At 40.5% G+C, this 72,089-nt stretch overlaps 5 protein-coding genes across 5 annotated transcripts in view; 2 read left to right on the forward strand and 3 right to left on the reverse strand.

Annotated features, from left to right (window-relative positions):
- Positions 1–2,705: 2,705 nt before the first annotated feature.
- Positions 2,706–3,730, reverse strand: LOC115011852 (uncharacterized). The gene is made up of 3 exons (XM_029437095.1): positions 3,679–3,730; positions 3,213–3,381; positions 2,706–3,123 (listed from the first exon to the last, which is right to left on the reverse strand). The coding sequence occupies exons 1-3, from the start codon at positions 3,728–3,730 to the stop codon at positions 2,706–2,708; spliced, it is 639 nt and encodes a 212-aa protein (XP_029292955.1).
- Positions 3,731–13,735: 10,005 nt separating this feature from the next.
- Positions 13,736–23,996, forward strand: LOC115012544 (SWI/SNF-related matrix-associated actin-dependent regulator of chromatin subfamily E member 1-like). Its single transcript, XM_029438211.1, has 11 exons — positions 13,736–13,818; positions 14,375–14,432; positions 14,993–15,036; positions 15,695–15,793; positions 18,428–18,520; positions 19,181–19,312; positions 20,247–20,418; positions 20,580–20,752; positions 20,932–21,033; positions 21,283–21,649; positions 21,831–23,996. The coding sequence occupies exons 2-11, from the start codon at positions 14,426–14,428 to the stop codon at positions 22,196–22,198; spliced, it is 1,557 nt and encodes a 518-aa protein (XP_029294071.1). The 5' UTR covers positions 13,736–13,818; positions 14,375–14,425; the 3' UTR covers positions 22,199–23,996.
- Positions 23,997–25,486: 1,490 nt separating this feature from the next.
- Positions 25,487–32,325, forward strand: LOC115012390 (von Willebrand factor C domain-containing protein 2-like). The gene is made up of 3 exons (XM_029437993.1): positions 25,487–25,879; positions 27,809–27,938; positions 31,363–32,325. Exons 1-3 carry the CDS (start codon positions 25,487–25,489, stop codon positions 31,593–31,595), a joined length of 756 nt encoding a protein of 251 aa, XP_029293853.1. The 3' UTR covers positions 31,596–32,325.
- A 1,879-nt stretch (positions 32,326–34,204) lies between these two features.
- On the reverse strand, positions 34,205–38,338 carry rpl23 (ribosomal protein L23). Its single transcript, XM_029438570.1, has 5 exons — positions 38,264–38,338; positions 36,978–37,061; positions 36,325–36,453; positions 35,194–35,307; positions 34,205–34,338 (listed from the first exon to the last, which is right to left on the reverse strand). Exons 1-5 carry the CDS (start codon positions 38,274–38,276, stop codon positions 34,256–34,258), a joined length of 423 nt encoding a protein of 140 aa, XP_029294430.1. The 5' UTR covers positions 38,277–38,338; the 3' UTR covers positions 34,205–34,255.
- A 23,301-nt stretch (positions 38,339–61,639) lies between these two features.
- Positions 61,640–72,089, reverse strand: part of LOC115012659 (carbonic anhydrase-related protein 10-like) — a 77,606-nt gene continuing 67,156 nt past the window's right edge. Inside the window, exon 9 of the mRNA XM_029438379.1 lies at positions 61,640–65,819. Within this exon, the coding sequence (XP_029294239.1) occupies positions 65,797–65,819 (23 nt within the window). The 3' untranslated portion in view covers positions 61,640–65,796. The remainder of the gene's footprint in view (positions 65,820–72,089) is intronic.

Genomic DNA, 72,089 nt, shown 5'->3' on the forward strand with positions numbered 1-72,089 from the left:
ATATTACTGTAATCAAGCATAACTTCCTTAAGCAGTTACCAACTGTACTTTCACTAAGGCGTGTTTTTTTTCCCCATCAGCAGCTTCTTCTTACAAGCTTGTAAACAAGGTATACAAACTATGCGCATTGCACCACAGAGGCAGTCATGATAACCGTTTCGTTATCTCTGTGTCTATGCAAACTCACAGGGAGTGAACTTGGCAGTTCCCCTGAGTCTCAGCTCAGCTGAGTCATGACTATTAGGCATAGTAAACTCTCATCCACACCTCCAAACGCATTGATTGGACACCAGGTTTGCAATGACTGACTAAAAATGTATTGATTATGGAAAAGTACAATACAAATATGTGAGCGTTATTAGGTAAAGCATGTTGTGTTTTTTCATTATTGTAACTTAGATGACCATATTTTAAGATGAATTCATAAAAACATGCAAGTAATTACAAACAGTTGATTCTTTTCCTTGGTACTCTATGCCAGTTTCAAAAGCTCCAGATATGTGTTTCATTAAGCAAGATTTGATGGCAAACTATTTTGGTTACTTAACAAACATGGCTGAATGCCAGCTCAATCTGCATCAACTAGCTCAATGTCATGTTTTGGTTCAACAGCATTATATTCATAAGCATAAACAAAGACACATAAACAAGCTGGTTTGGTAGATTTATTGTGATTTTCAGATGTTTAAATGATTAGAGCTTTGTGTGAAACAAGGATATGAACGCGTATTTGCTGGGAAGCCAGCTCAGTGCACATAGAAAAAAGGGTAACACCACTGATCACATAGTTGTGTGAATTTTCTACAACACACTTTGCATTTCACACAGTTTCAACAATACAGAATCAATGGAAAACTATCAAGCCAGACATCTCTACTCTGTGTCCACAGTTCAAACACCAGTGAAAATAGATCATCTTACACTGCATAACTAAGAGCATAAATACAGAGAGAAGTTGCAGTAGCTCTGGTTATTAGCACGAAATCAACCACAATCACACAACAAAAAAAAGCTGAATTATTCCTGGAAACTAAAATGCCTTAACAAGTTTTTCTCACTGGTCACTCTCTTGCACCTTCATGTAAGGTGTGTAGCAGTCAGACATTGTGGCAGTGATGGTAACAGTTTCACTTCTAGGTTACTTAACAAACATGGCTGAATGCCAGCTAAATCTGCACCAACTAGCTCGATGTCATGTTTTGTAACGTTGTTTTTTTTGAGTGGATTCTACTGTATGATATCAAATACAGCATTGAATGATACAAAGTATTTTGTTTCAAGGAATTTAAGTCGAGGCAGTGTATTTATGTACAGTTTGATAAGGCAAACAAATAATGGAGCACATTCAGAACTTCCAGGCTGCTGTAATATGGAACTATATAACACAGAGTAGGCTACTAGTGACATTAACTAAACATTTTTCTGACTCTTAACTAACTACTAATGCTAACCATTAACACTTTTATCAGCCACTGAATCATTTCCACTAATGCTAATCCTTAACGCTAATCCCTAGAGCTAATCGGTAATGTTTCCAGCACATACACATACACTGTATTCAAATTTACAGTATTTTTGACCAAAACACGTTTGTTAGGGTTTATAAGAGTTTACCCCGCACAACACTACCCCTCATGACAAAAACCAGCAGTAGCCTTCTACATTTCACTCACATCACTTAGCTTACTGGGAACGAAGCTAACATTGCGTTATTACACCTGTGCCTTTTGTCTACCAGAAAAAAATGTCGCCAAACTAGTGTAGGGCTCCAGGGATTCTGGGAAATAATGCTTGTCAGAAATCAAAACACTATCAGTCAAGTTCATCATTTAACCCACCAAACCAAAAAGTCAAAAAGCTAATTAAATATTTGTATTAAATATCAGTCAATACTAATATCAGCTGTAATAAATCATAAACAAACACCTCAAATGTAAATGTAAGGTGTGGAATTCTGCTTTTTTCTTGTTGTTTAAGAGCATCTGAATTCTTTTTAAAATGGCGATCAAGTTGACTTAATGAATGAGATAATCGTCAAGGGGCTTGTCATACTACATACGTGTTTTTGTCTATATTTGTTAACAAGAAACATATCATAATGTTGTGTGCATAATCCAGCGTCTCTTAAATCATTTCCGTTTCCATTCTCGTTTTATCTCCCTCCCCCAACGGCAAACAGCAAGTATGCCCGGAAACACACAAACATAAAGATGATGGCTGTGTAGATATATTAATGTACATAACCATGTACTGGACCAGAACATCATATCAGACATGTACAGCAGATCAACAACATATCATGACCGGTAATGATCACTAATTCATTCATGTGAAGTTCCACATAGTATCTACAACACAGAAGCAAAGGACGAATGCAGTAAAGGTGCTGAGGAGAAACAGCAGGGAGAAGAAGACATTATACAAATTAGGAGAGAATCAGAATCACAATCTGGTTTATTGTCAAGCAGGTTGTCACGTACACGGGATTTTGGTGTATTGATGCATAACATAAACATAAAAAAAATAGAAGATATAAATATGTATAAATACTATATAATCGAAGTTCAAGCGTATATACTGACTCCACAGTTTGTGAACAGTGATGTGTTTTTTAAAACACTTCAATGAAAAATAATTAGCTTCGGTTAATTGCACAAAGTCACATACATAAATCAATGAATTCATGTCGGAAACACAAGTTCGCCTTAGCAGTCGCTCACCTGCACCTTCATGACAGGTGTGTAGCAGTTGGACATCGCGGCAGTGATGGTAACATTGTAGCCTTTGTGCGTGAGTACAGGGCCCTTTGCTTTGCCTCTGACAAACGTTGTCTCCCTATTCTTTGCCATCTCACGAAAAAGATTGCGATCGCACTCTATGCTGATGTCAAACACTCCCACTGCGTACATGTTGGACCTCAAGTTAAGGTCAAACGGCACCTTGAACATGACGACTATTTGTTCTGTGGCTGCTTGGTCACAACAATTGAGAAGATCGTAGGTGAAGATGCCGACAGATCCTCGTGCTGCGTACGGAGTCTTGGTGAACATCCCCCCCCCACATGAGGACGGCTGTATTGTGGGAGGCAGAGGATCGTGGCAGTGTCCACTACTAGTGTACATCCTGGACATTAAGGGAAGAAACACGTTTAGGAAATATGGACAGGAAATACTAATTGTTACTGCATTTAAATACAAAGCATTGGCAGTTACCTGGGATTACAAAGAGTGTAGTTACTGCTGCCATTTGTAATCTCAATGTTACACTGGCGATGTGTTGGCACTGCTGTAATTATGGCACCACTGATTGATGTGACTGCCCCAACAAGCCCAGACACCAAGTCTACAATTTCCATGAAGTCCAACGTCGCAGTGTCGCCACCTGCTCAGACACACAGAGACAGAGCAACCACTTGATATGTTATCTATTGACCATGGAGGGTGCCAGGGATACTGTAATGCATTAGTTAATTAATCATTAAATAAAATATTCGACTGTAAGTTGCAATGTGAGGTATTTAAAATCTTCGGGCAATATGAAGTATTGCATTGAACCTAAAACAGAAAACATAACAGCAGCTTGATCAGGTTCCTAAGAAGCCTTGTGTGACATAAGAAGCTCATGTGAAGTCAAATAAAAAGCCAGTACAGTAGATCTACTCAGCTCCAGTATTCTTACCTGAGATGAAGTTGAAGTTCAAACTCTGCCAGTCAGACTGGAACGTTTTCATCTTTAACTGCAGACATGCAGCCGCACAAAACTGGATTTACAGCTATTCAGTATTCCTATCAAGCATGTTGACTAACAGTTTACTGTCACCCAGCTCTGATCTGAGATGATTCATTCATTTCCTTGAGTATGCATGCACAGACACAGACACACACACACACACACACACACACACTCCATACCTGTCAACCCTACCGTTTTTCCCGGGATTGTCCCGTATTTTTACTTCTATGCCGCTGTCCTCCCATATAAATATTTTTGACCTTTCTAAAATAAAAATAGGCCTAATTTTTAAAAAGTGTACGTGGTAAAGTGGCCTCTGGTAGAGCAGGTGGCAGTATTATGTTTAACTTTAGCTGAAAAACATTATCCGCAGGTAAACACACAGAAGAAGAAAACAGGAAGAATGGATGAGAGTCACAGTGAACGGGAGATACATGGAGACGCAGTTGTACCTGCCAAACAAGTTAAAACTGTATGTGAGTACCTGCCAAATGGGAGGAGATCTTCCCTTATTTATTAAAAGCAGAGTCGGGCAAACTCATGCTTTTTGTAAAGTGTGCCATTCATGTGTTAGCATCGCATACGACGGAATGAGCGATGTTCGTCAGTAAGAAATATCGTCCAAGCACAAGCACGCACGGAGGCAGACCAAGCGACCGAAGCTGAGGGAAAGATGTCGATGCTTTGCGTCAAAAATAATGTAGCCTTCAGCTTCTGCGATGATTATAGTAGTGTAGCGGACATGTTTCCTGACTCTGCCATCGCAAGGAAGTCCTCGTGGGGAAAACAAAAGCCACACAACTCATCCATCATCAGCTCCGCTTCCGAACCCACACACACGCACACACACACACACACACACACGCGAGCGTGCACACACACTAACAGTCAGAGACAGAGCGGAGGAAAGGTAAGAAGAGAATTTAAAAAATCTGCGCCAAGCACGGACCTCATCCAGCCCAGGCAGCACCCCCCAGAGCTGTAAACCTAGGGGAAACACTGAAGTAAATTACAAACCTTGAGTACAGTTAAATGCAATAGGCCTAATTGTTTCAAAATCTCACAGCACACTGGGATTTGTCTCATGGCACACGGCACACCGTTTGGGAACCACTGTTGTAAACACATGCTGAGGCCCTTCTTACAGCTCTTCACTATATTCACTATACTTCACTATATGCTACTTTATTGCAACACATCCTCATATCAAAACGACAGAATAGGTCGAATGCCAGAGACTCCTAAAACAACATTTATAACTTTTCTATTTAACATTGTTAAGGTATAAGGCACCTCGTTTATTGTAGTTGCTTTGTGCTTTTACTGTGTCTGTCTGTCTGTCTGTCTGTCTGCCTGTCTGTACCTGCCTGTAATTGATTGGATCAATAAATCACTGAAGTCTTCCTGCTGCCTGCGACTGTCTGCATTTGCATTCTTCCCTCCTTGCCTCTCCTTCACCGCTGCGACCAACTAGTTAGGTTTTCTTTGAGGGACCCATTTATTAAAGACGACTGGCCCAATCCCAATGTCCTCACAGTCCCCACAAAACCTGTAATGTTTAGGAGTGTTTAGGACAGTCCCACTGTCAAATTGTCAAGTGCTTGAGAGCTCTTTAGCAGACATTTTGAGCCCTTTATGCACACTTCCCGTAAGTCCCATTTCTGCAGAGGGAATTCCCCACAATTCATAGTGTGGTGACGTTAAAGAAGGGTTTACCATGGAAAGCCCGAAGGCGTTTAAAAAAAGTAAGGTAAAGTAAAAAGGTAAACAAAGAAGACAGCACATGGGTGTTCAGCCGGGAATATGAAATTTACACTGAAACATTAATATTATGGATTTAAGATGATAAAAAGCACATGAAGTCTGAGGAATGCAAGCAGAGGCGTACACCTCGTTTATTCACCATCCATTTCTTACATTTGCTTAATGATGTTTTTTTTGACAAAAACGAGTAAATAGATTATTTGACAATAACTTCTCCTCTCATAAGGCATTTTTATTTTCTCCACATTTGATATTTTGCAAATAGACTTATTTATGTTTATAAGACACAGTAAATGACTCATTTCAAATATGCACAGAAGGAGAAGAACCCCAGAACCACGTTTATTAAATATCCTTTAATTGTTTGCACAGCATTTTGGCGATGTAAATTAATATTTGGGATATTATGTTTTTTTTTTCATTTTTGGAGCTTCAGATGCATAATTTAACTCATGTAGTTGGTTATTACTGAATCTCGCCCGGACTACTAATAATGTTTTCAGCCTAGCTTGTGCCTACCACCAAACATTTTACAATGCTGATACCAGCATGGTAACATTCAGTCTAATATCTTCATGTTAACCCTCATAGTATTTTACATAAAGTGTCTTTGAGTACTTAGAAAAGGACTGTATAAATTAAATATATTATAGTTTTGTGTGCTAACTTTTGCTAATTAGCACACAAACACAAAGTAGGCCTACAGCTGAGGCTGATGAGAATGTGATTTATGACTTAACTATTAGTGAAATAGAATTGTTTATCTGATGGTAGTGCTAGAGTAAAAGATTAGTGATCAGCAAGGTTATCACAATTCATCCTGTGGGCAACATCTGCATCCTTACAACCATATTGCTAGCATGGCTAAGAATTATTGATACTGCGCCAAACATAAACTTACTAGCTTATGAGCTTCACACATAACATAAAATAGTATGATTATAGATTAAGACAGAAAAAAAGGGACACAGTGGAAAATACAGTCATATATATTTATTATAAATGCGCAGAAATACAAGAAGAATCTGTCTCTCCAATGACCTTTGATGCAATATATTGTATGAGCACAACATTGCCCTCAGAATCTATCAAAAGTAATAATAATAATAATAATAATAATAATAATAATAATAATAATAATAATAATAATAATAATAATAATAACAACAGGCTTTATTTGTAGAGCACCTTTCATACAAGAATTGCAGCCCAAAGTGCTTCACAGCAAAAACATAAAAATGAGTACAAGATTAGACGGAATAAGAGCATTTACAGTACAATAATCAAGGTGTAGATGTAAATGAGTCTGAAGTACCATTATAAAAATAGTATAAAGTAGCAGAATTAAAATAGTATAAAATAACATTGGAAATCATGGCCAGGGCATCAAAAGTCTTTAAAACACAGTCCTGCAACCATTAACGTTCAAAATAATGCTGTTGGGTATTGTATTAGATGAATATGAGAACATTTCGCCTCGCTCTTAGTGCCAATGAAAACATCAGAATGGATATGCAAAAATAAATGTGATCAAGTTTGGATAAAAGCTACTTAAAGCGACCGTGGGGAAAAAAATCAGAATTATGGTAAACATGTCAAATGTTACAAAAACAGTAACCACAAGATATTCCTTTAATAAAAAAACATGCAGTTTTAATTATTTGTTGAGCTAGTGGAAACTTTATAAACGCTACGACAAATTCTTAATTACGTGAACCTTACTGTGAATATGACGTGAAATGCATCAATTTTCTTTCTTTATGTAAAGAACTAAACTTAAAGCAGCAATACAGTGAGACTATCGGCGTGCATAGGATCCTGTAAGAAATATTATGTTGTAATAAGATGCTCCTGGGATGAAGACCTCTGACCATCAGATGAAAGCTCTGGCTGTCAGCTCTCACGCTTGCCTTCTTATACAGGTGATGGAAGTCAAAACTTGTTTCTCCAGGAATCTCCGTCCAAAATAGTTGGATACCAATTTACAGTAACTGCACAGCAGACACACACACCCACACCCACACCCACACACACACACACACACACACACACACACACAGACAGTGTTGCCAGCGGAAGGTGACTCCACCTATCAAAGGCACGCATTGTATCATAAAAGGCTTAAGGCAGTAAACTTAAACTTAGTAAACATTGTTCTCATTCCAAAAAAAATCCATTTCATTTAACAAGCATGGTTTGGAATGTTATCAGAATGATTTGATGGGCATTTTCCCTCTCTGCTAAAAGCAAGTGGACAAGTAAACAGCCTGATATGCAACATTGGTTGAAACCCTGCACGAAAACTTTGCGACCCGGTTCCATGATCTACAGCTCTAAATATTTACTTAAACCTCCGGTCCACCTGTCTGCTTTTCTTCATTCTTCAATACAAAACGGAAAAAAATTATTTAATTTAATGATTTAATAAAGTAGTTTTTGTTTTTTGGTTCAAACAAAGAATCAAATGAATGCACATGGAACAAACTCACCTTTCCTCTTGAGTCCTGTCTCTGCCTGGTCTGCAGAGATGTGGCTGCCTTGTCAGAAATCCTTTCAGTTCCCACCTAATAAATAAATTGTAGGAACTGTTTTTTTTCTTGTTCTGCCCTTCTCACAAACCACTCCCACTGCTCTTCACAGATTGTGGTGTGATACGTATAAGGTGCTGGGTACTTCTGCATGCACATTACTTGTAAATGTAAGGTTCGCTGGAACCGACAGACCTGAAGCCAAGAGCACGACACAGAGACAGGCAGAATACAATATAGTTCAGTTTACTCAGTAATCCAGGCAGGGTCAGGCAGAAGAATCGGAGTCCAGAAATAGGCAGCAGGGTCAAAATGGGCAGGTCAGGAAAACTAAACAGGTAAACTAGACAAATAATTTAAAAAAAAATTATATTAAAGTTAATGTTATAAAATAATGTTGTACAATTAAAATACGAGAGATAAAAAAATGCAGGAAATATAACAACACATTGTCCTGCAATGTTTATTTAACAGCTGTTTTAAACTTTTCTTCTTTGACCATATTTTATTTTACATTTAAAAAATGCTGCATGTGCAATGTGGTGCGAGTTGAATAAATCAAATAAAATGTATTTATATAGCCCAATATCACAAATGATACATTTGTCTCAGTGGGCTTTACAGACTGTACAGGTTACGACACCCTCTGTCCTTAGACCCTCGCATCGCACAAGGAAAAACTTCCTAAAAGAAACCCCATAATTAAAGGGGGAAAATGGAAGAAACCTCAGGGAGCGCTGTGGAGGGATCCCTCTCCCAGGACGGACAGACGTGCAATAGATGTCGTGTGTACAGGATAAACAACATAGTACAAATACAACATTTGACAGAAATGATGTTGTGTTGAACAAGAGAAAGTTTGGATGAATCCAGGAAAATGTCAAAAAGGCCTGCTCTTAAATGTGGAGAGTGTGTCTGCCTCCTGAACACAAACTGGAAGCTGGTTCCACTGGAGAGGAGCTTGATAGCTGAAGGCTCTGGCTCCCATTGTACTCTTAGAGACTCTAGGAACTACAAGTAACCCTGCAGTCTGGGAGCGCAATGCTCTAGTTGGTTTATAAGGTACTATGAGATCTTTAAGATATGCTGGGGCCTGACCATTAATGGCTTTGTAAGTCAGGAGAAGGATTTTGAATTCTATTCTGTATTTTACCAGGAGCCAGTGCAGAGCAGCTAATACAGGAGTAATATGATCCCGTTTCCTAGTTCTTGTCAATACAGGTGCCGCTGCATTTTGGATCAACTGAAGAGTCTTAAACAACTTTTTGGGACAACCTGATAACAATGAGTTGCAGTAATCCAGCCTTGAATTATTTAGGAAATTCAGAGAAAATAACTATTGAACCGTTTTGATTACCCAATTAATATCTATCTATGCCTAACTGTGTATTGTGAGAGGTTAACTACTTATAAATGTATTGTTCTTATTTTTGTATTCACAACTTTTCAATGCTCTTGTGAATATATACATTTTGAATATCTAGCTTTTCATACAGAAGTGGAAATTTTACACCTAGCACAGGGGTCGGGAACCTTTTTGGCTGGGAGAGCCATAAAAGCCAAATATTTTTTTATGTATTTCCTTGAGAGCCATATATTTAATAAATTTGAATGCAACTTTATGCGTGCATTTTTTAAGAATAACACTTCTCCGAGTACTAATAGCAGTATCAGTGTTTCATTGAACAGGTGCTCTTTTATTAAATAAATAACACTTACGTTATTCATCTCATTTACAGTATATCTCAAAAGTGAGTACACCCTTTAGATTTTTACAAATATTCTGTTATATCCTTTCAGGGGATAACATTATCCTACTGAAACTTTGATATAACTTAAAGTAGTCAGTGTGCTGCTTGAATAACAGTATAGATTTATTGTCCTTTGAAAATTACTCAGTACACAGCTGTTAATGTCTAAACAGCTGGCAACAAAAGTGAGTACACCCCATAGTGAACATGTCCTAATTGTGCCCAAAGTGTCAATATTTTGTGTGACCACCATTGTTATCTAGCACTGCTTTAACCCTCCTGGGCATGGAATTCACCAGAGCTGCACAGGTTGCTTCTGGAATCTTCTTCCACTCCTCCACGACGACATCACGGAGCGCACGGATGTTGGACACCTTGCACTCCTCCACCTTCCTCTTGAGGATGCCCCACATGTGCTCAATTGGGTTTAGGTCTGGAGACATACTTGGCCAGTCCATCACCTTAACCTTCAGCTTCTTCAGCAAGGCCGTTGTCATCTTGGAGGTGTGTTTAGGGTCATTATCATGTTGGAAAACTGCCCTACGGCCCAGTTTCCGAAGAGAGGGGATCATGCTCTGCTGCAGGATGTCACAGTATATATTGGAATTCATGTGTCCCTCAATGAAATGCAGCTCCCCAGTGCCGGCAGCACTCATGCAGCCCCAGGCCATGATGCTGCCACCACCATGCTTGACTGTAGGCAAAACACATTTGTCTTGGTACTCCTCACCAGGGTGCCGCCACACACGCCGGACACCATCTGACCCAAACAGGTTTATTTTGGTCTCATCAGACCACAGGACATGGTTCCAGTAACTCATGTTCTTGGATTCATTGTCTTCAGCAAACTGTTTGCGGGCTTTCTTATGCATCGGTTTCAGAAGGGGCTTCTGTCTGGGGCGACGGCCATACAAACCGATTTGATGCAGTGTGCGGCGTATGGTCTGGGCACTGACAGGCTGACATCCCACTTCTGCAACCTCTGCAGCAATGCTGGAAGCACTCGCACGTCTATGTTTGGAAACCAACCTCTGGATATGACGCTGAGCACGTGGACTCAACTTCTTTGGTCGACCCTGGCGAGGCCTGTTCCGAGTGGAACGTGTCCTGGAAAACCGCTGTATGATCTTAGCCACTGTGCTGCAACTCATTTTCATGGTGTTGGCAATCTTCTTATAGCCAAGGCCATCTTTGTGAAGCGCAATAATCCTTTTTTTCAGCCGCTCAGAGAGTTCCTTGCCATGAGGTGCCATGTTGTCCAGCATTCAGAGAGAATTGTGCCCAAAACACCAAATTTAACAGCCCTGCTTATCATTTACACCTGAATCCTTGTAACACTAACGAGTCACATGACACCAGGGCGGGAAAACAACATCATTGGGCACAATTAGGACATGTTCACTATAGGGTGTACTCACTTTTGTTGCCAGCTGTTTAGACATTAACAGCTGTGTACTGAGTAATTTTCAAAGGACAATAAATCTATACTGTTATTCAAGCAGCACACTGACTTACTTTAAGTTATATCAAAGTTTCAGTAGGATAATGTTATCCCCTGAAAGGATATAACAGAATATTTGCAAAAATCTAAAGGGTGTACTCACTTTTGAGATATACTGTATGTGCACGTTTCAGTGTTTACTGCACGGGTGTCAAACTCAAGGCAATTATATCCGGCCCGCGAGAAAATATCATATGTCCGTCATAACTGGCCCGCCGGTTTTGGTAATTAAATCAATGCATGGCACAACCACGGGAAAATACATTTGAGGAAGTAACTAAATATGTGAATGGAATGAAAGTTTTTGGAAAGCAAAGGGAAACACACCACAGATCTCTGGGACGATGTGAGCTGGACTGTTTGTGCGACATAACGAAGCATCTCACTGTTAAACCTGCAGCTTCAGGGCCGTGTGATCACGGACATGTGTGATGCAGTGAGAGCTTTATAAGCCAAGCTGCCTGTGGGAGACTCTGATGCAGAAGGAAACTTTGGTCACTACGTGTTTCCAAACACTGACAAACATCTCCACCGCTGTGTTCACGACAGCATTCTGCTGATCAACTGAGAGCATTTGCCGACATTGCAGCTCAGAAATTAAAATTGAACTGCTCAGCAATCCGTTTGCAGTTGACTTAAATATGTTCCATATCTTTTTGCACTTTATCCAATATGTGTATCCTGTTCAATACATGTGGACCGTGTTTGGCCCTCGACGTAAGTCCCAGTTTTTAATGTTGGCCCTCTGTGATTGAGTTTGACCCCCCCGGTCTACTGCTTGCTTTGTGCAGTTTCTCCTCTGCTCGGTTTCGCGAAGGGCGGGGCTCCGCCCCCTACGCACACACGTGTGAACACACCTTCACCTACAGTCAGAGACAGAGCGGAGGAAAGAGAGGGGAGAACTAAAAACAAATCTGCTGCTAAATGTTTTACTTTAAAATGACACAATATAATTATGTATTACCTGTTAATCATGTTAAATGCGAGCCATATTGCGTTATCGAAAGAGCCATAGGTTCCCGACCCCTGACCTAGCATATATTTTTCTCCTTGATCTTGTAAATCTCCTGATGTGCAGCCTACCTCCTCATGCTGTGTTCCAGTCTTCCAAAAGGTAAATGTATGCAAATTAGGATTTTGCATATCATCCAAATTGACATTGATCTTTACATACCCAAAATCTTTTAACAAAAGCTTTTGTGCCTTTTTAGTGATAGATTTGGAGCAAGGCCATTTAATGTTTTAAAAGAGATCCGTAAAATGTTAAAATCTATTTGGAACATATCTGGCCGCCGGTCTAACTTGGCTAGTGCAGTAGTAAAAAAATTCATATTTCTTAGTGCCTGTTAAAATTTGAGTTCATAGATTTAGTTGGACCAATGGCGATGATCTCAGCTTTATCATTGTTGAATTAAAAAAAATGTTTGCGACATCCAGCATTTCACATCATTTCGGCACGCAAGGAGGTTATCTAAGCTGCTGGAGTTACTAGACTGGGAATGAACATGTAGCTGTGTAACACGAACAATGTGACAAGGATGGAACCTTGAGGAACATGACAATTAAAATGAGCGACAGAGGACCTGGCCTTTTCTATAAGAACAGGGAAAGTTCTATTGGAGAGGTACGAACGTAGAAGTGTAAGAGCTGTTCCCTTTAGCCCAACCCAGGTTTCTAAATGGTGCAGGAGAACAGAGTGATGGATTATGTCAGAAGCACTACGACTGAGCACTCACCTCCTGTTAAAAGTAATGTGCTAGTGACCTTCCCAAGGGCTGTCTCTGTGCTATGGCACGCTCTAAAACCTGCCTGAAACTGTTTAAAATGTTATTGTTATTAATGAAAAGGTGAAAATGACCTAATCTAGCACCTTAGATAAAAACAATAATTTAGAAATTGTTCTGGTAATAGGGGATACAGATTAGGTTCTTTCAGTAGCGGTTGAATAAATCCATATTAAAACTATTTGGAAAGATGCCAGAAGTCAGAGATCTGTTAATAATCAATACAATAAAGAGCCAATAGTGAATAATACCTATTTAAAAAACTTAGTTAGGATACTGTCTAATACACAGGTAGAGGATTTCATTTTGAGTAATTAATTAATCGAGTGCTGAGATGTTAGGGGTTTGAAAGTGTGTGAGGAACACAGAATTATTGTTGAAGGTGGGTTTCTGTCGGGGATCAGGTGAAATTTGAGAGCAAATGCTCTCTATCTTCCCGATAAAATGATCAACAAATTGTTATTTGTTATCAACTGGTATTGCTAACAAAGCTAACGTTTTGACTTGTGGTATTGGAACAGGGTCAACTCAGGTATGAAGGTCATTCCCAGCTCCACTGGTACACGGGGCTTTTGTACATGGGTGCCCACTCAACCAGGTGAGCTAATGGGGCACTCATTCATCTGTATTTGGAGCTGAAATAACTACGCTTTTATTCTGAAAACATCCTTTCCGCCGGCCTGAACAAAATTGGCACTTCCGGTTTGTTTGTGGAAGGCGGAACAAGCAGCCCTACGGAGGGAACAAAGGACGATTGAGTGAGTATGTTTACGTTGTTTTTAACATAATTACTTGAAATTGTTGAATTTCTATCATTTTATAACGTTGGTGTAAAAACGATTTAAAATGTTTATGTCTTACCCTTTGGTTAACTTAGCTAGTACGGGAAGCTAATTACCCCCATGTACGTTAGCGGTAACGCTAGCAGGAGCCTGTATTGTTCATTAGCCCGGGTTCAACGGCAGGGTTTATTCAAATCTCTTGCAGGCGTTGCACACTTTTGAAGTGTCAGACGGTCTGCATGAACGCGAGTTTTGTGTGTTGTCTGTTTTTTGGTGGACTCAATTGCTTCCAAATCTATTGGGGCAAATAGTCTCTTTGTGTTAGCAGGTTTGGCTAAAAGGCCAAGCCGAGTAAGCTAGCTTTTAAGTCCCGTCAGCCATTGTTATCATTCATCGTTATCGTCGTTAATTTCAGGTCATTTACGGGTGTCTTTTTGATTCTTTATCTGCCAAACGACTAATTGCAATAGCGGAATGGTTGTAGTATCTAATAAGTGTGGCTGTTTTTTTCCCTTCATGTTTTCTTATCCAGGTTAACCAATATGGATAGAGCCTCCTCTCCATAGCCCAGTATTCAGCCACGATGTCAAGTAAGTAAACACACACGTACCAACGAAATTTCAATGTATTGGTGTTGTTCCTATTATTAGACCAGGGAGCATATAAGTGACAGATTTGCAAATAACCAACAGTAAATATTAAACACATTGCCTTTTGTCTATCATAGCCCTTACTATAGGTGGGCCTGTAGTATAAAATAAACACAATTCTGCCAAAAACAAATAATCACAATTCAAGAGGGAAGTCAGTGGTATCATCAAAATGCGATGTACCCCTATGATGTGACTACATCTGATTAGCAAAGTGCAGATCCTCTGCATGGTGCCCAACAGCTCAGTCAGCTGAAGTGACATCCCACTGGACAGCAGCAGAGGAAGTGTGCCAGTGTCTGGTTCACATAGTGCATCTTACTAGGGTTTAGCTTTGAAGCTGAGAGCATCGGAGCAACAACCTCTGGTCTCTACCAGGGTGAAGAAACAATGCATGCACTGTACAAATTATACAAATGTATACATGTATAAACCATAGCCTTAAAAACATACATGCAGTAAAAGTTGACTATCATTTCTTTATTTTCTTTCTCACACAGAACGACCATCCTACGCCCCTCCCCCTCCCCCCGCCCCGGCAGCAGTAAGTGTCCAGTCTCAGTATTTACTGTTCAGGGCCAAAAGGCCATGTTAGCCCCGTACACTCTTTTGGTATCTTTTTATCTTTCTGTCTTGCTATCTTACTCTCTCTCCCTTCACACTTTTTTTTATATTGCTTTCATTTACTTTATTTCTCTGTCTGAACACACAGAGGTTGCCACAAAGTTGTTCAGCTCTCCATCATCGCCCTCACTCCTGTTTTTTTCCTGTCATACCACCATTTAATTAAGATCAATTTAGCACATGTGTACAGTTAGTCAACATGGTTGTTTTGATGCTTTCATTTCCTTACATTCAGTAGCAGGGCACAACACTGTTTAATTAAAGTTGAAATGCGATGTTTGCTATATATGGCTAAGTAAATGCAACTTGTGCTTAATAGGGGTCGATCTGAGCTTGTTGCAAGGTCCTGATTTTTAGATGCAACAATCGCACGTTGTTTACTCACTCTGAATGCCAGCCTGGTGACCAGTTGCCTTTTTTTGCTTTGCATGTTGACTTCATGGAAAACAAACAAGCAAAACAATACATATATATATTTTCACGTTTTCCCCGTTTCACTTATTTATGTTTATCCCTCTTCCTCCTCTTGTTTGTAAGCCATTTCTCATTCGTGTTTTGTCTCATTTGTCTTCCATCAGCAATTGCCTTCCACCCCAGGGTTTGTGGGCTACAACCCTTACAGCCATCTGGCCTACAACAACCTCCGGCTGGGAGGGAGCTCCGGAGGCTCCAGCAGGGTAATGAATCGATGAATCGAAATTCAGAAAAGGGGTTGGGTGCAGGATAAGAGGGAGGGTAGTAAGAAAAGGTCTTGGGCTAAATATGGAGGCACATATATGGACAAAAAGTGGGAATGGAGGGGTAAATCTTCTAGATAGCACAATTATTACTTAATTTAGGTTTTTGATGAAAACAAAGTTCTGTTGAATTTTATAAGCTGCTCCTTTACAGCTGGCACAGTTTCTTTTTAAAACAGTCAATCATTTCCACAGTCCAATACAGCGGTGGAATATGCCACAGTGTGGCTCAGTGCATGATGCAAACAGCTAATCAATGACTGCAGTGTGAGAGTTAGGGTTATATGCTTCTGTGTTTAATAGTAGTGTCCGTTTTAAACCATATCAAAAAAATTATTCTAACTCATTTAGACCTTTCAATACAGACAGTATATTATATATTATTGTCTGCTACACCAAACATGTTTAATGAATAAGTAAAAACTACTGTGGAAACTTCTAAATTACTAGGGAAACATAATTAATCATTGTGATTGATGATTAGCTTTCAATTTATTTGCTTAGCTTGAGTAGAACACAGGACAGTAATTTCAGACTTCGATTTTTATTTTTCGGTTATGAATGTCTTTGTGTTTTTGCTTGTACCTTACATGAGGTAAAATGCCACTCGTGTGTTCATTTTTCATTGCAAAATGATCTAATGTTCTCTACAAATCAAACCCAAGATCCCTCACCAACCATGACGGTGAAACATTAAACGCATAATTAAAACAAATGCATCGGAGATACAAATGTCAGGCTACAATTTATTTGTCATAAACTTTTTAGTTATTTTCTTTTTAAATGGCCAAATCGAGCTGTGTTGCTGATGAGAGAGAAGAGTGTAATGTAATGCAACCAATTGGTAGAATTGTGCCTTGTCTGAAGAACTGACACATGTCACCGCTGGGGAATAATAATGGTGAGTCCAGACACGCTGCTTGCTGTCAACTTGCAAAGATGCTTGACTCCATGCCAGTAAACAATGGGTGCTTGTGTGTGTGTGTTGCCCTTTAATGCCTCTTTAGTATCCTAGCACCCACACCTCAGGGTAACCCTTAGAGATGCAATATTTGGCTGATTCTGATTTTTTTTTAAAGTCTAACTTAATTGACAGCAAAGCTCCAGACTAACCTTTTTAACCACCAATCCTGAAAAAATAATTTAAGCCACCCAAAAGTCTAAATGTTACCTTTTTACTTGTATTGCCTTTTTCATACTGCAATATATTTAGCAGAAAAAATAAATATTGCAATGTTGTTTTTTTTTCAATATCTTGCAGCCCTAATTCTGAAAGTGCAATACAAATACTTAGTCACATAAATCAATTAGTAATCGCGATTATCATTTTGTTTTTCATTGTGCAGCCCCTTTGATAGTGATATATTTTACCTTTGCCCAATACTCATTATTACGTAATAGAACTTCAACGCATCGTCCTGTATCTGAATTTCCGTTAGTTGTGCTGGTGCGTGCCATCTGTATTGGGTAGTCAGAAATTGAAACTGGGAATGACATCACACCCAAGTTGAGGGCATTCCAGTACAAGCTTTGTTAGCCATTGTAAACAATACCAGTTGATAACAACGCATTGCGTGGTATTTTACACACACCAAAACTGTGTTCCGACTTCCCAGTACAAATGGAATCATTAGCTAAGTTAGTTGTTACATATGTTTGCAAAAGGTTGTTCCTCCAGGGCTGATTTTGGACTTGCAGGTGCTAAAGTTTGCGAGCTTTATGTCTTCTTCACTTAAGCTGAAGAAATGCCACACGTGCATGGTGTGTGTGTGTGTGGCTGTGATGTTACTGTCCTCATGCAGCACCAGATGTAAATTTGACCAGCAAGAAAGATCAGAAATGGGTGCATCACTAGTAACCTCTACTGTTGTAGTGTCTCTGTGTAGCCCATCATGTATCTTTCACATTTCTGTAAATGATATTACACTGTAAAAGTAATGCGGTACTAAAGAGAACATCTCGGCAGAACAATTTCACCCTTTTAATACTTATGCACCACTTTCCCATTGTATAAATGTAAGTATAGAGTTGGATGTCTTTGTGGCAAGGCGGTACATTTGACTTTCTGGTTTATTGTCATAAAGTGAGTAATTTTCCTGCATCTCCTTTGGGTTCACAGGCCAGAACATTCTGAATATTTGCACACTTGTTTGTGGTCCTTTTTTAATGCCAAAATGTAATTTAGGTTGCATTTTAAATCATTAATAAAAGGTATAAATGAATATAACTTATTGTATGGGGCACTGCCATTCATCTATCGGTTTGCTTATTTTTTTGGTTTGGTGGATATAATTTGTCTAGTCTTCACGTTTTTTCAGATGCAGTTGAAATGCAATACCAACCCTTTTGTTCTTGTGTGATTCCTTTTGTTTAAAGTATTCACAAAGTGCATTAAGCCATGCAAAGGTTATATCCCGCTGTAGGAAAGCATTCAGGACCATTTAATAGTAATGTATTGTTTAAATGAACACCTCTTCATTTGCCTTCACACAAGACCGACTATAATCAAATTATGTTTTGTGACAGGTTTTTTTTGTTTGCTTAATTTTCTCTCTCTGTGCCTCCCCTCCACAGAACTCCACAGGGGTCACCGTCCCAAAGCCTCCCAAACCTCCAGACAAGCCACTGATGCCTTACATGCGGTACAGCCGGAAGGTAAGCAGGAAGGTAAGACACCCATCCACGGTGTCTGCTTTTACTGCTTGTCCTCCCATCCCCTGAAAGGTTGCAGGGGTTTTAGGGTGGGAAAAACAGCCAAGCCATGACACCTTCACCACCACCTCAACCACCTAGTGGAGTCTCTCCGCTCTGTTATCCTGTTGGCTCACAGTAGCCTCCTGTGTTTGTCAACGATAAAGAGAAAATACATCTCCTTGTGTTTCCTCCTGCAAGCATGATCTGCTCCTGCCTTCATTTCCCCCTTTTGTGCTTGTCGCTTCGCTGCTTCTATAGTTTCAGAGCTGAAATTTAACATTGAATATGGCATAAAGACAAAATCTACTCTTTAACTAAAAATAATGTTGACATAAAATTTGTGATTTTGTCTTTAGATAGATTTCATTCCATTCCATCCAGTCTTTATGCAACAAAATGTGCTTTATCTCTTTATACTAGTTAATACCTGTCCAATAGATTAATAATTTGGGAGATCATTTCTTCTTTCCTTTGCACTTTTCCTCCTTTATTTTGTTCACTATCTTATAGTAACCTAACTTAGCTGTGACTGCAGTTGCCCTGTTGTGACCATATGTTGTTTTTGTGTGTGCGTGCGTGTGGGGCGATTCTCCTGATGGTGCATGTGTGTTGGGGTTTGTGTGCAAATGCAAGGTATGGGACCAAGTGAAGGCATCCAACCCGGACCTGAAGCTGTGGGAGATTGGAAAGATTATCGGAGGGATGTGGAGAGACCTGACGGATGAGGAGAAACAGGATTACCTGAACGAGTATGAAGCTGAGAAGGTGAGCTCCCAGCAGTGTTCTAATTACGGCTCCGGTTCAGGTCTGCACTGTACTGCGTGTACTTTACAGTATTTTTGTTTGTGTACTATACATAAAGCCTGTATACCAGTTGTTGTTGTTTTTAAAGGGGGAGTGGCACACTAAAGTTCTGTCAGTTTTTTGGGACTATTAAAATAATAAATTAACAAAATAAAACATTCAATCCATTACTTGTATCATTTTCAAATCATTAATATAAATATAAATGATCAGTTTTTACAAGGAGATGAAGTTGGACTATGAGTGATTAAGCACATTTAATGACATGGACAATCAGCATGAAAGTGTCAATCATTCACATGTTCACACTTCCATTTTTATCAATTTATTGTTTGAATCCAAGTACAGAATGTCTGTCGACACAATTAAATATCATACATATTAGTGTTTAAATGACTAATCCCCAGCATAAATGTTTTCAGGTTCCTTCTTTTAACAGGAAGTTTTTTGCCGATATTAACCTGAACTTCATCACGGGTGGTTCTTTCTCTTAAGTTAGCACCTGATTTCATTAGTTTTTAAATTTTTTGAAAATGTAACGGTGTTAATTACACAAACATATTTCAAGAACCAGATGTTTTCATCTAAAAAGGCTTTTGTCCAATCTCAACAATCCAGTCAAGGTTACTCGTGTATGAAGACTACAGCGCTAATAGGTGGATGGAAGGGTGGGTGACCTCAGCCACAACCTTCTGGGGAAAAAAATTCTCACGATCTAAAATCTTTTGAGTCAAATGTCCCTTTAATTGCCCAAAGACACTAAACGGTAAAAAAACAGCACAACAGGTCTGTAACTTATCAACAAATGACTTGTAGCAGAACGGACCATAGGACCAGGCAGGTCGTTGTAAGATGTTGCTCAGCTTGTTGTTTGCTTGTTCTCTCCACATCTCAGATAGAGTATAATGACTCTTTGAAGGCATACCACAACTCACCAGCCTACCTGGCCTACGTCAACGCTAAGAACCGGGCCGAAGCCGCAATGGAGGAGGAGAGCAGACAGAGGCAGACTCGGATGGACAAAGGAGAGCCGTACATGAGCATCCAGCCCGCTGAAGACCCTGATGGTAAGTTTTAGATATTATGTTTGGAGAAAAACATTTGTTGTTATGATTTGAAGGTAGTTTTAGGATGGACATCTGTAAAGTATGTGTGAATGTGAGCAGTTAACCTGCTCCCCTTCTCCCTCATGATGCTCAGTTAAGTGTCCTCTCCTTCCCCCGTCCAGACTACGATGATGGTTTTTCAGTGAAGCACACGGCGGCCGCTCGCTTCCAGAGGAATCACCGGCTCATCAGTGACATCCTCAGTGAGATTGTTGTGCCTGATGTCCGCTCGGTGGTCACCACAGCCCGTATGCAGGTTCTTAAGAGGCAGGTCCAGTCTCTTATGGTGCACCAGGTAGGTTGGACGGACATGTTCTCTGCCCAGAGAATATGTGGGCTTCCCTTTTTTCCTTCCTTCCTTCTGAATAAGCATTATGTTGTCGGAGAGTGTTGTCATATGCGCACAGTGAGCAAATGTCAGGTAATAATGCCCCTCAGAGACACACACTCACCTGTGTTTCTTGTGTGTTCCAGAGGAAGCTGGAGGCAGAACTTCTGCAGATTGAGGATCGCCACCAAGACAAGAAAAGACGCTTCCTGGAGACCACCGACTCATTCAACACTGAGCTCAAGCGGGTACAGCAGTACTTATTTACCTAGACACAGCTGAGTGAGGAGCATGAATGACGTTGCCAAACATACACATATTGTATGCATTGAATTCTTACATTCTGATTTGTTAGACATGGAGCATTCATACTCAATCATGTTTTCACTGCACTTTATTTTCACTCATTTGTATCTTTGCATTCAATCTGATTGATTTGTAAATGGAGAATTACATTTTGTTGAAGCCATTATTTTATCTGTGTTCGCTTTCTCCAGCTGTGCAGTCAGAAGGTTGAGGTGGACATGGAGAAGCTAGCAGCAGAGATGGCTGCTGCTGAAGAGGCGGCCAGGCGCCGGGCGGAGGAGAGGGAGCGTGAGGCGGCCGAGCAGGCAGAGAAAGCTGCTCAACAGGCGCAGCAGCAGCAGCAACAGCAGCAGCAGCAGCAACAGCAGCAGCAACAGCAGCAACAGCAGCAACAGCAGCAGCAGCAGCAGCAGCAGCAACAACAGCAGCAGCAGCAGCAGCAGTCAGAGGAGACTGCTGGAAACAAAGCAGCAGAGCAGAGTAGTGCTAATGCTAGCAGCACAGCTAACCCCACCTCAGGGACCAAGGAGGAGGACAAGCCCACACCAATGGAGACAGGTACCTATAGTGTTTTAAATGTTTTTGAACTAAGAATTTAGAAAATGTATTTGTTTTAAGAAATTACTGAACCTAAATTTTTTTTAAAAAAAACCCTCAAATTGACTGACAAGCAACACCCACAAATATATAAACATGCTTTAACTAATTGATCTAAAGCGTCCTCTCTCTCTCCCCCCAGATGATGTTGCACCAGCAGAGCCCTCCTCAGACCCTCAGCCTGCTCCACCTCCTCCATCTGACCCCCCCTCTTCTGCCTCTGATAAAGCAACCCCTCCCCCGGAGCCCCCCAGGGAGAGCAACACTCCGGTCAGCAGTGCCCCCAGTGATGACAGCAACAACAGCATGCCCCCTCCTCCTTCAGACAGCGCCCCTGGAGCAGCAGCCCCTGATCCTCCGGCGGCTCAGGAAGCTAACCCCAGTGCAGCTAACCCTAATGTGGCCGCAGCAGCACCTCCGCCTGCTTCAGAAGAACCAGCCCCTCCACCACCACCACCACCACCGCCACTACTACCCTCCAGCCAGAGCAGCCAACAGTATGATGCGTAACAGTCTGTTTGTTAGATACACATTGGGAACTATAGAAGGCCTCCCGGTGCTGCAGCAGGTGGGGAGGAAGTGAGACTTGTATAGTGCCTCCATCATAACAGATCTTGTGAATGAGTAGTGCTGAATGGTTGAGGGTCTGATAGTATGGTTAATTAAACAGTAAGCATGTATTTCATACAAAAGTGATGAAGGGTTTTCATCATCCAGCCTCGTGCAGCTGGGCCAAGCGAGACCCTATTGGGGAAATTAGGACGTTACTTAAATCTGTGTTAAACCTTTTTTAATTTACTCAGCATGCCTGGTTTGTTGTTGTGACTGAATGAATTGAAAAGTCACCAAAGAGTACAAAATTTGACCCGACTGATTTTGTGTTCCAGACATTGTGCAAGCCATTCCTTTATTCTTTCTAATTATGTCACTTGATGAATTAAAAAAAAAAAAAGGTTTAAAATAACCACATACAGACTTCAGAAGCGACACTAGGGGACTGTAACATGGCCATCAGTGACACCACTGGATGCTTGAACGTCATATACAGGGATCTAACTCTACACCACTGTCTGCTCCTGTTTATTGTCCAACATCAAGCTGTGAATCCTCAGATACACGTCCAGCTGTCAGAGGCATTTAAGAGGCTGGAACAAAAATGTTTCTCATTTTAATAACTTGATTTATCAAAAATAGTTGCAGTTTAGTTTTTCTGTTGATCAACATGTTAAATCTCAGTTGCAACGTATTTTAGAATACTTCCTCATCTATGACGCCAGGAGAAAGGATGCCAGGCATGCTGATGGATGTTTTTTTAATCTATAGTTCAAATGTAAGCCTCCAGTAACTCCCACTGTGTACACGCTGTACTGTTGGATGTGGCTGAATGAGTTCCACATACTTCTCGATCGCTCAGTTTTGATGTATAAACCTTTAAATCAGCCCTTATAGTTTACTTCAATAAGAGCGCAGCTGTAATCTTAAGGGGTACAGTACGCACATGTTCAGAGTCTGGATTGTCTGAAGCTGAATATGTACATAAAGGGCAACGTCGCATGAAAGGACCTCAACCCACCCCCTCCCGATTTAAGACCTCAGAATTTTGTAGTTTCTCAGTTTCTGTGATTTCTACTACTGTTACTACTTCTTTGTGTTTTTAGAGATTTAGTGGAACCTTTTTAGAATCATATACTCAACTTCAGCCTTCGTATTAAACCTGTACTTAAATCAGATGCCATTTGTAACATCTTTAAGTTTGACTGGGGATGACTAACCTTGTTATGGATTTTAATTATTGGTCTGCTCCCATTCTGCATGCTTAACTAAATACTAACTATAATCCTGCAAGAATCTGAACAATTGGGTCTTATTCAAAGAGTTGAGGTAGAGGAGAACTGTTTTTAAAATGAACTTGTAGGACAAAAGACATGTGCGCAAGAAAGTAAAAAATGAAATGATGTCTTTTAAAGTCTGGGTGATAAAATCTCTTGCATTGAGTATAAACAGTTGAAGTGGGTGTTTGTTGCCCTGTATTCATCACGTTTGACGCATACTCACTTAGCATTTAGGCTGTAAGATCGTCTCTACAAGGTGAGGCTGTTTTTTTTATAGACTGTTCCTCCTTTAGATTGCATATTCCACAAGCCGAGAAATGCACACGCTACCCTCATCCAAATGTAACCTCAGTCGCGTGCATTTAAAGGACTGTTTTCTTACTTGAATTGGACTGTTTTTAGAATATGCCTGTTTTTTTAATCTTTCTTTTGTACTGTCTGAACTTATCTATCCAAATAAAGGTGATTTCTCAGTCTTCTGGTGACTGTTGGTGTTTTTTGCTACATCAGCAGGTAGTACTAGATTTGCTGATTCTTGTGGCCTTTTTTTTATAATTATATTTGGCTATTATTTCATAAATCAGATTTTACTTTATATTAAAAGTGAGTTTTGTAAAACATTTAGTCTTTGGGTAAAACATTTGAACACAATTTTCTACTCATTTAGTCTGCAGCAAACATGTTCAAGGTAAATTCTAGAAATGCACCATGAATGATATATAGGAAGCTACAGATGTGAGTAAACAAGCAGGAACAAAACCACAGTGGAAGTTTAAGACACAAATCAAATATACAGTGCACTGTGCCTTTTTTATAAATGGTGACCTAAAGTTTTCAATATTAATAAACTGGATATTATGACATAAATATGTAATAACTTGAAAAGCATTTATTTTGTCATGATGGCAGCAATACACTAAATATTTATATTAAAAATACTGTCTAATTGCATATATAGGATATACAGGTAATATATACTCTTTATAGAGTATATATTACATATGATGAATTTGATACTTTAATTTGAAAAAGTAAAGTCAATTTAATTTCCTTCATTCGCCACCAAAACGTGACATCCTGTCAGCTGCAGCTTCAGTTGCGGAACAATAGTCTCAGCTCGGCCACCAGGGGGCCGCAGAACATGAAGCACAGGAAGCATCGCACACATTTCCTCATACCGCTTTTATTCACGTCAGTCACAGTAGCTTATAGAGGAGCGCTTGTGTTGATATGATACAAAACACAACTCACAACACGTGGGTAAACAATGTTCCCCGTGAGGACACTGAAACGTCTCGCGCCACTTACGCGACATAAGAGATAGATCAAGGACAGGAGTTCGAGGCTCACAGTAGGACTGACATGAGGCACCGTTCTCCATATTACAAGTCAGTGTATCAAAGTGGGGGGGTCGCGGCAAGGCATTGAGCCCTGCTAGCATAACATGGACAAGTTTGTGACAGGTCTCCCAGTTGCTCCCATAGACCGCACTGATGTATGAAGCCTATACATCAGTGAGAATGAGTTACATGTAGTAAGTTAATGTAAATCTCCTAAAAACCTGGAACCCTACATAACTTCAAACCTGTTCTCATAGAAATATGAAGCTGTTTTTATCATGCAGACTTCTACACCCAACGGTCTCCAGTATGTTGTCGTCACATTTGCTTTCTCTCTACATGACAATGTAATCTGTCGACGTGCTGTCACCCCATGTAAATAGCACTTGAGGCCCTAAAGCGTTTTATAAACTTTCCTTTTAGATTATTTTCTCATTTTCTTTTTTCCTGTTGATGAAGTTATTGAAGTCACACCCGGTTTGGCTCTGGCTGACAGCCGCTGTGGGTATGAATTAAACTCCGGGCTGACGCACATGTATCGGCGTCACCGGCGCTCCTGACGGTGGGAGGAGAAGCTCACCGGAGCGCAGCACACACAGATGCTTAGTGTCGGTAACCTGTTCACCATGAGCCCTCTGCAGCGCGCGCTCAGCTGCCTCTCCATCGCTCTCGTCCTGCTGCTGCCGCCGCACCGTCCGGGGCGAGTCGCGGATCACGCGGTAGCGGCGGAGTACTCCTCCAAAACCGACATGGACTACGAGTTTGGGGACTACCGGGGCAAGTGGTGCATCGACGACCACGGCTTTGTTTACGGAATCGGAGAAGTTTATTACCCGAGCCCAACGTCGTGTCCGTGCACGTGCACCGTGGACGGTCCCGTGTGCGTCCGACCCAAGTGTCCCCGCATCCATCCGCGGTGCACGCGGATGAGATATAAGGCGTGCTGTCCGGTGTGCGAGGCTATGGCCAGGGTCTGTGTCTACGGGGGCCAAACGTACCGGCTCCTAGAGGAGTTCAGGGTGAGAAAGATACAAACTTCTACAACCCCCCCCCAACACACACACACACACACACACACACACACACACACACACACACACACACACACACCCTCTGTCCCGTTCACAAGTTCACACACATGTATTTAGTGCTGCAGCTGCTCAGTGATGTGTGTCATCTCAGATATATGCACATCACATATAATATATAATAATATAATTTTACATGTACATGTGTACTTACTATATATGTTCATTGTTCCTTTTGTCTGCATGACATAATCGGTGGTGGAAGACTTACTTTTAATCTAAATAGTAAAATTATACAGCAATGAAAAATACTCTGTTCCAACTCCTGCACCCACAATTTTACTTAAGTAGAAATTTCACACGTATTGGCCGTACATTTTATTTAAAGTATCAAAAGTAAATGCAGTCATTATGCAAAATGGCTTCATTGAAAGTGTTTAATATGTAGAGGTAGAGATACATTTGAACAACTGTATATACTGTTGGGTAGTTTCATCTATAGCAGTTCATGTTTTATATACTGATTGTATGTTTGATGTATAAAATCTTGATCTGAAAAATAACTTGTAACTACAGCTGTGAGATAAATGTGGTGGAGTTAAAGTGTAAATCGGCAATAATATGGAAATACAAATGTAAAAGTATTTTCCTTAGTCACACACGCAGCTTCATCATATTCTGCCTCTAAACTGAGCACAACGTTACTATAGTTACAATTGTGTGAAGAAAGTAGAACATCTAGCTGCTAAATATCCATGAGTGTGAATGGACATGAGTTGGTGGAGACCAAAATGTATCTAAAAGCAGAGTGAATATGTTGCCTGCAGATGATGGAGACATGCTGAGGGAATGTATTGTCAATCATAAAAAAAGAAATGTCAAAATTGTGCATTCAGTGCAATTTTAACATTTAGATGTGTCATAACAGCACTTTTGACAATAATTACATTTTAGAAGTTTTTAATAATATATAATTGCGATTATTTTATGACTGATATTGCAATTGCGATATTATTCACGACATTGGAAGGAATGATAAGTTTAGTTTCTTTATTTTTATTTCCCTTGAAAGATATAATAAAATGATCATGGTGGGATGTTTTACCAGGATTGGTGAAAAACAAAGTGTTTCCTTAAGTCTGTATAATACGATACAATCTCGACACATCATCAGGTAGAGACAAACGTGTTTTGCCACGTTTAGCTAGCTCACGTTTCCTCGGGTTCAGCGACACAAAATGAAAATATGACCCTGAATACATTATATTTGGATTCATAAGCAGAATATTTATTTTGGTCATTACTGGCAGTGGCAAATCAGATGCTTAGAGCCCAGTACATTTTTATGCCTTCTGCGCCGGCAACAGCATTAAAGGAATGAATTCAGATTTAGGACAACAGCCACTGGGACTCAAGGAGGAACCGCCCCATTCTCGTTAACGTGGTTTCTCAGGAACGCCTGGAGGGAATTTCTTCAAATGTGGCTCAAACATCCACTTGGACTCAAGGATGAACTGATATTTTAATTTGGTAGACAAAGGTCAAGGTCACTGACGTTTTTGGCTGTAACTCGAGAAATTATAACAATTTCACATGTTGCACTGCAATTTATCACATAACTGTGAGGCGGTAAATCGAGTCTCCGCTTTTTTTTTTGTCATATTTTGTTCTTATTTATTTGGGAAGGTGGTCCTTAGAAAACATATTCAGAATCAGAAGCAGGCCTTAAGTTCGAAACATTTGAGAGCTCCTGTATTAAACGAAGTGCAGCCAACCAGATAGCACCAGAGACGGATCAGCTGCGTGCCTCATTTGTTTGCTGTAATTACACCAAACTGTCACATGTAATGACACTTCTGATTGTGCAAACGGTCACATGTAAACATTTGAAGTCAATGACATTCAAATTGTGTGTTCCAGTTGTCGAGGTGTGAGCGATGTCGCTGCCACGCCAACAGAGAGGTGTACTGCAGCATTTCCGACTGCCCTGCCCCTCACTGCGTCAACCCCACCTACGAACCCAACCACTGCTGCCCCATCTGTAAGACTGGTAAGACTCAATCAGAGCCCAATGTGGTCCGTGAAAACTCATTTCAGGATGTCACATACATTTGTTTAAACCTGCACACAGGTTATTAAAACTATGCAAGAAGTATATTGTGATGAAGTTACTAGAATGCTCCCAGGAGGGTGCACCCTTTCCATTTAGGACACTAGACAAACCATTCTCTAGTGTTTGAACATAACATGTCTCATGACCTGACAGGGAGACAAGATACTGAGCACATTCATGCAAACAGGTGGATTAACCACTTTGCAGTTTAACATGAACACTGTAGTTTATTTGCTGCCCTAAATACTCACAAACACACAAATGTTTTAATCATCAGATTAAAAAAAGTCCCCAACAGCTTTTCCTCCTGTTATAGTTACGTGTTTAGAAAAAAACGGAGCTTTATTATTATTATTATTTTTTTTTTTGAATGAAACTATATTTATAAGAAAGAAATAGAACATCCCCAGCCCCATCCTTGAGCAGGGACACGTCTGGGGAGGCTGCGGCTCAGCCACCAATCAGAGGGTCGGTGTTTCGATACCCTACGGTCAACATGTCTTTTTATCCACTTTTAAGCCACATTTGTACGATAGACTTTTTGGATCTTGGTGGTTTATATTATTATATATATGGCTCTATATTTGAACTGGAGGATTTTAGTCCTCAGACGTCTAGATTTCATGTTTCCAGATAAACTAGCTGATCAGACGTAGCCTTTAGCTCGTAGCCAGTCTGTCCCGTGTACACTGGAGAAACACTGACTTTTAACGTGAAACTGCCTAATTCAGTGTTTATACCAGCTTACCATTTGTTTTGGAGAGTAGGAGACCTCTGCTGATCATTCTGCTCACAATAAAAAACCTCCTGAACATTCAACAGTGAATCTTATCATTTTAATACAATTTTAAAAGATAATCTACCTAAAAAACATTAAATGAAATCATTATAACCTGTCTATATGTTAGCCAGCTTCAAAACCTTTTTCTCAAATTCACTACTTCAGTTACTGCTCTCTACCTTAGTAAGTGGGCATAAGCAAAATACTTCAAGAATTATTGGGTCCAACTTCCATACATAGCGTGTGACGAGGTTGAAATCTAATTCCACACTCATACCCTCTTACCCGGCAACAATTTCATCGAGGTGCACAAGTCATCCACTCAAGGATTCAAGGATCTTTGCAGCACAGGGTTGCACATTGAAGTGCAGTTGTAGCTTAGTCCTATAGGCTACAGAGGAAAAACATGACAGAAAGAGTAGTAGTAGTGCAGGAGCATAAACACATGCTGTCATATACCATCTCACTGACTCTCTCCTTAATACACACACACGCACGCGCACACGCACACTCACACACGCACACACACACACACACACACACACACACACACACTCTTAAGCTCATACCCATTAGAAGGCTTTAATTGCAGCAGTGTTCACCCTGCAGCTTACGGAGCCATCCCTGTTATGTCATACATGCTTTTTGCCGCCACTGGCATTAGTCCCTCTCTGATATTGTGCAGCGGGGATAATAATAACTTGTATTATGTGTTGCTGTCACAACGTGGCTCTGAAGCCAGGACAAAACAGAGGGAGACGCAGATGGAAGAAAAATAATGAGTCATTTATTTAAATAATGGTCACAAGAAACCCTAAATAAAGGAAGAAAAGGAAGAGATGTGGCTATCAGTAATCAGTGTCGAGGGTGTACTACGACCAAAATTACCAAAGTTCCATTTATAATCTGAAAAAGCACAGATCTGAGATGAAGGAGGTGCCTCCCTCGCACCAAGCTCCCCCCAGAAACATATAGAAAGCAATTTAAGAGGGAGAGAGGCAAGAAAACAAGCAGCAAGAGGAGCAAAGTAAACCATCATCACACCAGGGGAGCCCGGGACAACGCGTCTGCCACCACATTGTCGGTTCTCAGTGAACTGACCTCTGGTTGGGACAATGCAGTGAGTTAAGAAACGTCAGTAGGTTATGGTCAGTGAACACTCCAACAGCGATACTACTGCCAACAAACATACACGTCTAAATGTTTTAAAGACAGGATCAACGCTAGCGATTCTTTTTCAATAACCGATTGTTTATTTTGACAGGAGTTACATTTTTTTGGAGAACAAGCAAACAGGTTTGTCTGACTCCAGGTCATCTGCTTGCATCAGGACGGAGCCTGCACCTACAGTACATGGCTCGCATCCACATGAAGTTCAAAGGGCCTGTGGATAAACAAGCCAGGGGAACCGTCACAGTTGCTGTTCGAAGAATACAATGGAAAACCAAAGCAGCTTTATTTTATTGATTCTCTATGAGCACTAAGAGAAGGCCACATGAACATGCTGTCTGCTTCTCTGTTGCCTTGTTGCTTTATAGCAGTTGTAGTTTCTATTTTTACTGCTCCTCTGCTGGACAGATGGTTTTGTTTGTTGCGTCATTGTTTTTTTTGTTTTTTTCTGCTGCCAAATGTCAGCTGTGCTTTATCGAACGTGGTCGAATCTGGCATCAGATGAACTGTACTTCCTCTCCTCCTGCTGACTGGGGTTGGTAATTGTTTCACAGGTAGCTGCCAAATAAAGGAACCCCCATCTGTGACTGAGGGGGGCAACTGCTGTTTACCTTTTCGCTTGCATGGTATTCAGTATGTCGATCCCAAACAACACAGATTAATTTGTTCTTCCAAAGATCTGTATCTTTTCCTGTGTTGCTCGTATCATATTGCCCACATTAATATCACACACACACACACACACACACACATCTATTTCATAATGAACTTGAACCACATTTGAAAAAATACATTGTGCCGCAATCAACAAAGCAGCTGCCTTGTTTAAAGCTGCAGATCCAAGCCGTAAACCCAACGCTATAATATACACTCTCTGCGTTTGGTCTCTACCAACTCCAGGGAAAAGCTCTTTAGCTGCTAAAGGGTCCACCGTGTTCACCGGCTAGTTGAGCCAATTTTGCTGAGGTGAAACGACACTGTGGGGAGACTGTTTCTACAATTGAGGTTTTTGTACAGATTAAATTAACTTTATATAACGTGTAAATTAGTGAGCCTTAGAAGTGCTGGAAAGTGGATTTTGTTACCTTTGGACGGAGTCAGGCTAGCCTTTGTCCTGAGCTAAGCTAACTGTAGCTACTATATGTATTAACTTAACAGATATGAGTGGCATAAATCTTCTCTGACTCTCGGCAAGAAAGCGAGAACTCTTCCTTGAGTAAATGAGTAAGACTCTGCAGGAAAGCTCTTTAAATGAATCAGGAGAGCAGACGTTTGGCATTCCTTCATAAGACCAAACATGGGTATAGACGACTGGTATAGTACTGCTTTCATCACTGAGGCTGAGCAAAATTCTTTAAATAAATCTTGTGAGAGCCACTTGCCCCTGTCCTATCTTTCCTGTCACTCTAGGTCCCAACTGCTTTGCTGGCGACAGGGTGATCCCAGCGGGGGAGCGTGTGAACATCGACAAGCAGACAGTATGCTACTGTACCTACCGGGACGGGACGTGGCACACCCACCCCCAGGCCACCTGTGAGCAGAACCCCCAGCCCAGCCCGACACCCGGCGTCCGAACTGAGCCCCCCAGAGATGAGGAGTCCAGGGGGAGGCGGTTTATTCCCAGACTGGATGTGATACCATGAAGTGGATTGTTGAATACATTCTAGCTTTATGTATTAGTATCAGGACCGCTAAACAGGGCCCAATACAGCCCGACTCAATCTGCACATTTATGTTTAATGCAACCAACAAGATTATTTCAGAACAGTTCTGCCTGGAAGAAATGTAGGATACTCTGCAGGGTGGTTGGTGTTGAGGAGGAAGAAGGAACTTGGGGGTGAAATTGACAAAATCTTTAGAAAAATAGTCAGAAATTATTTGCAAACATGACTTTTGGACACCTGGTATTTTTATCCCCCTGCATTTTCATATTTGACGAATTCAATTGAAAAGAAAGAATTTGCATGAAAGTGTAGACATTTTCAACAATTGTTTGCTAAACCCAACCCCCCCTTGGTAAATGTTGCTACGCCTGACAAACGTTCCGCTCTGACACGACACACACATACCGTTTATAAAGATAACAGTAGCAGAGTCATTTTGGATAGAACGACTACTTGGTTTCAGACCTTGAACTTGAAACAGTTACCACTCTACATAATACGCTAGTTAGTGAGACGTGCTAATGATTGCAGACAAACAGTCTAATCCAATTCTTACACTTTTACTATTGTGTTTTCATTTAAGGCAGTTGACATGGGTGGTTTTTTTTGTGCAATTAATTTGCACGTGAATATATATTCTTTGAACTGCATCAACGTTGTGCGGAACATGTTGAGTATATTTATGAGGATTATAAAACAAGAAGCTCAGTAGTCCAAACCAAGTCTTTACCAAACTTTAGCACTGCTTTCAACTTTGACAAAGGCCGGGCACACCAGACCCTCTCCCACTGCTCTTAGCTTTAACAATGAAAGCTCTAGACAAACAGTATAATGTTCACGGGCCACTTTTCTTGTGGTTACGGCCTTAAGGCCCAGACACACCGAACCGATATCAAAGAACTAGACGGGCTCCGCCGCCGATTGAACATGCTGAATCGGCCGAAAAGCTGCCAACAAGGCCCCACTAGTGCCACAGTTGCGGGACACACCGCAAAGACTCGGACGACAGACGCTCACCGACGGCCAGACATTGGCTGATGGCCTTTAATGAATAAATAAAAGAAACAACCATCCAAACTATCATGCACACTGCATTTGGTTGCTAAGCAATGACTGGACAATCCACACTGTTGAGTTTAGCGAACTGTTTATCGAAAATTGAATTTGAATAATTGAGTTGAATTTTTAACATTGTTAATTTTAAATTACTTTAAAATTAACAATGTTAAAAATTCAACTTCTAAAATGAGTTGCTTCAGAATAGAATCTATTTGAGGTTTGGACGGTTGGTTCAGACAAAACTATGTGAAGATGTCACCCTGGGCTCTGAGAAGAGTCGTTAGTTGCATGTGAAGCATGAAGAGGAGCCACGCACCGACAGGGAGACGGGGTCTATTCCAACGCTTAATGTGGGTGAGGACACCATTGTCTGGAATAAATATTCACTGACTGCTGGTAAACTAAATATTTCTCAGTTTGTCCCTTCCTGCATACGGGCAAATCTACAATTTTGACACTCTTGCCCCATAAAACATCCCATCATTCGGCTGGGGAACATGGATGGAGCAATAGTTGTGCGAGATGAATGTATTGGTGATATACAGTAAGCTAAGTGACAGAGGAAACAAGTGTTGGGTGCGGATGGTAGCCTGCTGGTTTCCATCTGGAAGCAGAGAGGCCAGGGAGGTCCAAGTAGGCCACACACACAGTGCTGAGAATGACTCAGCAGAAAATGGATGATTCACACACTACCTGAAGTAACAGATGGTATATGTAATGTTAATACATGCCAGTATGCTATATGTCAATCATAATCCTGTTGGTCTCAGTTTGTTGATTTGGACTCACATGTCATAACATGAGCTTTGAACATCAACCCATCTGTTCTTACAAAACTTTGTCCCATGTTGTGTTCAACAGTTCCCGTCTTCAGTGGATACATGTTGTGTATTGCTAATTAAAGAGTAACGACCTAAATCAGGTTAAAATGCTGTACAGGAGTATTTTACTTGTACTCCAGTTATAACCCTTCCCCCTTACTGCTGCCCACAACAACCTCCTCTTATGTTTGTCGTTTATCATCAAGTACTGTGCAGTTGTGAAATTAAGCTTGCAGACCATCGTCTCCCAAGACTCGTTAGGTTTCAATACACCCTCTAATGGTAAATCTGAGGAAGTGCATTAATATGAAACTAAATAAAATCATTTGGAGCTGTATTTATATATCAAATAGGAACATTGGACTGTACTGATTCTATGGCTGACAATCCCAAAACATAAATATAATTTCTCTTCACAAAACTCAAGCCATATTTCCAGCTATGAAATTGAGGTGTAAATTAACCAACCTTTATCAATATTGCAACATCAAAACCAATTGCGTAAATTGCACTTTTACATTGCAATAACCAACAAGACAATCTGCCTGAAGGTCATTTGTCCACATCTCCATTACTTAGTGGAAGTAAGCTCCCACTACAGCACCACATCCATACAGAACATTTTAACAGAAGCTCACCCATCAACAATACTCCGTCAAAAGTGTTTCCTCTGCATAAAAAGGTAAATGAAAACACCAGAACACGAGGCTGGATTACCAACAGTTTTTATTGAAAACGAAAAGACGGGCAGGGTCCCGCTCAGGCTATGCTGCCAGCGTTGGAGGCAATCCTGGGCCAAAGGTCAGCGCACTCCTTGGCTACTGGACCTGTGATGGCTGAACCTGCAGATACAGAAAAGCAAAGCAAGTTATTTTGGTTCCAGCACCTCATGCTTTATTAAATACATATGGGAAATGGACGACAACCGACTGAATCCTGCGTCCGGGTTTGATTATGTTTATAAGAATATAATCACAGTTTAGGGCGGGCAGGCAAAATAGTTTTTTGCATTTGTTGATAGTAGTTAAGAAGATAAGACTAAAAGGGCCTGCTCTACCAGGTGAGCCACACATCTTTAGAAGGCCTTCCACCAACAGTGGTCTTTGGTGAATCAGTTTGTTGTACTGAGCAGGTTTGAATTGTCTCATCACTGATTGAGATTAGTCAGCCATAGTTAGACGCTGCCATCTCACCCACAGTGAAGAAGTCAATATTCCCTTCTACGACAACTCACACAGTCACTGAGCAGACAAAGCAAGTGCTTTTTTGAAGGGGAAATATCTACATCTAAAAACACTAATGCCCTGATGGTGAAATAAACACTGATGCAACTTTGTAAAACAAAACTTTAAATCTTACGACACACAATGAAACAAAAATACTGCTGGATTTAACATTTCAGCAAAAACATAGGTAATGAGTGGGTGAGAATCTCTGAGGAACTTTACCACCACAACCTATTTCACTGTCTAACGTGACAGAACCCGAGGGGCTGAAGCAACCAACGCTCTAGTCACAGTACATGAAACATAAAAATGAGCAGCTCTCAATTCTGAGCTCCAAGTCATTACACAGTAATACATAAACTAATGCATCAAGTCGATTTCATGTGTAAATGGCCCTGCTGTCAAGACAACGGTACAGTGAGCATGAAGAATATAATAAATATGCCTGGTGCAACATCAAAACAAACCCACCTTTCATTTCTCCTTTGTTGTTTACTATGACACCTGCATTGTCTTCAAAGTAGAGAAACACGCCATCTTTTCGCCGATACGACTTCCGCTGCCGTATCACCACCGCAGGATGCACTGTGGACGAGGGAATGTCGTTAGTTCAAGTTAATACAAAGCCACTCAAACCTTAAATGGCATTTTGACTTTGATGGAAAATCGAGAAACGGTTACTGCAACATTGAGTCGCAATTAAACAAATATTTAACTTTAATTTAATCCAGATTATACTGAGGTAACCTCCATATTCAGTGTGGATAAATGCATGGACGCCTGCTCTACCAGGTGAGCCACACATCTTTAGAAGACCTTCCACCAACAGTGGTCTTTGGTGAATCCGCTCATGTACACAATAAATGACAATGTAACAAAGTATGAGCATCAACACTTATATCACGTAGATTTAAAGACGTTTGTTGTACTGAGCAGGTTTGAATTGTCTCATCACTGATTGAGATTAGTCAGCCATAGTTAGACGCTGCCATCTCACCCACAGTGAAGAAGTCAATATTCCCTTCTACGACAACTCACACAGTCACTGAGCAGACAAAGCAAGTGCTTTTTTGAAGGGGAAAAATGTATTGTATTAAATGAGTAATTGTTGCAATACAAGTCATTTAGTGTTGTGGCCATTAAGCTGTAAAAGAGCTTTTTGCTCCCTCACTCCGCTCATAAGTAGTTAAAACTAACACACCTAAATGTCAATATAACATTTACTCAACTGAGTCTTGCTCTACACGGCCAGGACACGTGCATGATTTAACAGTGGTAGTAATCTGTTACACTGTAGATGATGCTTGATGAAAGACTGGAAAACACTACTGTACTTCATTAAGCATACATTCCCTTCACTTAAAATGCAGGGACATGTATAATCTACTTAACTATAACATGTCACACAGCCGGTAGACTCTTAGTTTCCACATACGGGTGTAAAGATATTACCACCCTTGTGCATTTAAAAACCCAATTTTCAATGCAGTGGCATTTACCATCATCCACAACCACCTAACAAGTGTCGGTGGTTCATTCAAGCGTTAATATGCTGCCTAAATCTTTTAACCCTAATACAAGTGTCTAGTTGTTTCTACTCACCCTTTTTTCTGAGCTCTGGCTTGCCTTTCTTGACTGTGGCCATGACCATGTCACCCACTCCTGCAGCAGGCAGACGGTTCAGACGCCCCTTGATGCCCTTCACTGAGATGATATACAGGTTCTTAGCACCTGAAGGTCAGAGGAGAAACACAAACATGAAAAAAGGGGACAGCACGGGTGAAGGGAGATGAGCCAGAAACTGGAGCAGGAGTTTTTAAAGAACATTCATGAGTTTTAGAAATGACACTGGTTACATTGCTGTCAGTTTGTCTCATCACTGATTGAGATTAGTCAGCCAGTGTCGCTGCCATCTCACCCACAGTGATGAGTTCACTATTCCCTTCTTCGACAACTCACATAGCCACTGAGCAGACAGAGCAAGTGCTTTTTAGAAGGGGAGAGCACTAAAAGCCTGGCCAAAATATAAATCTTACAGTGTGCCATTATTAATCAAACTCTTCAAGTCAAGCAGCTGCTAATTTACCAGCTCAGAGCTTGTTCAACCACTATAATATTAAGCAGACATATTATCTGTGCAGGAAGGTTAACATAGCAATAAGCATTGCATGTTTTTTTTCCCTTTAACTTGGGAGTTTATATGCACCTGCACAACAACTAATTTGAGCCACAACAACAGGTCAGTTGAGTCATACCTGTGTTGTCAGCACAGTTGATGACCGCTCCCACTGGGAGACCCAGTGAGATGCGGAACTTGGCTCCAGATGAACCACCACGTCCTGTAAGAAGAAGGGAACACAATTAAAATTAATTCCTGTGTCACTTCAAGATCATTCACGGAATTTGTGATTAACGTCATGAGGGCAATAGAGATAATATTGTTGTATAAATGTAAATTTAATAACTGGTTTAACTCCATACATTATCACATTGCTTCCTGTGAACAGACGAGACATCCTTATTCAGTTAGGTTAAGCTGATCACTTATTTTAACATGCCTCTTGTCAAGCATGCTATACTACACCACTTGATGCCACTTTAGCAGCTAACACCACATATGCAAAGTGCAGTTATTCTAACATGTACATTTATAAGATTTTAACATACCATAGCTGTGTCAAAACCCATATCGCTCCAAAACATCCACTTCCCATGAGCTTGGGAATATTGGGCTTTTCTCAGCTCATTGAAAAACGTGTAGATACTTAAGATTGGCTGCGAGGATATCGGTAACTAGTTCAAGTGCAACCCAATAGACTGACAGCCTATAATACCCTAATGAAAGGTCATAGAAACTTCTAAACATTAAGACTTTCAGCAGCAGATAGTGGAAAAGTGAGTTGGTAGAAATGTGCTGGCCTTCCTTAAAGAAATAGGACTTTTACAGAAGGCCACAAATAACTTGAAAGCTAGCAAAGTACAACTTGAGGTAAAGGTTTTACTAATAGTCCTTAGCATGAGCAGTTTCACAATTACAAACTCTGGCTGGCGCCGAATATGCACACATTATTTATCTTCAACAGTGGCAAAACTACCAACAACGACTCAAACTAACCTGTAACATTATGTACCGACGCTGCCTTGCTAACCCAGATAGCCTTAGCTGAAGCCGACCAATTTCACCTCACTGAGACGATTTACAGCACGGGACTTCACGTTTGAGTTCATTTAAAAAGATGCGACTTTAGGGCTAAAACGATTAAACCAGTCTGAAGTTAACAACGGTCATCGTATTCACATTTTCTGCCTCATGCTTCACTCGTATCATGCCTTCACGGCGCTGACAGCAAAACATGGCTTCCACCAACTAGCCAGCGAAAAATGCTATCGTTTAGAAACTGTTAATTGTGTACAGAAATGTAAAACTAATCCCGTAGATGTGTTGTCTTCCCCACTCTATCACACATAAACAATATTATAAGAGCTGGCGGGGAGTAAAAAACAGTAGATGAATGTGGATTTTACAAGGTGGGTTTCATACCTCTCTTAGACATGGCCGCAGAAGGGAAAGAGGAAGAAGCAGAAAGGAATTGTGGGATATAAAGTTGAGCAGAACTTCATCCGGGTCGCGAAATATCGCGAGCCCTACTATGGCGAAGGCATTACCTGACGATGACGTTCCTCACATAGTATTGCACTACATTTATAAATCAAATAAACGATTTTCTTAGGTCACGTGGAAAATGTTTTAATGTTTTTTACACATATTTATTTTGGAGGGAACCTGAGACTTCAAATATTAATTGCCAAAAACTGCTTCTCTGTAATAGTTGATAAATGCTGATGGTTATAAAATGAAAACATATTTAGGCTTTTCATTCAAATTACAACAGATTCAATATCCTTAAAACCTTTCTTAAGTAAAAGCATTTATTGTCAGCAAAAAAGTATCAAGTGTCTCTCTCTCTCTCTCTCTCTCTCTCTCTCTCTCTCTCTCTATATATATATATATATATATATCTCTCTATATATATATATATATATATATATATATATATATATATATATGATATTCTGGTAGAGAAATGTCATGGATAATATCTCTTGTTGCAGATGTCAGCAGAAATGGAATACCTGATGGAATAGCAGCAAATACAGATATGGATGTTGTGCAATACATATTTATTGAGCGCGCTCTATGTGAGAAACAACGTGGTCAGGCAGCCAATCAGAAGTAGAGCAGGGAGGATCATGCCTTCACTATAGTAGGATAAACAATTTCACATCCGGGTCATTAGGGGTTGTCGGAACACATATTTTAAATGTATTGTATTTTACAACGTCCTTAGGCAGTTTTTTTTAATGAAAAAAGATTACGACATTTATCACTTACAGTCTTATTTTGAATCCTCCTGTATTTTTATTACTCGTTATGTGGACACAATGACCTATTCGATCAATAAGCAAGAAATGTGCTCTTTAATGTTTCCATGTAAAGACATCATCACACTGACCTTCGTTGTTGTTAATGACATGGTTTCTAAATACAGCAAAGAGGAAATTCGCAAAATATTTGAAAAGCAGGAAAGGTTCAGGGGGTTTGACCCACCAGCACTTGGTCGTATTATAATGAAACAAATTGGTTGTCTTTCTAATATCCACAGTTAAAACTACTATATAACTATACCATAATGGTATACATCATCCTGTATTTATATAGTTCTGTATTATAGTTTTTAGGCAAATGTGTTTTGATATTTCTGATAGTTTTCAGCATGTCACAAAGCTGTCTGAGAAACTCATGAAAATTGGACCCTTTAGAGACAGCGGTGCTACAAACATAGATAATGTTATAGAATAATGCTTCCTGTAGAAACTACCCAACAGTAATAAAGGAGTTAAAATTGACTGAATCATCTAAAATGCAACATACACATTAATGCAGAAGTAATATTAATGCAGAACAATCCTATATAACTTTTACCCTGCATACCTTAATTACATTTAGCTGATAATACTTATCATACTTAAGTAAGGTTTTGAATGCAGGACTTTTACTTGTATTGGTGTATTTTCACAGTGGGGTTTTAGTACTTTTTCTTAAGTAAAGGATCTGAATCTAAATAAATGCAAAGGTAAATAGAGGATTGTTGTTTTTCTACCGAATGATTCTGTCTTGCGCCAACAAGTTTACATTGAGCATGAAGTAACCACTAGATGGCAGCAAATTAATGACAATATTAGTGCACACACTCTATTCCAGCTGTGAAATTCTCTTTAAACCATATGGACAATATATAGACAGACTCAGAGATTTACACATATACACATATAAAAAAATAAATAATAAAAATGAGTATTATTTTTAGATTTCTTTTGATTCCCAATATATGTGGCATGTTCAGGAAATTATTTCAGAAAGAATTCCAATATGGAATGACATCATTATTGTTGTTCTCTACTGTATGATGTTTTTCCTAATATATTAGAGGTATGGTATTGTACGTCAGGTATAAATATTTTAAACAGCTGAAAACTACATTACAGTTAATATGTGTATTCATGAAACCTGAAATAAATGTCAACATTCTGTGTAAGAAGTGATGCATCTATCTCTGGTTGTGGAAAAAGCAGAAAACTAGTTTTCCTCTAAATCTTTACTTGCTGTCAGATGACCGTGATCCTCAGTGCAGTGGGTGTCAGTCCAAGTTATTTTGGAGTTGCACATCCTACTATATTAGCAGGTGTATAAATTAGATCAGTAAACATCATCAATCAATCATGCTAAAATATCTAGTACGAGGACCGCTCCCGAGGACCTCAACATACAATATATTGCATCTGTCTTCAATATTGCCACATCCTGTTTCAAAATGATGCAGAAAAACTAGTCCATGCATTTCTTACTTAAAGGCTGGATTACTGCAACTCATTGTTATCAGGTTGTCCCAAAAAGTCGCTTAAGACTCTTCAGTTGATCCAAAATGCAGCGGCACGTGTATAGGTAGTGTGAGAAGACGTGACAAAACTGTGTGACATATGCGTGCGACGCCATGTTAGTTGGAAAACAAATCAACAATGGCGTCTAAAGCGAACAACAACAACAACTCCGACTTCTTCAAAGTATTCCGACTCTCTGGAGTCCTCTGCAAAGGCAAGATTCAGAGGAAAAGTCCAAATTTGCAGCCGTGACCCGTACACGCTAAAGCCGTCGGATTATATTAAGGATTTAGATTCATTACCGCCGATTGAATATTCGGATATTGTGAACTACCTTGTCCTACAAACGTCGTTGGCAACCAACGCACAAATGAAGGCATACAAGAGCTTAGATGCTTATAATGTCTTTGTTTCTGGCTGGGTTGGTAGTCTTCTTACCAAACCACTGAAATATGACAGGGTGCTCGTCCATGCCCGTGTAGATCACTCTCAAAGGGCTTGAGATACATCGCTCAAGCCGTGGTTTGTGAGTGAGAAGAGCGGCGATGTTATCCTCGCACACTGTGATTGTGTGGCGGGATTAAGCGAAGCATGTTCTCACATTGGTGCTTTGCTTTTCGCAAGTGAAGTAGTCAAATAAGCAAACAAAACATGCACAGAAGAAAAGAGCAAATGGCTGCTATCATAAAGCTTTGCCGCTTCTCCGGGTGACGAGAAGTAAGGTCTTACAGTGTTCGGGTATATCATAAGCACAAATGTTTAACGTAAACATTGAAAACATAGCTTTAGCATGAGCTCTTACCAGATATAAAGTGGACGCCACACACACACGGGTGAATTGTGCTTTTTCTTCTGTTAAATCCTCACGAGTTATGTTGCTAAACCAGCTTACGGCGTTCGGTAGACAGAAATTCATCCCTCTTTTGTGTATCGTTGTTTGTGATGATTGTAGGAAATCTAAAGAATCGTTTCTCTGGGTCACGAGTAGCGTTATGACCACAATTATACACTGCGCACACGATTGGCATTTTCTTTCAATCTTAGACGTTTAAATACAAAGAAAATTACGAAGCGTTGCAGCAACTCCCACGTGAACGGCCGCAGTCTTGGTTGTATATACCAACCAACATGGCTGACTTCCGGGTTGGGAAGCGTGACGTTACATGCACACAATCTATAGACAAGAACAAGGAAATGGGATCATAATTACTCCTGTATTAGCTGCTCTGCACTGGTTCCTGGTAAAATACAGAATAGAATTCAAAATCCTTCTCCTGACTTACAAAGCAATTAATGGTCAGGCTCCAGCATATTTTAAAGATCTCATAGTACCTTATAAACCAACTAGAGCATTGCGCTCCCAGACTGCAGGGTTACTTGTAGTTCCTGGAGTCTCTAAGAGTACAATGGGAGGCAGAGCCTTCAGCCATCAGTAGCAGGTTGCCACTGATAAAGTTTACGTCAGGATCAGGAATCGTGGCTGCGCCTGCTGCCCTGGTCCTGCTGGACACCGGGAAGCCTTTTTGACATTTTCCTGGATTCATCCAAACTTTCTCTTTTTCAACACAACATCATTTCTGTCAAATGTTGTATTTGTACTATGTTGTTTATCCTGTACACACGACATCTATTGCACGTCTGTCCGTCCTGGGAGAGGGATCCCTCCTCACTTGCTCTCCCTGAGGTTTCTAACATTTTTCCCCCTTTAATTTTGGGGTTTCTTTTAGCGATGCGGGGGTCTAAGGACAGAGGGTGTCGTAACCTGTACAGTCTGTAAAGCACACTGAGACAAATGTATAATTTGTGATATTGGGCTATATAAATACATTTGATTTGATTTGATTTGATCCATGACTGTGCTTCTTTTCTCTCTTTGCTCCATCTTTTGCCATTTGCTTTTGCTCTCTGCTGTCTTTATTTATCCCATGCTGCTTTGAGCACTTGTTTCTTCATATCAAAGCTTAGGAAAATTGCCATTATAGGTCTTTCAGAGATTGTTTTTTAAATGATATATGCAGTATACTCGCAAAATATTGAGCTCATCTGGCACTTTCAGAGTTTTGGCAATTAGCTTTTGGAGGAAGGCTGTCATGTTTGGCTGCCTTCACTTTATTTATTCGGCTTCAAAGATTTTTCTGCCTGAATTTACTTTCCAAATAGTCCATCTGATCCCCAAACTCCTCCATCCGAGTCTTTAAGTTTCGGTGCTTTGTTGTTTTCTCCATGTCCATGCACAAGTTCCCTGTTTGTTGCATAATTGTCTTTATGTGTAGTCGAAAATCTTTACGGTTATTTCTTTGATTTCTTTAGTAAACCTTCAAGTCCACAATCAATTGCTGCAACTCTGCCATGTTGGAACCAACTGCACTTTGTTCTTTCCTTTTTGGTGATAGTATGTCCAACTGACTTTCAGTGTTCGGGAAGACACTTTGGAAGCTTAGCAGCTGCCAATGACTTCACACTGGAAGAAGTTGAACAACAGCAAAGCTACACAAGGGAAATGTTTAGTTAAGATACTAAGAAAAAGTAGTTCAAACTACTTGACCTGTGATACAAAATTATAACAAAATATAATACAAAAATGTCACATGCCAGCAAAACACTTAATTAAGTTTATTTAAATTATTAAATGTATGTTCCCTGGTCATACATAAACCAACGGGGGAAAAAAACCTGTAAAAAAGATATTTAACTAAAATAAACGATCAGCTCCTGGGTTTTGGTGACATTGAGCTGTAGGCCGATGATGGCCGTTCTGTGATAACATTTTAAAGGGTCAATGCCAACATTTAGAGTTCTTATGTGTGCATGGGAAAGACAGTATGGTTAAAGAACGATTGTGCTCATTTCAAATAAACTGTAATTTAAGTATGTATGAAGTAGATTAGGCACACTGTTGAAGTTAGGGAAATATCATTGCCATGATTCTTTAAAAAGAAAAGGACAAAAAGCGAACCTTAATCGCAGGTGTTTCGGTCTACAGCATGACTTACAGCAAGTTACACCCTCACTACCCACTTCCTGCATTGCCACTCGTTGGCACTGGACGTGTGGAATCGCCCAACATAAATGCAACTCCTTAGTATACTGCGCTATATATTCACTGCACTTTCTCCTTTTATACTATTGTTTTTTTTACTAGTAACATGTAATTGTATAACAATTGTACAACCACATGTTCTTTTAATGAAGCCTATCCTCCTACATTTAATCTGAATCTATATTTTATGCAAAGGAGCAAATGTGAACGTCAAAAGAAACAGGACACAGAGAATCTTCTCAACAGCAGAACTGTATAATGTGATCATTAATGTCAGAAAGTGACTGTGCCTGACTCAGGGCTATTCCCTCGGGAACACAGAATCTCCACAGAGATACATTTAAAACTAGTTGAGCACTACGAGGGCTACAGTGACATTTTACATGTTAGTCTTCAGCAGACACCTGTCATACAGCTCACCGGTTGAAATGGGCCTTTTTGACTAACTGTAATGTCAATGGAGGAAGTCAAATCTGTATTTTGACAGATGCTTAGTTAGACAAATAACAGACAATTTAAGAAACTAAAATGTCAAGGCATCCTTTCAAGTTGTGTCTTTCCTTGTAAATATCTGGCTTGACACCGTGAAGTCTTTACGAACTCAAAACAATTCATTTCACAATTGAGGTTGTTCAGAAAACAGGTGAGTTTAAAAAGAAAAAGGTAAATTAAAAATAGCGTAGAGTCATGCACAGTTACTAAAATAATCATACTACAATAAGTTCAATAAAAATGTTAATGATAACCACATTTTATATCTAATACAACAATTTTCAATAGATTGGAAACTGCCATAAAAACCTCAGAGAAGAAGAAGAAAGTGACCGACGATGGCCGGGAATCATGCTGAGCGGGAAGCCAGCTCTGGTCCTGGATGACAACAAACAGAGGTTTAAATGGAATCATGGTTAAAACGTAGCAGCGCTACAGCTGGAAACGGGGACAACAGAGTGTCGTGAATATCAGGAGGGTATGTTTTGAAGGGATTCACGTCAGCAAACTGAAACCCTCCCCAGGCATTGTGTTTTTCTGCAGTAAGAAACTAAACAGCAGTTTACGGAAATCAGCATTCATCATGATTGTAATCCACCAGAGTTTTTCAAGAGAAAACTTGCTGAATTCAGATCATCGCAAGAAACGATGCAAAACATCAGGCAAAGCACTCAGGGCGTCGTATATGGAAAATGGCGCCTTGGTCTACTGACGCCGTTTCCTGGCAGAATATTGTTGAAGAAGTTGTTGCACTTTCACTACAGCTCGATGAATCGACAGATGTCAGTGGGAAGGCACATGGATAGTGACGACATTTGTGAAAATGTACTTTTCTGCAAGAGCTTGAAGGGGAAAACAACGGGGAGGACATTTTTAATGTTGCGAATGCTTGAAATGGAGAAACTGCACGAGTGTCTGCACTGACGCAGCTGCGTTAATTACTCGCCGTGTAAAATAATTAGAGATAAAAAGCCAGAAGTGCAGTGCAAACAAACAAGTCCTGTGTTGCATGGCGTTTTGAACGATGTGCATTCATTTCTGGTTACTTACTGCCTGCGCTGGCTCTCTCAAAGGAGACTACGATCTGAGGTCCGAGCAATGATCGCCCTATGCCCCCCTGTTTGAGGACACAGATTGGCTTGCAGAGCTGTGCTATCTGGCAGATATATTCCGTAAACTGAACGAGCTGAATGCGTGTCTGCAGGGCAAGAACGGCAATGTTCTGAGCCTGTACCACAAGGTTGGTGGTTTTGATGAAGAAAGCAAAGCTGTGGAACCAGACATGTGCACAATGGGACTCCACCTGCTTTTTTCTCAGGTGAGTATGTGCAGAGAGCTCCAGTCAAGTCAATCACAGAGGAACATTTGGCCAACCTGATTGTTGGCTTTAATTCGTACTTTCCTGACATGGAAGAGACATCTGCACAGCTCGATTGTGTGAGAAACCCAATACAAGTGTCAGAAGCAAACAGGAAAAAGCTTCTTCTCTGTCACCAGGGAAAACCCTTGGATGTGTCCTCTGAACATGGCCAGATAACATTTATGCATCCACTCTCACACAGTTTTGGGAGTGTATAAGGAAGGAGCACCCTGAGCAAAGAAAACAAATCTTTGGAGCAAATCTCCTGCACTCTGGACCCACATATATCTCTGCAGTGACTCTGATAGAAACAAAGCTAAGAAACAGACTGGGCCTTGAAAAGAGTTTAATCACTGCAATGTCTTTCCAGCCACTGAGAAAGACCGAGATCCTCAGTGAAGCACATGCTTTGCACTAAATTGTAAGTGCAATTTTCAAAAAGATGCAGGTTCAATGCAACTACAATGCCATAATAGTGTCATTGCAGTATTATTGCATAGTTTATTGTTTATTATTTCAAGTGAATTATTTCAGTGAAAATGTTCAGTGTTCAGTGTTATTTAATAAATCAGACACGGATGGCAAATCACTGTATTATAATAATTTGTGTAGACTTAAATTTTTAAAGCAAAAATGTTGGGGCCGGTCAAATATTTCAAAGGGTTACATTATTGTGAAAAGTTTGAGAATGCACTTATGAGCTCTACCGAGCCTTTTATCCTGTTTTTTTAATTATTTTTTGTTATAATACATTTATTGAGACTGAACCACTCTTATCAAAGTCCAGTATGCAGATGTGTTTAGCAAAGAAAGCTCTTATCACTAGCTAAACGGCAAACAGCTAGAGAAAAGCTTAGCGACTAGCTGGTGAAGAAAGTTGAACCTCTAAGAAGCCAGATATTATAAATAAACTCCATTTGGATGTTAATTTTGCTTATTGTCTGCTGGAAGAAAATATATACCGGGCAATAGCAACTATAGCTTCAATGTGTTAGGGCTGCGTGTCGACTTGTGTTGGGCCCCCTACTGGCCAGGATTATGTAATTACGGCATTTGGAATGTAGGCAAACGTGCGCAAGGTTTTTCAAAGACGTTCACGTGGCTGTTTCTTTTAAACTCGTATACACAACTGTAGCATAAATTGTTTGTAGCAGATTAAATCATAATACCAAAATGTGTACCGATAACTAATAACACAAAATGGTAAAGGAGAGTTATGAGTTTTCATATTGAGTACCCATCAAAAGGAGAAATTGTTATATATAATAATACATGTAGTCTCATGTGTTTCCATCAACTCATAAAAACACATGAAAATGTATTGCTTAACCTGCCGGGTCTGATGGACACATGCAGTTGTGGCAGTGGAGCAGTTATTTAGAATAAATCAATCTAAAAACAAATGACTTAACTTTAGTTAAAATAACTATCTCAGGACTTTATCTCATATTTTAAGCCTTGCTAGCGGTGTGGCTGTATGAATGACGATGTCGGACAGTGGGTCGGTTCACCGTTTTGGTCCAGACTGAAATAGCTTAACAATCATTGGATGGATTGCCATTAGACTTTGTACATTCATGGTCTTTAGAGGATGACTCCAATATTGAAGTGGTAATTAGTTAATATAAGCATGCTAACATGCTTAGCTAAAATCTGAACATGGTAAACATTATAACTGCTGAACATCGCCATGTTAGCACTGTGATTGTGAGCATTTTAACATGCTGATGTTAGAATTGAACTCAAATCATCGCTGTGTTTAAGTCCAGCCTCACAGAGCTGCTAGCATGGCTGTATTTAGGCTGTATTTATTTTACAGTCAAATAAAATAAAGCACCTTTATATTAGAAATAACTGTTTAATTTCCCATCATAAATGTTTACCAAGAAAAATATTCTGGTCAAGAAACACAGTCATTTAATTATTTGGCACAGAAGTATTCAAATTGAAATATGCTGATATAAATACTGGAACCAGCCCAAAGAAACAACAACCAAGTGGACATTTTTGAAAGGTACAATGAAATTGGCCAGAAGTTGCTAAAACCCCAGAATTTAAAACACAGAGGACATGGCCTCAGTGTCCTCAATGGTAGCTATAGAGCTCACAACATGAGACATACTGTGGTCTGAAGGATGAGATATAATACGTTTGTGATGATATGAGTCAGACTGCATGACTGAGACTGTATTTCCACACATGTATGTGTTTATGTCTGTGTGGCCTTGTCCTTTTTTCAAAGTGAATACTCAGACAAACTTCAGTCCAATGCTGCTCAATAATTCACACCCAATGTCCTTCCTCTGCACAGTGTCCTTTTTCTTCTCTCATCAAAGGTGGTGGAGAAAAGTGCCCTCTTGTTGCTGTCCGCCTGACAGAACGCTGATTGGGGTTCAAAGTGCACATCATGTGCATGTAGTTGAATTCAGCCTGTGACCTTTGCTACATCACAAATACTTTATCCCCGTTTCTAAATTCAGAAAAGTTTGGTTCCTCAAAATGTCTCTTCTCTGTCTCTGGCCAGTGTACACTCGACAGTAAAAGAAAGTACCTCGATATCTTGTGGAGAATCCATCTCCATTCTGGTGCCAAGATGAAAGCATACAAAAGTACAAACAGTTTTCTGTACTCTCGCTCTGGATAGGACAATAATGGGGAGGTGAAGGACAACAAATGATTGGAGGTACTGGTGTGATTTGACTCGTTGGCTAACTGTGGTAAGAGCTGAGCTGTCAGGTGGGGGGGGTTCGAGCAGGCATTGGAACGCAGCTTTGTTTTGCCCTCCAGGTCGACGTTCCCATAGTCTGTGAATTCACGTGAAACCATGAATATTGATGAAGAGTTAAAGTGCTACTTGACCTGACGTACTCGGTGGTCGTCTGAGCAGTGATGAATGAACAGTGCTTTGAAGCGGTTTGCAGGTTAAATGTTTTAGACATTGCAGAATTTACGGCTTCGCTGAATATAAATACTCCAATCTGTAAGTTCATGACCTGAATAAAAAGGGACATTTTTTAGATTGTTTAAAGATATTTGAACATTGCTGCGGCTCCTTCATGAAGCATCATCAACAGACTGAAAGGACAGAGCTACAGAACATCAGATGGTGAGCAGTGACAGTTCTTCTCAAAGAAAAGCACATTACTTCCAGGTTAGTGTTCATTTATTTGCTTGGAAAATGTATTATGAAAATGTATCACATCTAAATGTTTAATTATTAATTAAATATTCTACATGCAATGCTTTAATTTGTGTATGTGTGGAAGACCGTATATGATGTGGGGTTACAGGGTTGTAAATATGATACCAGGCACCGTCACCTCCCCCCACCTCTTTAAGTGGATCCATCCAGAAGGTTGTCGATCTTGAGGCTGATGCTTCAAAATGTTGAAGATAATCAATTTATTATTAAAAAATACTGCCGCTACTACCATCGATAATGCCAGTGCCACGCAAAATAATGCTAGCTGCAGCAGTGATAAGAGTCAGCCGGCCAGGAGGAAAGAGTAACGGGACGGACAAGTGAGCAGCAGCCGGCAGATTCCTGAACAGAGGCAAGAGCCACCCTGACAGCACATAGCGCTTCGCACATTTTTTAACTGACTCTGTTTAAATACCTCCAAACAACTGTAATGAATATAGCGACAGCTCATCGTCTCATCACTGGGACACAGGAGAACCTTATATAATACACCAGGGATTTTTTATCTGTTCGGAGGTCAGCAAACAACTTTGCTGCATGGGCAAACTACAAACTGCAAAATGAGGGCTGTGAAGCAGTGGTTGAACCTGCACTGCTTTGTCGAAGACTAAGGAAGAAGAAGAGTTTGGATAAGCATAGCTGATGCAACCAACAAATAAAAAAATATTTTCCTTCAAGAGGTCAGGGCTCACGTCAGACACAACACATGGTACAGAACTGACAAGTCACTACATGCTGACACATTAAAGCAGTTCAGACAATCACCTGCATCAGACGTTGTAATGAGAGGCCCAACTCAGGACCAAGGCTTGCTTTCAAAACATTGATCAGAAACAGCAGTATGAAGTTGTCTTTCATGTCTGCGCCAACAAACCAACACATCACTAAATATTTCAGTTCTGCAAGAATCTCCATGGCTCACTTGGACCACTTCTAGCTGGTGAGTACTTGTCATCATAGTTGATTATACACGCTACCTAGTTGTCGAGAGTGTGAAGTCAACCTCAGCTAACAGTCATAGTGATCAGGGACAAAGCTTTCTCCGTGTTTGGGATCCTCAGAGTTGTCTGGTCCCTCCATTTGACAGCAGTTTTTCGCAGTTTGCAGACAATAGGATTCCATCCCCGTCAGATCACACCACTTTGGCCTCAAGCCAATGCCACAGCAGAAATATTCATGCACACACTGGGCAAAGCTGTTCACGGGGGCGAAACACAAGGAATTCCCGGAAACGACATCAAAACTCACTTTCTACGTGAGTTTTGTGCCGAGCTGTTTAAGCTTTGGTTCATAAATCAGGTTGCTGTTCAGTAAATTGTTGTTTGTCTGGTGCAGGGGTAGCCAACACGGTGCGAGGCCTGGTCACCCACAGGGACCCAATGAGTCGCCCGCAGCGCATCGTCTAAAAACAGCATGACATACCTTAACTCTAGGGGCCATATTCCTCAAAGCACTTTTTTCCCAGGCCAATATTTCTTTTAGTTCTTTGCAATGGGAGTGAAGGGGTATTTCCACTACGCTACAAACGCTGCACATTTTGCTTTTTTTTCTGGTTCGCAGAGAGATGAAACATTTTCAACTTTTTACAGAGCTGTTCAATCGCAGTGGAGGAGGGGCAGCACAAATACCACAAAGAACTCGGCAGCCCTTTGGCTCAGACCAACTCGTCAGCTGGTGAAGCAAACCATAATACTTGCTGAGATGTTTCCCTGTCCACAAAATGTCATGAACCCACATAGATAAGCAGATCTGTTCTCTGTGCTTCAGCCATCCCTTCATCCAGAGCAAGTAACAGTAACAGTAAAAGAGAAACCACTAAACTTGCATTTCACATAAACACATATATATGAAAACCAAGCTAAATTATATTGTTTGGGAAGATTAATCAAACAACTGACGGTGTGTGCATTAGTGGTCCAACATGTGTCTGTGGTTGCCTTCATGAACCACGTTAGTCCAACAAAGTTCCAGGTTTATTCAACTCTCAGGAAATCGTGGTTTGAAGTCATTTTATTATATTTCAGCTCTAGTAGTAATCTTTTTGCAATATTAATGTTTGCAGCAATATTCTTTGACCACAATAATAATCCAACCCATTGTACAGCCTCACAAAGCCTCGTCTAGTCTGGACATTTGTGCTGCTTCTGAGTGAGCTGGAGGAAAACGCTGTCACTCATTTCAATCATGAGCTAAATATCTAAATGTAAATTCAGTTCATGTCTAGCAGTCTGTCTCGGGGGTGAAGATGAACAAAGCAGTCAGACAGAAGAGATTGAGGGACACTGAGATGTGGTGACAGACACTGAGCCTTGGACCAATGTTAAGCGTAAGAGATGTAACAATCTCAAGGCTGAAAGCCCAAATCAAACCCTTTAATTTAAATAGATTGATGGTTTTTGTGTGTGTTTAATTAAAAAGTGTATCCTCTGCTTACTCCTAATGGCTATATTTTCTCAAGTGGACTTTGAAAAATGTTCATATACTTCTACTCCTGCACAGTCTGAACCCTTGGAACAGAGCTGCGCGATATATCTCGTTTCAGCATCGGCATCACGATGGCTGCACACATCGTAAGACTTGCAATGTCGGCAAATTAACACATACAATTAATGCTACAACGTTTTTGATTTTGATGCCCTGTCTTGCAGAAGGAGCGGCCCAGTGCTGTATGGTGTGGGACGTTCTTCATCAGGAATGATATCTTAGCCATCATTCTTCTTTCTCCCACCAGATCAGGTCTTCTTAACCTGTTAAGTCCCTTCCTGTCAGCTGCCGAGGTGCAAAAAGTGAAAGAAAGGTCCTCAAGACACCTGCACTCCAAGAGACCTGACTTCCCTCAGCAGGAAGAGTCTGCTCTGTCCTTTCTCGTACATGGTATTGGTGCTGTCCGCTGAGTCCAGTTTGTTATTCAGGTGAACACCCAGGTACAGGAGGAGAGTGTTTGCACAAGGAAGGAGGTCCACCACCAGCTCTTTGGTTTGTCCTCCATTGAGAGGATTATACAAACAAATAGATAAATATATTTTAAGAGGATTTGGTGTAGAATTTGGCTATTCTTGTCTGGATGCTCAGTATTTACCAATGAAAGACATGTGCAGCCCACAGCACTGCATGCTCCAATGAGAACAATGTTGCCTGCAGACAGAGCTTGGTGTTAACAAGCGACAATTTGTGCTGTTAAAACCAAGCAGATGTTAAAAAGGCTTGCATATGTGTAGGTACATAATGTCAAGAATCTTCAGATTGCTTATAAGAACAAAGAGTGGCTGTTATGCCTGGCTGTCATTATTTACCTAGGGCACTGCCCTATTTTATTTGTATAGTTCTTGTGATATCTTTTCAAGTTTTACAGTAATTTGATCAAAAAAAGAGCTTTTTGAAATGTTCCTCTCAGTGGAAATACGCTGTCTCAAGGGCCACTGCTTGGCCTGATGGAGCACCTAGAAGTACAGCAAAGGTTGCTTTATATCGGTTTAAGTGACTTGATTAAACCCAGCAGGTCTGTAGAACAGAGGGCTCGGATGGATCCGCTGCATCTGTCATTTTGTTATTATTTCAGACACCAGGGACCAGATGCATAAAACTACATGTAGGTTCATGACTAAAACTTTGTGAACTCATTTGTTTGGTCAGATTTATGGGACATACCCTTAAAGTGGCAACAGACAACATTATTGCTTTAACCTATATTTATAAAGTATATGTTTATTGCACAAAGTAATGGCTCTAGTAAAACAATGGCACCATCTGCGTCTGTCTGCTTCACAATAAAAGCCCGACAGGACGGATGGATAGGTCAGACATGGGAGACCGCAGTCAATGTTGGATTCTTTAATACACGACTACAATCATTACATAAGCATACACAATAAGTTATTATTGTAACAATGACAACAAAGGTCCAATAATCTTAATGAAGTAGTAATTGTAAAACCCTAACCCAAAACTAACCCAAATCACGATCCTTCCATAACCCTAACAAAGTTGTTTTTTGTGCCTAAACCTAATCAAAAGATAAAAAACAAATCTTTTTAGAGGGTATACGTTTTATCAACTGTGTTGTATTGGCAGAAATACCCAAACAATGCCAACAATACAGTCACTTTGTATTAATTCATCACAAGCACCTGTGAACATCATGTGGTCTTCTTCTCACACATTAGTAATTACCATTATTATTAACCCCTTTCAGTAATGTCATCAGTCTTTTTTAGTAACAAATAGTGTAAAAGATTTCATTAGAATTTCAAATACAATAATTACATTACAGTCACTAACCCCAGAACACTGAATGGGATGGTTGGTATCAGTTTTGGGGTGCGTTACTTTAGCACAGGGCTTGAAGGTGTTGGGGAGACTAGCCTACATCCAAAGAGGAGGAATATATTCTCTGCTGACTCTAAAGTCTCCTTATCTGGCTTGCTAATAATACCACTGGTACTCCTTCACTCAGCACTGGACGGACTGGTGCAAAGTCTCAGCATGTTGAGCTAGCTTGTTTTCAGTAAATACCTCCACACTGTACTGCTGGTTAAAACAGTTTTTTTTAACAGAGTTGTGGGGAAGCTTTGGAGTTGGATGCTCATTTGAAAAAGCTGGGTTGAGTATGGAATGGAATGTAAAAAGTGATATAGGTAGTTACAATTTCTGTAAAGTAATTAGGAAATTACTTTTTCTATGTGTAATGAGACATTAGTAATGGACTGCACACCAAAGGAAAACATAAACACAGAAAATGAAATGCCGAAATTAAGAATAATAAAATTGTTACAAAAAATGAAGTTTAGAAATGTACCTTCGATCGGTGACTATAAAGTATATGTTCAGTGAAATTGGCATAATGCTCTATTTTTCATTACCAAATGATCACACTACTACACTTGGCTTAGGCTACTGTAAGAAACCATATGTATGGAGGGTCGGAGGTACATGTGAGGTGCACACATTCTCCTTTAATAAATACCAGCTCATGTGTGGGGAATGAAGTTTGCTTGGTTGTCCTGTGATGCATCTTCACACACCCCTTCAAGCCTTTTGTGAATCACTGGTTGGCAAAGCAGGAGGCCATTTATGCTAATTAAACATCAAAAGTTTCTCTAAATCCTTAGACCTTGTGTTGTGGAAATCTGGAGGAGGGATTATGTGTTCTAATTCTGATGGCAATTTATTCTGGTGTTCAAATAATACACTGTTTGGCCTGGTTGAGGAAACTTTTACTCTTATTTGGCAAAAAACCTGAAGTGAACATGTTTTTTTTTATGTCTGATTCAAGGCATGCATCATTCATAGTGTATGAGATGTTTATAATCAAATAATTAAAAAATGCTGCAACTAAGGCAAATACTGTTTCAGTGCTTGAACTGATATGTTAATGTGAAGAGGCATCTGCTATTAACCTGCAATAACTCAAAAGCACAGTGCAGAATATTCCGTGTGAGCTCAGGGTAGATGCCCGACTGATGTTACTACTGCTAGTAAAGTTAGGTTGCTAGGATACAATGGCAGGTTAGAGTGAGATGGAGGGGGAGTGGGTGCTGGGTGTGTGTGAAGGGGGGCTACAGGATCAGATGGTACTGTCACTGAATGCTTATCAGACATCTAGCAAAGAGAGAGTGTAAGAGAGGGAGGTAGGAAAAGACAAGAATAGGAAGAGGATAGGCAGATAATAGCGAAGGAAGGTTAGATGGAGAAAGAGGGAGGAGGCTTATGATCATTTCTCCTGACAGAGAGAAATGGGAGTATAGGTGAGAGAGGAGATAGGAGAAAAGAGAAAATGTGTGTGTGTGTGTGTGTGTGTGTGTGTGTGTGTGTGTGTGTGTGTGTGTGTGTGTGTGTGTGTGTGTGTGTGTGTGTGTGTGTGTGTGTGTGATGCTGAGGGAGCGAGGGAGGACGAGAGATGTAGGAGAGGAGATGTGAAAGCAAGAAGCAACTGTGTGAGAGAGATGACACACTAGATGGCCAAAAGTATATGGACACCTGAACATTCCCCATACGTGAATGTTGCACATTCCAAAACTATGAGTATTAATATGCTGCAAAAACAACTTTAACCTTTACTTCTGATTTCAGGCTTACAGGATTTACTCCCATTCAACCACAAGAGCCAGAAAGAGGGGTGAGCACTGATGTTGTAACACTACCGCAAAAACTGGATTATGTTCAATGACAACGGTTCTTAAGAGCTAATGACTGTCGGTATTTGGACCAAAACTTGCTTTTCCGTGCGCTGCTCTTTGTTTGCAGTCTGATTAGGGAAATGTCATTCTTTTAAAGATGCAATATGTGTTTATTAACAATGGGAAAAAATGACATGCTCATAGTGAAGGACCCACACATAATTATCACCTGACTGCACTTCCCCTCAGCTCTATGGAGCAGAGGTACGAAAGTAAAGCAGGGTTCTCAACGACTTCAAACACTTGTTGTGTGTTACTTAATCGAGCGCAACACCATGAATGCCTTCAAAAAAGACTTTAGGAAAGTATGGTCCATTATCACCATCTGTGGGATTCAGCTCGTTGAGAGCACAGATATGCAGTCAGTGTTCAGATGATTCCCAAAGGTGTTGGAAGAGTTGAGGTCAGGGCTCTGCGGAAGATAGTCAAGGTTTTCCAATTAGTTTTTTTTTTAGCCCAAGCTGTGAACATGTTGTTAAGACCTAAAGTACAAAAATATGTGGGTGTCTGCATACTTTTGGCAATATAGTGCAAATGTGATACACTGACAGACCTACATTATTGCTCGTCAGTATTGTGTCAGAAGGAAAGCGTGAGAGAGATGCAGGGGATGAAAGACTCACAGCTCTCTATGATGAGAGAGAGACCATGAGACAGAGAGAGAGCGGGAGAGAGCTAACTAGAGAAGCAGCAAGCTTCTAACCTCAGGGCAGAGCAGAGTGTGACATTCCCATGGCTACCATTGTGATAGACACCGAAACCAAACCAGACAGCAGGCTGCTTAACACTCAGCATCAGACCCTCTTTAATCTGACAAAATGCAGCCCGGCCGAGAGCCTGACGGATGGATACACACACGCACACGCACACAGTCCCGCACAGGAAAACAGGATGGCACACGCACACACACACACACTACACACACACACACACACACACACACACACACACAGACCCGCACAGGAAAACAGGATGGCACATGTACACACACACAAGACTACTCTTCGCAGTTACAGCTCTGAATCCAGAATGAGGATAAATATTTGATAAGGAACGCCTTGTGAGTTGATTTTGTAGACAAATCACGTCGCTCGCCGTGTCCGCGGAAAAAACCCCACCACAGTCTTTAACAAAGGATCTAGGTCAAATACAGTGTAGCTTGTTCAGGCGGCCTACAACTAAGGGTGGACCTCTCTGTTTGACCTTTCTGCTGGGAATACAGCGGTAGAGAATACAACTTTACAATGTTCATTATTTTAGGAGGGTTGGAAGCAATCTCAATATTCCTTCATGCTTTTCTGGTGAAAATGTTAGTGTCTGTGTCTGTGTCCTTATTGCCCCGGGTGGAGGGGGGGGGGTGGAGCCTCCCAGCATGCACAGGGGAAACAGGTTTATGGAAGCCAATCTGCTTATGCATATTTTTGTAACGTTGCAAGTCTTATTTCTGTTCAGCTTAACATGTTATCTGTGGTTATTTCAATGAGTACTAAGAGCAAATATAAGAATACAACCATTACTGTTGTTGTGTTTCTGTGACGATCATCTGCTCTGAGAAACTAGTAGAGCTCCCTGTTGAACTGCTGAGTTGTTCTAAGAGAAAACACACACACGCACACACACACGCACACACACACGCACGCACGCACGCACACACACACACACACACACACACACACACACACACACACACACACACACCAGTGATTTAGCATTGTCACTTCCATGACTGCAAACATTACAAATTGTTATTGGTTTGTGCATTAACAAGGACAGAAAGGCTCTGCAGCCGGTGATTAAAAGTGCCCAGAACATCATTGGTACCTTTCTACAGAGCACCAGTCATATCGGTGAGCTTCCCGCACCTTGTAACCATAAAGTTGTGGAACTTGGGAGAAACAATTAAAACAAAGAATAGTATTTGATGCACCACAGGCTGCAATATCTGGTCTTTTAATTACCAGTATGGCAGCCATAATGCTCCAAAAGCTCAGAAAATGCATTTCCAATAAGGCCACCAATAGCATATTATCATCTCACCCTCCCTGCCCTGTAATTACCCATGTCTCTCAAACTTATTGTTAAAAAAGTCTCCAACCCCAAGTTGAGATAAACTATAAACCACAAACAAAAGTTAGGGGTTACATACCTGGTCTTTTCTCACCACAATACGTTGTGTGTGTCATTGAAGTCCAACAAACGTGTTGAACGCATTCCCTTCCTCATTAAACAACTGCAAAACAGATTTGTAAAATATTTGAAACTGTGCATAGTTTACATTCATGTTTGCAAAACAATGTCAACAAGGTGCTTCTCCCAAAGCTTTTCCAGAGACACACGAGATATTTTACATATATACGTTTATGTTTTCACAGGCTGAGCAACACTCCTCATGACTGTATGTATTAGTGGAGAGGAGTTCCCCTTTATTATGTAACACTATTCCAAGAAGACAAAGTTGAATTTGGTTCTTACATACACTGGACTCGGACTCTGGAACCTCTTATTATAGTTAAAAAGTATAGTTTAAATTGAGCTAAGGCTAATTGCTGAGCAATGATATTGTTTTTGCTCTATGGATGGTTCATTTGTTAAGTCCACTATTTTGGTCCAGACTCAAACATCTTCACAATTATTGAATGGATTGCATTGACAGTTTGTCCAGATATTCACGGTCCCCAAAGGATGAATCCTAATAATAATGTTATTTCCTTTAGCACCACCAGCAGGATGAGATTTATAGTGACTGACATTCCTCTACAATTGCAATGAAATGTGGACATTCATGGTGTTTGTTAACTTCATGAGGTCAACATATTAGTTTGTCCAATACTTTGGTTGATCTGTCTCCCGATGAGCAGTACAGCGTCACAGAGCCGCTTGTTCGTATCTTCTCTTTCCACGCCTGCTTCAGACTCTCCTGTTGTGTCTGATGGTAGATATAAAGATGAATTAGGAACCTCATTAACTTAAAGAAAAGACTGTAAATTGCAAATGCTCACTAAATATTTTAGTTTGCTTTTCAAATATCTTATATTATTTGTTTTCTTCCAACGACTAATACGGTGAAGATAATACGGAATAATGGAGTAGTGAATATGATGACTTCAATGTTACATTCTCACTGATCCCTTTGTTCTCGCCGTAGGAAACTCTCTGTCCACAGTGACTCCGAGTCGGCGTTTAAAGCTCATAGCTAAAAAGCCTTTCTCCAACATAAGTGAAAACCAAATAATATCAAAGGGGAGATCAAAACGCCGCCGTGCTTCATCCAACGACGTCGATGCCTTCTGTATTCTTTCCTCAGATCCACAGATGTTTTCAGTTCTCCTCATACTCACACAAACACAAACCCAACCCCCCCCCTCATCGAGTCCAGCCAATGTATGAAAAACATCTGAATTAAGTGTGTACATAGACTATTAGCTGTGAGATGTATATACATTCCTGTATATACAGTACGTGCCACTGTATATACTGAGCCGCTGGACATTTGCCCAGACTTCAGCTGAATCCCTGAGCATCCAGACAACTATGAAAGAAAGAAACTCTCATCTGACCAACACTGCCACCAGCACTCCAGTTAAGTGGGGGGTGAAAAGATGTTACCCTCCCTATGCCTGCTGGGAGTCCGCCATGTGGGATCGAGTGCACCCGATAATGTCCGGGAATATCTGAAAATGCCCGAGGAAGCCCGAGAGCTCCAGGGAGCACCACAAGACAACTGGCTACCTTTTCCCTCCAGCGCAACGTCTCCCCTGGCCATCGGAACTGCCAGGTGAAGCTTTACATTTCCCTGTGACACGGACTGATGCCACAGATTACTAAGAGTAATTAAGAAGCATTAGGTCATAGTAGGATCCACCATCAATTTCGTAATGATACTGAACTCCCTCAGGAGTTGTCCCTTGTGCTTCTCAATCTCTCAGCTGCTGAACGGTGCAGTCATTCAATTGAATTGGTCAATGTCAAAGTGTTCATCCACTTATGTGTCCTTCATTGCATTCATTTAATTCATTTGTATGTCCTTCGTTATGGGTAGGTTTATAAACCTTTCACCTTGGTTGTGTGGTTTGTGTGTATGAAGCGTTACAGGTCACAAGCCAAGAAACTCAAGAACTCAGGTTAAATTATTATTTATATTCAAACTGATTATTTCCAATAAGAAAAAGTTGAGTGAAATCACTTTGATTAATTTTTTTGGAGCAGCTTGAGAATTCTTACTAATGGTTACATATTCTATTTTTATAACTTCTCTATCCATATGTCATCCAAGAGCTACAGCAAAGATGACGTGTTTGGTATTGAGCCATAACAGGCAGTGAAATGTCTTCAGCCAAACATGTGAGCTGAACTTAGATGTATTATTTACTTTAGTGGGACAACCTGACAGCCCATCAACATTTCTCGACAGCAGAGCATCTCCAGCCTGAGACATGTCCCAGTTTCATTATCTTACAGTACTGCACTCCAGCATATGGAAACAAACAACACACATACTTAATCAAATGACTTTATTTAATTTATTTATAACCTTTATTTAACCAGGATATGGCCTCATTGAGATTAAAAATCTCTTTTTCAAGAGTGTCCTGGCCAAGATAGGCAGCAGCAGACAAAAAAACCCAATATAAAATCACAACAAATCTCGCGAAGCCGATACGGTCCACTACACATCCGACTAATGTAGATCCTTAAGTATTGTGGAAGAGTACCCAGAACAGCTCTTTAAATAAGGATGTGCCAGTGTTTCAGTCTACGGGTGGTCAGGGAAGACCATCCAACACGAGCATATAAGATGCAGTGGTGCGTCAGGGTTTTGAGGTTTAGTATGAATCTCAGTGCCCCGTGGTAGACAGTATCCAGAGAGCTGAGGCACTGAGATAATGCATTCATATAAACAACATCTCCATAGTCCAGCACAGACAGAAACGTTGCAGAGACTAATCTCTTTCTGGCCTTGAAAGAATCACTATACTATGTATATCACTTTGTTCCTTTATATCATGCTATAACAAGTATTCTAATGATATACTGATGTATGTTGGGCTTAAGTTTCTGTCTTGTAGCTGTGAGTGGGACTCTGTCTGTAGCGGAGCAATCAGTCAGATAATGTGGGTGTTCCTTTGGGTTTATGTAGGTGTCCTCCCCGGGCAGCTGTTTTCACCTGGTGTAATGGGATGTGCTTATGTAACCTTGCCAAAACGTGCTGCTGCCTTGATATAGGAGCAGCTGTGGCCTTAAGCAGTCTTGCAACAAAATGTCTATTGCTCCTCATCTCATTTTTGAGTTGTGGGAGTATTCATACCCTATGGGCTTTGGAAACAATCTATCTCCGTATCTATGTATCTGAATCTATATTTCTGAAGGTCGATCTGTTAGTTACTACATTTATGTAATTTTATAAAAAGAAAAAGTATTCATCAAAAGCTTTTGGCACAGTTTATCCTAATGTTTAGATTATTAAGGAATCAATAAGACAATAAGATAAATAGATACAATTATAATATTGCGACAGTTGCACACTTTAGCAGCACAAATCATCAGTTTATAATAATGTAAAACATGTTTGAATGCATGTGGTGTCCACGTTTTTACTGGGATATATACATATAGTGCACCTGTTTTTAATGTGTTGGTGGTGTCTCAGTGGAGTTCCATTGAATCAGTGGGACACTCCCTGATGACAGACCCCTGTTCAAAACTGGCAGCTATTGTTAGAGTGCCTACTATCTATGTAAGGTAATGTTAATATGGTTCTTATGTATTTTTAATTACTGCTACTACTTATGTTTAAAGATCATCTAACCAACTCCCTGATGAGAGAAAGAGAAATAGAAAGCACGCACAGAGGGTTAGCAACGACAGTGCATACGATATATGAACAGAAGAAGAAACAAAGTCCAGGAGGATCCAGGAAGTTACAAGTCCCAACCAATGAATAGTCTAGCTTTACCCTCCTGTAACACCATGGTGTGTTTTACACAGCTTTAGAGGTAGATATATTTTTGAGGAGCTAGCAGTTTCCAGTCTTCATAAGCTAGGCTAACTGGCTACGAGAGTGGTATCAATCTTCTCATCTATCGCTCTGCAAGAAAGTAAATTAGCCTATTTCACAAAACTATTCCTTTAAAGTTCATTTGATGAGTCAAAGGACCGTAATGTTGTTGAAGGCTTACATCTCCAAGTCTATATTCTAGCATCTATTGCTAGTCTGCTACATCCTGTATGTAATTACCTTAAGGTGAAACCAGAGGGCTGGATTTTCGGTTCGAACCTCCCATGGAATATTTCACACCTCATAATCTTGTGCTTACATTTGCTGCAGTATAATCACATAAGTGTTGTTCTCATAAATATGGAAGTTCATCATGATTAGACATTTGGACCATACTTTTAGTTATTTTTAACACATTACTAATGAAGTGTAAATATGTCTTAGTTTTGCCCTGGCAACTTGTGATTAAAATGTAGGACAACCAATCAGAATGAGCTTTGCCATGACAACAGGGGTAAGAGTTTATCAAAATTTGATAATAGCTCTAAATCATTCATTATGGATAGTTCTGCTATTTCAACATTACCAAATACATGTTAGCTGAGTTGTGGGGATTGCAGTTAGATTACTTTTGTTGGGTTTTGTTTTTGGTTGAGGTCTTTGCTCTCACTTCTTCTCACTGGGTTAAGTTCACGAGTTCCACACATTTTAAGCATACAATAACAATAACAGCATTTATTTTCTATCCAAAAAGATATGAATTTCAACAGCAATCCAGCTAAACCCAAACATATATTTACAGTACCACTCAAAGAGTGTTATTTCAGGCAACCCTGAAATAAATGAAATAACGTTTAGAGTTAATGGTATATGGTTGTGCATTTCTATGCTGAGCTACATGTGATCACACTCACCCTCATTACAGTTCCATGTATTTATTACAGTTACATTTTCAAAATCAATCTGCATTGTTCCTGTCATGAGATACAACATTACATTACAGTACAGGTCATTCAGCAGAAGCTCTTATCCAGAGACTTACAGTGAACTAACTACAGGGACAGTCTCCCTGGAGCTGCTCAGGGTTAAGTACCTTACGCAGGGGCTCAATGGTGGCATCCCTGGTGTTGAACTCACAACCATCTGGTGTTCTGTTTGGAAGCTGTATTACTAGAACAGTAGGCCATCAAAGCAAACTGAAGAAATAAAACTATCAAACAAGCTAATGTTGTGTTGGTGTTCATCCACGATATCCATCCATAGAGGTCACCCATTTTACAGCACTAGAGGTCTTCATATGGGTCGACCTGACCCGGTAGTCTGTCCTGAGACTAATTATATTTAGGGACTCGGGTCTGTGTGTCAATGTGTCCAATACCTGAATGGATCAAGGCGGACTCTCCATCAGCTCTGATCATGTGGTGCCGTGAAGACCTATATTCTGCTAGTAGAACACGAAGATGCACATGTTTGAGCATGTTCAAGCAGATGAATCAATACATATGCCCATGGTTTCATAATATACCACTGATCTAAAGCTGGTGGTCTTCAGTCGGAAAGTGATTCTTTGTAACATAGATCAACATGTCTGTTTACTGATTGGCTGCAGGTACTCTCTCGCTGCACTTTGCCACAAAAAGTCAGACTATCCCTAACTTTTGGGTGTGAATTCGGCGTAATACACTAATGAGGGTTTCAACATTTTCAAAAACGTAATATCACTCCACACATTTGTTAGACGTCAAGCGTACACACAGTATTTTGGTGAGAAACTGACTGTAAACATAATATTTGCTTGTGTACAAGAACTCCACAGGGCACCGTTAATATTTCAGAGACATTGCTTTTTGTATATTTTTCAATTGCACGATTGATTTGAGAACAATTTGAAGGTGATCATGACTAATGGTGATGACATTTTTAATAATGTTATTTCCTCTCAACATGAATTGAAGTGGCAAAAGGCTTCTTTGAAATCAGACCTTTAAATTAAACAATAACACTTTGCTGACACGAACATTAATTTCACCTTGCTTTATTGTAACATAATGGTACTTTAGGTAATTATTTACTTAGGTAATGACATTCCCTTTGCCTTTATAAGAAATACACTTTACTTCTGTAGGTAGAACGTTAAGCTAGTTAGCTTGGAATGCTAACGATTGCAGTTCATGCTCCAGCTGACAGACGCACTGTAAATTCTTACCTATCTCTTACTACAGTTCCATTTACACCACTCCAACATGTGGACAAATTCAAATCTTGACAGGGCTGTTGTGTCTAGTTATGTTTTTAAGCTATGATTGGACAATTTGCTGATCAGGGGAGTTTAGCGATCAATTTGATCATGACTAGTGCAGTGCCCGTTCAAAACAGGACTGTTCAGAACGGGCTGAATGTTTGGCCTGGGGCTTTGCTGCTTGAAGCTTTCTCGAGAACCGCTCATCCAAACAACTTCACACTCAACACTGCACTTCCTTTGGTCCTGAGCAATACATCTTCCATGACATACGTAGTTGCGTCACACATCGTCGAATCAGATCTACATTCTGGCTTACGAGAAAAAATACAAGGGGCAGACTAGGCAGGGTTAGCAACTGGACCCTCAACTAAACAGGTCCCAAAACAACTATAGATATATTATGATGTTTAGATATGAGACATACTGAATTATGTTTCTATTCCTATAGTCTTTGTACCCCAAAATAACTTGCAAAAGGCTCTTAAATATGCAACTGAACTATATACTGCTCACCTACTGTTTACTGCAACTTCAGACAAAAACATTGCACTACTACATGTACCTGACAGAGAAATGTTACAGGTTAGGTTGCAGACTCATTCATTCTTTTAACAAAATATAATGATGAAATATTGTTAGTTTAACTATCTAGCCTCTCTTTCATTCTTCACTTGAAGTAAGAATGTTTTAATGCAGGACTTTTACTGTGCAATATTAATAGTTTTACTTCAGAAACAATGTTTGAGTACTTCTTCTACAACTGCCAATACCAACATTCCCAGCTAGAGAAAGAGTGAAAAGTAAATCAAAGACAGTGTTTGTCTGGGGCCCCAATATCCCTAAATCTACTCCTGGACAGAAACACCAGTGTAATACACTTAGAGGGAGGTCATTTTCAAAAAGGCATATTAGTCACTAGCTTTGAAATAACCACTGCGGTTATAAAGAGGAGCATGGATTTAATTAGCGGAGGTACTTTGCTGGCTAGTGTTGTAAGTTGGTTCAAGTCAAAATAGGAAATAGGCTACAGTCTTACACACGGGGAAAAACACAACCAAGCAACCTTATTTGCGGTCAGACACACCGGTGGTTCAATTCTGCTTCCCGCAGACTATCTGCTCGTGCAGGGAAGTAAAGAAAAGTTTGGTTGTAACATTTTATCCTGCATTAACATTAGTATATCCAGCTGCAGACGACATGGTGGATTCAGTCTGCATAGGCCTGAAGCGCTGTCGATCTCCACCAAATGGTCCGCCTTAAAGGTCAACCCGCCTTAAGTGAGCCGGACACACTGCACTGCTACGTTCACAGCTATAACATTACTGCTGAACTCTTACTCACCGACGGGCCGCCAGAGTAACGTTGTGCCAGGCAGTCACACAGCAGACAACCTCGCAGCTACACTGATGCGGTGAAGACTTACTGGGAAGGAGGCTGCATGTGTCCACGACAATGCACGCAACATTGTGGCTGCTGTCTCTCACAGACGGATGAACTGGGGACTCATTTGTCTTTTTTGCACAGAAACTGGAGTTGCCAATAAATGTTATGTTATTGTTGCAGCTTGGCAAGCATTCCTGCACTAATCTTGTCGGTTAATGGTTAATAATTAGTTAACAAGGGTCGGCTATCAGTCAGAATTCACCCCTAACACACACACACACACACACACACACACACACACACACACACACACACACACACATACACACATAGATTCCTTACTTTATAGTTACATTGGAATTAGGTCTTCAGTATTAACACTTCTGATTGAATATTTTAGGTGATCTGTTAGCTCTTGTAGTGGCAGCGGGCTGACTTTGCCCTTTATGTTGCTGTGCAAAGCAGGGTCCTGATGCCAGCTGAATTCTGCCACCACGTTCTAATTAAATATCATAAAAACAAGTGAACTATTTTAAAATCATGCAAAATGAGTGACCTATCCCTCTCCAAGCTCCAGTGACGTCCATCTGTTCAGGTCTGTAAAAATGTCAGAGTTGCAGTCTCTCCCTCTGTTTCTCCCCCTTCAGCCATATAACCTCATTTTCACACATTCCACATTCTCTTTGAAAATTACCTTCTTTAGTTACTATTTGATATGAGAACCAGCACCTTTTTATATCTCATCGTACCACAGCTGAGTGCTTCTTTGTTGCCGGGGGTTCAGACCATCGATGGAAATGTAATAATTCCTCCAGTCAATGGATGATCATTTGTATAATTGCCTTGTGTAGGCAGGATTTGAATATGGAAGTACTGTGGTCTTTAGATAACATCCATCCCCCTGAAAAGGATTGATTCTGTACATCTTCAGTCTTTGTAAGTTAACACGAAATAAAAACACAGTAGAGACATCAGAGTCCGTGTGACCTGTACCTCACTGTGCTGGCCCACATGAGTTGTGTTTACGTTGTAGATGTGTGGGAGGCCAGCACAGAAGATAGTTCGGTCAGCTGAGCTTAGCTGAGATCAAATCAGATCAATCAAAGTTTGTTAAGCTGTCTTTAGTAAAGCGCAGCACTTTTGCTTCCCATTCCGTTGAGGTCAAACAGCAGGTCCAGCTCGGTTTGGCAGTGAGAATTCTGCCTCTTGTCTTGTGGCGCTGCAGCTTGACATCTTTTTATCTTTTACTTCAGGAGCCACTGATTCACTAAGGGAAGAGAAGAGAAGGAGGATAATTAGTGCTGAAAGGATAAGCTGTGTGGAATAAAACAGAACAAAGGGATGCCTCAGGTTTCAGAAGTTGTGAAGAGAAAGAAAAAAGGAGACACAGAACGTGCGCCTGAGAAAGGATCATGAGAGACAAAGGTAACGGAGAAAAAGGACCAAAACTGTCCGAGTTCCAAACCTTTGCCTCACTCTGAGCAGGTTACGAGTGTAGTGCACTCACAGAGGAAAAGTGAGGAAATGATGTCAAACCAGTCAGTGACTACAATACGTTTCAGCCTGAGCTGTTGACAACCACCACATTCCTACAAAAGGACACATTTGCCTAAAGGGACTTTACAATCTGTACAGAGCACGGCACCCTGTGTACATGCAACCTTCATTTGGAGGGAAAACACATTCATTGTAATTGGCATCAGCTAAACTACAACTGCATTTTAAATCCAATTTTTAGTTTCGGGCTGCTACACAGGAAATATCTGTTATTACAATAACTTGTTGTTGTAGTCCAAGCATATGACTTAACTGTTAACAGATTAAATAGACACAATACATTAGTAGTGTGGATATGGTGGACGAGTTGGGCTTTGGGAGTAAAGATAAAGTCTAGGTGTTTTCACACAGGTATGTGGTCAGCTGGACAAAAGCTGTAGTGATTAAATGCGACTTTTAACAGAAGTAATTAATTAAAGTCTGCTGCTGCTAACAATGTAACTACACGAATAAAGTACAGAGTTGAAATCAATGGGTATGAGTAAGAGAAGAATAAACTGAAAGAGAGAAGAGAGGGAATTAAGAGAGAATAAGCCTGTGAAGGAGAGAAAGACAGAGATATTGAAAATAACTCTTTATTTCCCACCAGGGACCCTCTCATCACCAGCGCTCTCTGCTTTCTGTCTCCAGAGTCTGAGCGCTGGGAACACGTGAGACGATTCATTCCTCTGTACCTGGGTGCGTCACATTTGGCTGTACATCAGTCATTATTTTATTTCTATGTTACTGCTTCTCTCTGGCTGACTGTTTGATCATCTGCCATCATAACACCCATAGAAAATGCAGCAACGCTCGACTGCTTGGGCTGCAGGTGAGGGTTAGCAACTGAGTGAAAATACAGCTCAGGGCGAGTTTATTTCAGTGTTTGCAGTGTTCACAACACAGATGGCCTCAATTAACCCGAGGCAAAACAATCACAATCTTTGTAATGTCCAAGAAAACATGTGCAACTCTGTGCAAGTCCACAGCAGTGGTGTAAAGCAACTACAGCTGGGCTTCTCAACGGGCCCCCAGGGGGTGTTCAGGGAACGTCGGGGCGCTGGAAGCAATATTTTTGAAAGGGGGCGTTTAAGTGTTTTTGGGGGGCGTTTGTTTTATAGGCTCTGCTGTTGTTAAATCTGAGATTTGAAAAAAAAGAGTGAGGCAAAGTCCTTGTTAGTGTAAATTTACTTGGCAATAAACCAAATTGTGAATTGATTCTGACCAGTGTTCAGGCAACTTTGTGTGTTTTTAGACTTTTATTTTTATTTTGCTGAGCGATAAAGTGCTGCTTGAAAAAACTTCACGCCACGATACGTAAATGCACTTTGGATTACCGTCATTACGTCATGGTTTGCGATATCTGAAAAATTCCAACGGTTGCTGCAGTGGTGGGCCGTCAGGGCCATCAAGGCCTTCTCTGCTGGCCTAAACATCATCAGAATATACATTTCATTTTTATATATTTTTTCCACAAATATGTATTAAATTATTCCCCATAGTCTATTCTCTTCATTTCATAGCTTTCCTCTTGGTTGTGCTGCTTCCAGCCTCAGATGGAGATTTGGAGGTCTGGCCTTTATGTTAGAGCTTTTATCCAATCATATTTCAGCCATGATGTGTTGCCAGGGTCCAAGAGATCTGCCCTGAGGCCTTCAGAATCAACAGTGCGGGCGCCTGTAGCTTAAAGTGAACGGAGACAAAACTGTGGCAGTTAACCAATCAGATTTCGAGTTGGCAACACCGGGGCCAGCTAGCAGGCGTACGATAACGTCAGCACGTGCACGTCTTTTGATTGGATATGCACTATTGAGAGGCAGAGCTATGCAGAGCTAGCAAACTTTGAACAAGCAAGTTTGTGTAGATTTCTACAAGCTGGTTTTTTTCAACCCACAATGGCTGCTTATTCTTAAAATCTTAACCTTAATCCCACCAAGGTTTTTGACATATCTCACAGTTCTTCTGTCATTCAAGTTTTTCATGACTTTATCAATCATTTTCTTCACATAATGACTTCATATTAATGTTTTTTGTTTCTGTTATAATTAGATTTAATTTTTTATCCTAATGTGAAGATAAACTCTGAGAAACGTGCGCTTTAGTGCAACATCTCGTGGTTCTGAATGTGTAGAACCTTTTCGAGTTATTAAAAGTTATGTTTTGAGTATTTTAATTTCCTACTACTTTATGCTTCACATCAGTTCACAAGCAAATTTTGTCGACAACATTTGTTTTGTTTTACTTTGACAGCTTTAGTAATTAGTTACTTTGCAGGTGAAGATTGTAGACCTATAATAAACCAGTTTGCACTATTCAACAATATATAAAATTGTTCCAATTGGAGCGGCTTTGTAGATGAGTGCTTACAGCTCATGCCACATCAAATCAAATCAAATCAAATTTATTTGTATAGCCCAATATCACAAATTATACATTTGTCTCAGTGTGCTTTACAGACTGTACAGGATACGACACCCTCTGTCCTTAGACCCTCACATCGCACAAGGAAAAACTTCCTAAAAGAAACCCCAAAATTAAAGGGGAAAAAATGGAAGAAACCTCAGGGAGAGCAACTGAGGAGGGATCCCTCTCCCAGGACGGACAGACGTGCAATAGATGTCGTGTGTACAGGATAAACAACATAGTACAAATACAACATTTGACAGAAATTATGTTGTGTTGGAAAAAAAAAGAAATAGAAAGTTTGGATGAATCCAGGAAAATGTCAATAAGGCTTCCCGGTGTCCAGCAGGACCAGGTCAGCAGGCGCTGTCACGATTCATGATCCTGACGTAAACTTTATCAGTGGCAACCTGCCACATGAGAGACAGACACTCCGGGGATGATACCCCGGATGGTGAGTTAGTAACATACATTTACATAAATGCATACAGATAGAGAGGGAGAAGAAGAGAGAGGGAGAGAAGGAAGAGAGCAGGGAGGTGTCCCCCGGCAGTCTAAGCCTATAGCAGCATAACTAGGGGCTGATCCAGGGCAAACCTGAGCCAGCCCTAACTATAAGCTTTATCAAAAAGGAAAGTCTTTAGCCTACTCTTAAATGTGGAGAGTGTGTCTGCCTCCCGAACACAAACTGGAAGCTGGTTCCACTGGAGAGGAGCTTGATAGCTGAAGGCTCTGGCTCCCATTGTACTCTTAGAGACTCTAGGAACCACAAGTAACCCTGCAGTCTGGGAGCGCAATGCTCTAGTTGGTTTATAAGGTACTATGAGATCTTTAACACATTACACAACGTCCCAGGTTCCATTCTCGCCCCCTGTCCGGTCTCTGTCCCCGCACTGTCAAATAAAAGCCCTGAAACATCTTTACAACATTAAATATTCACAAAGAAATGTGCAACAATCCAAGTTCAAATTTGTTGTTAAACCTTTTTAGTTGTAATGTGCAAACACGGCCAAGACTGCAACCCTGCTGCTTATTGTTGTACTCATTTATTTGTATTTGAAAGAGACCAATACAATATTAAAGATAGCATCTGATGTATTCTACCAGAGTTCTATTAAAGTGTCTTTTCATCTGCATTGTTATTAGTGTGCAATAATAATAATGATTTATTTATTTGGAAGCAGTTGAGGGAATTCAGCCAAAGACAAAAGAAACAACATTCGCTGCCAAAACACTTTTATTGCCAGTGAGTCAGCTCAGAGAAGAAGAGGTGGAGAGACATAAAGAGAAATAAAGAGAATAAATGTGCATTTAAGAATAGAGTAAAGCTACTGTTCTGGCCTGCGAGAAATTGTAACAACTGACTTGAATTATTTACTTTAGGTATCCCGCTAGAGCCAGAGCGTGCGATGAGCCTGAACAATTTGACTTCAAAGTCTCACCTTTAATAAGTGCACATGTTATTACTGCAGATGTCCTGGAGGACTGAGCAGAACCTGTAGTTGTTATCTACCTGTCTGTCTTTCCAGAGCACTGTTGACTCAGGATGGTTTCAGGCAAGGCTCCGACACGGTGCTCTCTCTGCTCTTTGATACACAAACTCCTGATGAGGCTCTGGATTGTAACAAGCCAATATCAAAGGGAAGCAGAGGCCAAGCAATCCATTGATGTTGTGGCGAGCACGCCGGGCTTGACCGGATCGATAACAAAGATATTCGAAGAGCACAGAGCACTGAGGGGATTCGAGGACTCCCACACTCTCTGCGTAACATTTCCACATTTGTGTGTGTGTGTGTGTGTGTGTGTGTGTGTGTGTGTGTGTGTGTGTGTGTGTGTGTGTGTGTGTGTGTGTGTGTGCATGTGTGTGTGTGCATGTGTGTATGATGCACCACAGTGTTTGTCTTTAACGCCAACCAGCTCACCCACGCACTTCCAGTTTTAAATCTGCACTAACAGACAATACACTCCCACACATGTCTTTTTAACTCCATGTGTCTCACCCTTCTCCTCGAGATCTCCCTCTCTGTTTCATTCTCTATTTTCACATTGTCAAGACGCTGCTGACACGGAGCAATGCTCAGTCAACCTTCCTTCTGGGCCAGAGGCAGCGTTAATGATCAGCTGTATCTCTTTACTCGTAAGGACCTTCTTCTGTCTTGTCTCAGCTGCTCACGGCTAACCTAAGTGAATAATCGTATTTGTGTCAGCGCACATTCCAGGTGATTATAACATGAATTCTCCTGTTTACCTTGAAAGCAATGGAGATTATAGTATTTATAGAGTTGTAAAATGCAGTTTCATAGATCTCATGTACCTGTTACATAAAGTGGAGGATCCAGCACCCCATTTAACCAAATGTGCAAGATGCAGATTGCAATGGAGAACATGGGATAACTAGAGACACTAGGACTGGGCGTGGTGTGTGTGTGTGTGTGTGTGTGTGTGTGTGTGTGTGTGTGTGTGTGTGTGCGTGCGTGCGTGCGTGCGTGCGTGTGCGTGTGAGTGTGTGTGTGTGTGTGTGTGTGTATGTGTGTGTGTGTGTGTGTGTGTGTGTGTGTGTGTGTGTGTATGTGCGTGCGTGCGTATGTGTGTGTGTGTGTGTGTGTGTATGTGTGTGTGTGTGTGTGTGTTTGTATGTGTGTGTGTGTATGTGTGTGTGTGTGCGTGCGTGCGTGCGTGCGTGCGTGTGTGTGTTTTCTCTTAGAACAACTCAGCAGTTCAACAGGGAGCTCTACTAGTTTCTCAGAGCAGATGATCGTCACAGAAACACAACAACAGTAATGGTTGTATTCTTATATTTGCTCTTAGTACTCATTGAAATAACCACAGATAACATGTGTGTGTGTGTGTGTGTGTGTGTGTGTGTGTGTGTGTGTGTGTGTGTGTGTGTGTGTGTGTGTGTGTGTGTGTGTGTGTGTGTGTGTGTGTAAACACCTGCTACTATAGCATCACAACCGTTCAAGATGCAGTCACAAAACTTTACAGGTGTGTAGTCGGGATCAAAATGGAGGCCGAGTTCGAAGATGGGTGTGGCAGAAGTACCTACAGGGTATGTGGGCTGCGCTAGCAAAGTAGGTGATCATTTATGTTACGGTCATACTGTACCCTGTAATAGTAATAGAATAGGAACAGTAGTTAGATACAGTAAATGAATAACTGCAGTATAAATGATAACTGCAGTATAAATGATAACTGCAGTATAAATTCCTCCCAAACATCAGGTAATTGCTCAGTAGGTCATGGTGCTACAGTATACTGTAAGATCTTTGTACGATCCCAAACTGTTACCCTTCTTATTCCATAACACGTCTTGTTCGCCAGTTCCTACATATATGAAATGGTACGTACTGTACTGGTACACCATGAGTACAAAAGATTACACCGTAACTCTGCTATATTTACGCTGTAAATACAAAGCGTTAAAAAGAGTGATTTATTATCTCCACTTCCTGGTTGTTTATCAGGGAGTGAATGTGGTCCATGAGCCTGAGAGAATTGGCAAAAATATCTCCAGTTTTGGCACAAGCATGTAAAAACTGCCCTAATTAGCTTTAAAGGGATGGAAAGTGTAATAAAAAATCATACTTGGCATTCATTT

Source organism: Cottoperca gobio, chromosome 8 (genome assembly GCF_900634415.1).
Source record: "Cottoperca gobio chromosome 8, fCotGob3.1, whole genome shotgun sequence".
NCBI lineage: Eukaryota > Metazoa > Chordata > Actinopteri > Perciformes > Bovichtidae > Cottoperca > Cottoperca gobio.

Bases quoted from the DNA above. Each gene is read 5' to 3' on its own strand.
- LOC115012390 (XM_029437993.1), top strand. From the start codon at position 25,487: ATGAGCCCTCTGCAGCGCGCGCTCAGCTGCCTCTCCATCGCTCTCGTC. The intron at 25,880-27,808 runs GTGAGAAAGATA...TGTGTGTTCCAG, and splicing joins GGCTCCTAGAGGAGTTCAGG to TTGTCGAGGTGTGAGCGATG. The intron at 27,939-31,362 runs GTAAGACTCAAT...CTGTCACTCTAG, and splicing joins CTGCCCCATCTGTAAGACTG to GTCCCAACTGCTTTGCTGGC.
- LOC115012544 (XM_029438211.1), top strand. The intron at 18,521-19,180 runs GTAAGACACCCA...TGCAAATGCAAG, and splicing joins GCCGGAAGGTAAGCAGGAAG to GTATGGGACCAAGTGAAGGC. The intron at 20,753-20,931 runs GTAGGTTGGACG...TGTGTGTTCCAG, and splicing joins AGTCTCTTATGGTGCACCAG to AGGAAGCTGGAGGCAGAACT.
- rpl23 (XM_029438570.1), bottom strand. The intron at 36,454-36,977 runs GTATGACTCAAC...TCTGACCTTCAG, and splicing joins CAACTGTGCTGACAACACAG to GTGCTAAGAACCTGTATATC. The intron at 35,308-36,324 runs GTGAGTAGAAAC...CCTCGTCCACAG, and splicing joins GCCAGAGCTCAGAAAAAAGG to TGCATCCTGCGGTGGTGATA.
- LOC115011852 (XM_029437095.1), bottom strand. From the start codon at position 3,730: ATGAAAACGTTCCAGTCTGACTGGCAGAGTTTGAACTTCAACTTCATC. The intron at 3,382-3,678 runs GTAAGAATACTG...GTGTCTGAGCAG, and splicing joins GAACTTCAACTTCATCTCAG to GTGGCGACACTGCGACGTTG. The intron at 3,124-3,212 runs GTAACTGCCAAT...CTTAATGTCCAG, and splicing joins TACACTCTTTGTAATCCCAG to GATGTACACTAGTAGTGGAC.